The 72089-nt window shown below is 36.8% G+C and overlaps 1 protein-coding gene across 1 annotated transcript; it reads right to left on the reverse strand.

Annotated features, from left to right (window-relative positions):
* Positions 1-3025: 3025 nt before the first annotated feature.
* LOC149540866 (putative RNA-dependent RNA polymerase SHL2) lies at positions 3026-48721 on the reverse strand. Its single transcript, XM_089801931.1, has 2 exons — positions 45413-48721; positions 3026-4373 (listed from the first exon to the last, which is right to left on the reverse strand). Exons 1-2 carry the CDS (start codon positions 48101-48103, stop codon positions 3489-3491), a joined length of 3576 nt encoding a protein of 1191 aa, XP_089658057.1. The 5' UTR covers positions 48104-48721; the 3' UTR covers positions 3026-3488.
* Between the last annotated feature and the right edge of the window lie 23368 nt (positions 48722-72089).

Below are 72089 nucleotides of genomic sequence, written 5' to 3' on the forward strand. Positions count from 1 at the left end.
TGGGGTCACTCTCATGTGCTTGTATAGAATGTTTTACCTTCTCAGCCATGGTGTCCATGCCATCATACACATTCCCCAAGCAAGGTGTATCTATATCAACAAAGAAGAGTATAGTCATGATGGGTTCAGTGAAATCAAATACATATGCCACACAAGCCCACCAACTCTCATTCAAGACCAAATCCCCAACCCTTTGTGCTCTTTTTGAATTTGAGGGCTTCCATATGCCCCATTGATTACCAATGACCATTTGGCCCAATGCATCTTTTACTTTGAGGAGTCATCTCATAACAATTGTATGAGATACAAAATGGGTCTCAGCAACCTAAGCAAGTTAACAATATGTCAATTGACAATAAAATTATAATTTTTTATTTTTAGCTAAACTACAAATCCATGAAACTTAGTAATTTAAAAAAAATCAATTTACCTTAAGCAACTCCAATTTGGAGTATGTTCTAAAAATGGATTGTGACATGTGGTGGTTTGTCACAAACATTTGTATCTCCTCCCCCCTTGGTTTATTTTTTTCTCCCAATCTACTTGAGTGCCAATCTTCTGCATGATCAAGTTAAGGGAGTGAACAGTGCATAAAGTTCAAAAAATATGGTCATACCGACTCTCAACCAAAGCACCCACAACCCTACAATTTTTGGCATTGTTTGTGACCACCTGTACCACATTCTCACTACCCACCATCTCGATGGCCTCGATGAGAATTCTAGAGATAAATTTGGAATCCTTCACTTGCCCCTCACAATCAACAACCCTCAAAAACATTGGCCCTTTGGGGGAAACTATAATCAAATTAATTAGTGGTCGGTTTCTTGTATCCTTCCAACCATCTAACACAATAGATAGACCCAAACTTTTTCAAGATTTTTTGATTAGTTAAAGGTCTTTCTCTATGTGTGTGTTCTCTTGTTGCAATAGAGTCGTATGCACCTTTTTATACCCTGAGCTTGGGTAGTCAGCTGGTGATTATTTGATTGTTGCCACCATTTCCATCCAATATGGTGATCTCACCAAGTTGAAAGGAAGCTCATTGGCAATGTGCAATAGCTTCATCAGCACAGTTTCTTACCTCCATTTTAAATGCGGTGTGTAGTGTGTGTCTTTTGTGGGTTGAAATTCTCACTTCTTCCTCATCCTCTCCTAGCACAGGTACTTGCAAGAATGGGTGTTAAGAGGATGCAATTGGTTCAGTGTGTGCATACATCTTTCTCTTTAAGGATGGACCTTGATAGTAGTTTTTTTTTTAATCTATTGATCAATGCATTAACAACTTCTTGTTCTCTTACAAATGAAAGTATTTATGTACTAGTCATCCCAGTACCATTTTTGCCTTTGCACATTCCAAATCCTTTGCCAATAGGGCCCATAAAATGAAGCTTCACCCGAGAATATGAGCTATTGAAAGGTTTTCCTTCGTTACTTTGACAATAATTGCACTTCCAATTTTATAAGCCACCTCCTGCAACCTGTGATATATGTGGTGTATGTCTCCACAAAAGAGAACCTATATCAATTTTGAAATTATCAGTCTCTTGCCCTCTTCGGTCCCCCAGTGAACTTTGACTAGCACTATGATTGGTATCCATTCTTGCCTAGTTTTTTGTAACCTATTCTATAAGAAAATACATAATTTTAATTAGGTCCTAACAACTATGAACATCATGCATACAAGTGAAAAGAAGTGAATAAAAACTATTAAAATAAATACCCAACCTTGCTTCTTTATATATTTTTTTTTTTAACTGAAAAAAATAATTTAAAAATTTCTTGAAGTACTTGAAAAAATTCATCAAAAACTCAACAACAAATAATCACAATACTCAAGAATAGGATTGATCAGTTACATTGAATGATTCAAACTCCTTTGAGAAAACTATCTATCACCCTTCAATCGAACCTCTTTGAATGCTAAACTTGACTTCACAATGGCAATGCAAATTAGAGACCATATGAGAAGTGGTTGTAGGTGCAACCAAAGCTCCAAAATGATTTGTGAACGCTTCAGCATTTAACTTTAGAGTCGTTTTAGGGTTTAATAGCAAAAAACAACCTTAAAAAATCAATTATAACATGTACATATTGGGCAACTTAAGTGTTTTTTGGATTTTTTTTCATTGTTTTGGCCATTGGGCCCGTAGATGCTCCCAAATGCATTTGGAAGCCTTGTGGAAGCTGGCCGGAAGCCTATAGTTGGCTTCCGGCCAGCTTCTCTGGCTTCCAAACACATCCGGAAGCATGTGACTATCTTCTGGCCAACTTCAACAGGGCTTCCGAACGAATCCAAATTCTGTCCACATCAGATTCCACATCTGAAGGATTTTGAGAAGAATCAATAACTTAATTATTTAGCATTATTCCCATGGAACACAAGCGATTTACAATTATGCATCAGATATGAAGACTTGCAATCCTTATTCTATGAATTGTCCATAATTTGTCCTTTATTGCATTCTTGAACAACCAATGATATCAAAGCATGGGATACTCAATTACCAAGAGGTCAAAAATGAATCTAAGCCTATAAAACCATATGGTTAAAAATTTGGTGAGGCATAAAGTGAAAAGTTTTAAAATCTCTAGGTTTCAAATTTTTGCAAGCTAGGTCCATTAGACTGAGTTCAGGGAGTCAAAAGGATTATGATAAAGTTGTGTTGCATACAAATGTCCTCTAAAGGATGTTTCTGAAATTATGTGCTAGTAAAATCTATTTCCATTTCAATATTAGACCTTGTATCATGAATCTTTATTAAAACATTTGTTGTTTTTGCTAATCTCTCATTTTCACAACTATTAAATAATTTTGATGTATCAACTTGATGTTTGTATGATTTTTTAATATTATAATAGAAATAAATTTATGATATAAGAACTAATTTCACAATCTTCATTCTTAACCTTTATTACCTCGTAAAATGTGATTCTTGCTCAAATCTCACTTCAACTCATGAGTTCCAGAATCTAAGAATTTAAACAGATAAAGAAAAAATTACAGAATGACAGATACAAGTCATTAGAACAAAAATACTTCTTGTATGTACATCAAAAGAAAAATAAAAGCTTGTAACATCTCCTGCCTAGAAGGTACAGGAGTGTAGACTTATATAATGGCAGAGAGGCCTTACTACCAATGTCTGTTTTGGGGGGATTTTCTGACTGTTTTTCCAACAAAGCTAGCAACAATATAACTTAAAAACTCCTTGTTATGCCAGTGGATATGTAGAACAAGGAATGCCTTAACAGGACTCATAAATACATCAAACAACAACAGCAACCAAATGAGCCATAAGAACATCTTTGACAAAGATTGGTATCAGATTCTTCAGCTATGTAAGTCAGAAGAGCCTTACTGCCGTGTCCAATGGCTATATGCTTCAAAACTTCTCCCCTGTTTTTTTCACTGGCAACATATTGATCTTACTACTTCAAACCAATGCGCCTAGTATCCCCAACGATTAGGTGTAGAAGTGAATCTTCTATTTATGAGTTACCAATCTGAAAGGCGGTAAAATTGGTCTGATTGCGGAACTGTAATCCACATCCGGCCAGAGCTTCTGCAGCTTTATTTGAGCCAAGTAATCAACAGTGATCCATGCGAAACTCAGGAGTGGAGTACCGGGACAATAACCTGATTCTGTCAGGTGTTCTGTGGTCTTCTGCACCCATGTTGAATGATAAGTTACATGATACCATGCAGAAGCTTTCGCTTTGTATTTAGATTGCTCACAAGGCTCCAGAATCTGGAAATTTTTTGTTCCTTCAAAAACCAACCGAAACGCTTTCCTCAGAGCTCTGTATGCATGCTGCAATCTCTTATTGATTTCTTCTTGTCGCCTGCTGTTGTACTTGGAGAGGGAGGAAACCTTTCCAGTGACTATCTCCCCTTCTTTTCTAACATTGAACTGGCCTAACAAAGCCTGAAGTTGTCTGTCATAAGAACATTTGTATTGCCAAGCTTCTTCAATGTATTCTTCAAATCCACTGACTTCTAAATCATCGTCATAAGGCAATGTTTCAGATGTATTTACCTCCTCAATGCAACATTTTTGTTCATCTAACTCTTCTCCAAACATATCCAGCACTTTGCGATACAGTGTACCTAAAATCTTCTCTGACCTATAAGAGACTGAATCCTCTTTGTCCATAAAATCCGGATATTGCCTGGGTCTCAGATAATGTGGCATCACTGGTGCCTTCCCTGTTTTGGGAAAATCCACAGCCTCAGCTGCCAACTTTGCAAGTTTAAGACAGTCCTCGTCAAGTGCACCAGAATCACTTAGATCTGCCCTAACAACATGTGCATTACAAATAACACCCACACTATCATTGACCATGTGCTGCACAAAAAATTCAATGACATCCTGCAAAAAGTTCCGGAATATCGATAAATATTAACTTACATAACACTTTAAAACCTAGATATATTCTGCTTTCAACTTTCATCTCAAGATAATTTTGTATAAATAATAACCAAAAAATTATGGGAGCAAGAAAAGGCAATTCTGCCAGAAACAGTCAAACAAAAGACAATTGTTTCCTGTGAAACACTGAAAAGCCAATGTTTTAATGAATGACTTAAGCACAACATTCTAAGCCCTTTGCATTCTCTCTTTCAATCAGTCTATATTAATATAAATTAGGAGAACCACCAACACCCAATGTGGAATTATATGAAACTGTGTAAATAAAGACTATTCTACCAGAGATCCTGACTACGGATTAAGAGGTGTACCACAACTTATTAGCCCACACTGGGTGATTGCATAGAACAGAAAACTGAAAGTTAATGTTCATAGATGAAAAGATTGGTCATGATAGGGTAGAAGCAGAAAAACTAATGAGCGCAATATTTGGATTAAAACTAAGACTTCACAGGTTGTAGCAGAAAACAGATGGACTTCTCTTTAAGTCGGTCACTCATATAATAGTAAGTTTGTTGTTTAGTTATCTTCACAGAAACAACTAAAGTACTCTAAACTTGTAACAACCCTCAAGTTCTATCTCAAAATTTCATCCTTTTTTGGTTAAACGTTTTTTCAGTAATGGTCACCACTGCACGAGATTTGTGTTAGGCAACAATTAGAACTCCCAATGGACTATCCCTTCCTGCTTTGGGTTCTATCACCTTGACAGTCCTTGTGGGACAAAGCGGTCTTTGCAAATCATTGTTATACCATAGTCAGACCTCTTCTGAATAAACCTGGGCATCCCCTCGCCGGTCCATAAATGCCTCTAAGTTCTCCCACAAGGGTACCGTGCACACAATCTAGAATACTAGATACCATCCTCAGGTTTTCCATCAGTACTTTCTGTTTGATCATTTTTGGCCTACTCCGAGAGGGCCCCTAATTCCTCTATAGGATCTGTTGTTAAATGCTTATAACAAGTACAAGGCCAAGGTGCTTTCTCATGCTTCACCCTCTGCTCCCTCCTCATCATGGACCCAAGGTAAGCGTGATTCTTTGGGAAAACCTCCACCTCTACTAAGGCTTTCACAGCCTCAAGCAGTGACTTCCTGCAACAACCACCCTCAGTTGCTACTAATCTTTTTTAAGACATCAATAAGTCAGAGGCTTCGTAGTTCACTCTTAGAGGGAGCTCACTCTCTCCTCTGATCTCTTTAATCCAGTCCATTAATTGAAGGATTTTATGAAGTTGACTCAATCCCATAAAAGACATCAATTTCCATTAGCTGATAGTTGCATACCCATCATTATCACTCATCAGTTTACCAAGTCCATGCATACGCATGAAGGTCATATCAAAAATACACAGTGATTATCTCTAGTATGCATCTGATATACAAGGACTAGCACATACACATCATAAGTACACAAGTGTTGATGCGAGTTTTGTGTCACTACATAACATATTAGTAATTGGATGCTTGATACAGAATATCAAATACACAATTCCTCTCTTGAAAAGTTATCTCTCATGGGACATGAGTATAACTCCAATGTTCCTTACACCGTTGGATACTCGCTCAGTTTTATCAATGTGATTTGCTGGTAATCACATAGGCGGCCTTACGTTTTCTTGTTTGAGAAAAATTTGGATCTTGGTGAGAAAATGGAGATGGTGGTTCGGTGTGAATGCTAGATGATGTTGATGGCGCGATGATGGCAATGTAGGGTGAATGGCGATGGAAGGTGAGAATGCCGATGTTTTGGTTTACTTCTCTAACTAACCTCTTCTAAGCATGAAATTTGGCTATTCAACTACTCCTACTCCTAAGAATGGAAGGTTAGTAGATGGACGGGGATCGAATCTAATGAAGGCTAACCAGCGGCCCTACCTCCATAGATGCAACGCTTCAAAGGAAAGTAAGCTAGATCACCACACAAAGCCTCCCAACCAGCCGCTAGGATGCTAGTGGCCTAGTGTTGACCCCTATCAAACATCTACCAAAGCTACCATGCAACAATCCATTTTATTTTACTCTTACTCTAACAACTTGAAATGAAATTGCTTCAACTTGAAAAGAAAATTTAACTATGTGGAAGTAGAAAACATGCAATAACACCCAATGTTCTTAGTCAACATGCAATGAAAAAGAGAGCACTTTGGTATTATTTTCGCAACAATTTCTCCAACCCCTCTCCTTTACAAATGAGAGCCAATGGCCTTATATAGAGGTCCAAAATACAATGGACGGTAGAGATCAAAACAAGATCGACGATCCAGATTGGATCCAAAACCCTAATTAGGGTTGCCACCCCATCAGCCAATGAGAAGATGCCACCTCATCAATGGACCAATGAAAAAAGTGCAAAAGTGGCAACCAATGAGAAGACACCAAAATGGTGGCCAATCAGAAACAAACACTTGTCCTATTCTAGAAGAAAGAGAAAGTTGCCACTTGGGCTTACATAAGATGATCTTCTAATATAATTCTTCCTTTTTCTTTTGTTCTTTTAGCTAAGGCAATGAACTTAGCTAGCCTTTCGTTAACTTCTTCCATAGGAGGACAAGGTGTGTGCTTCGCTCGGAGTTCTGCTGACTTTGCCACGCTGTTTGCTGCTTGTAGTATCCTTTCGTGATCCTTCTCATATTCCTTTGCAAACCCAATAAAAGCATTGAGTGAGGAGAGGGTGTTCAGATGTTTCCTTTTGACGGCAGCCTTTCCTAACTCATCCAATCTCGATCCAAATCCTGTCTCACTGACATCCTCCTCTCTAATACCCTCAAAATCAAGCGCCACCCCAACGTCGCTCATCATGGTCGAAATGGAAGTGTCGACGCTTGGGCCGTGTTGTGCAATCTCATCATGAATTTCTTCAAGTGTTCTGAATCTGGTAGTCAATGCGACATACCAAGATTCAACTATGCTCAATCCTCTCTCATCAACCAACCGGGCTCTTTCCAAATATGCCTCCGGTAGCCTAATGAACGCCTGCAGCCTAGGAATAACCAAATCCTTGATGGGAAGAAAATTCTTCCATTCCTCTTCAAATAATCTGAATTTGTTTCTAACAGTCACCAATGACTGGAATGTTGAGATGAAGGAGGGCAAGAAATTTCGCCCATCTTGGATTGTATCATAGATCCAACCCCTTACTTCATGTAACTGAGCTGATACCTCTTCTGAATTGCTCCCGCTGTCTTGAGGAAGGGCTGCCTGATGCAGCTGTTGGATTGGCTGGCAATCTCTCCAATATTTGTTTTCGGCCTCCAACTTTACTATCCTTTCGTTTGCCTTCCTCAATCTTTCTCTGATTGATGCTATGCCTTCCTGAACCTCCTCACATTCCATATCATCTGTATTTCTTCCCAAATTATGTTCTACTATTTCGTACTCCTGGGCTGCAATCTCATCCGCTGCCTTATTGACTGTTGGTATAGCAATCTGAACCCTTCGGTGACCATCACTGTCGCTTCTGATTACCCTTGCCACCGTATTTGCCATCTGTTTTTGGTTCTCGCTATCATCCTTTTCTATTAGTCCTTGGATATCATCAACTGCGTGAGCCATTACCACCTCGCCTCTCGGCATAAGCATTTGCCTTAACCATAGTGGTGCAGTGCATCTCTCCAAATCCGGATTCGGTTCGACCAACAAAGCATCACCAACGGCCTTAGACGCCTGACTTATCTCTTCAATATCAATCGGCCCATCTTCTTCTCTACTAGTTTCTGCCATATTTCCTTGCTGGTTCTCCGAGAGAGGGGAGTACTCCGTACTTTCACTGTAGCCACTTGATTCTGAATCAGAGCTCACCTCCATTGCGGCCCCTTTATCACTCGAATTGACCTCTTGGCTTCTAGCCTTAGTTATACTCTCCCTTGACGGCGCTGCCCGCTGTCTCTTGGCTGGAGGTTCCGAACGTTCTTGGCTTTTCTCTACCTCCAAAGCCCTCTTCTTGCTATTTCTAACTGTCTCCGATTGCCGGCCACTTCCTTCACCCTTCTGTCCGATTGATTCTACTAGACCTTCCTTCGGTTTCATCATCTCATAAGTAAGGAGAACCTTTTGTCTTTGTAGCTTTCTCAACTTGGCATTATACCACGACTCGGTATGCAATTCTACTGTCCTTGTGACTGCCTCCAAGGAAGGATCCTGATGATCGTCCCAATCCACTGGATTCAACTCTGTTCCAACTACTGTCTCATAGTCTTCTCTCAACACACTACGATCATCCTCCAATTGATCGGGAATATCAAGGCCTCTCCATCTGATATCTCTCATCATGTTCACCGACAATCTCGAGAAAGCTAGCTTTCTCACGTGAAAATCATCCTTTGCATTGGCCCAAAAGTCCTCTATAGTGGGAACATGCTTAAATTCGCTTCCATGAGATGCCTTGATAAGACCAACAGGGTCGAATCCTTGCCTTGCTCTGTACCATCCTAGATGATACCACTCCAATTCCCTTTCCGCAGCCTCAAAGGTGGCCCGATTTGGGCAACTATCATTGCCAATTATAATTGAGAAGGAAACGCCTGTTTTCCCCTCATTCCTCATTACTCTATCATAGTGCTCAAGCTGCCTAGCCAATTCCATCAAAACTACCTTGTCGGGCGGGTATCTTGGAAGCCTCTTGGGACAAACTGTACTTCCTGCCACTCTAATGTATGTGAATTGCGGGAATTGGATGAACCAACTCCCAAACTTCTTAATCCTTGCTTCTGCTTCTGATGAAAGTCTCTTAGCATGCGCCCCTTGTAATACCCTTACTGTCTTCATGGCGAATGCATCGCAAAACATCTTGTAATCCTTGTTATTGTGCAAATGAAGCTGCGGATAGCATTCATGCACCAAATATTGCCCCGGCCCATTACCAATCTCTCCTAAGGCCCTAAGTCCCGGACTCTCATACAATCTAGCAATTAAGTAAAACAGATAGGATCCCATGTAGAATTGCCTTTGGTTTTGAACTGTTCTAAGTTGCAACTCTAAATTTTCACTTATGATCCTAGCCCAATCAAATTTTCCTTTTCCCTTTTCAATTTCATCAATGAAGAAGTACATCCAGTTTTCGAATTGCATAGCTTGAGCTAGGCCCATGATCCGGCTAAGAAGAACAATGAGATCGCCATATTCCGGCTTGAAATCTGCCACTGTAAGCCTTGTTGATTTGTTAACTCCTTTCCTTCCTTCGTGTATCCAATTCCGCTTTAGATGTGAGAAGTAGGCCTCTTGGTTACCTTGAAATGATTTGGCCGCCTGATCCACCATTACAACTATCATGCCCTTGCTCTGGGGAATATTAAATGTCTCTTCAATTGCTTGTTCGCCAATGTTGGCCAACACTCTCTTCCCTTCGCCAAAAATGGTGGATTTACTGTCTAGATCAAATCTGGATGCACACTCCATAATCAATTCCGGACAAGGCAAAGTAGGAGGAAAAGCTGCTGCATGTACAATTCCGCTCTTGTATATCCTCTTTGCCAAGGGGGATTGTCCTTCCTTTAGTCTGTCCCTCATCCGTATCATGTCCACTGTAGCGATATTAGTATCGGTTATTTTCTTCATTTTCGAGAAGAAGGAAGTTTTGGGCGTCATATCCTCTTTGTCTTTCTTAGCGTTTGCCCGCTTGGGATTCTTACTTGCACTATCATCCTCCATGCTCGTCGCCCTATTACGGGATGGTAGAGTGGTGGACCAAAAGGCAAGAAGAACCAAGTAGTGCAATTCTTAGAAAAGAGCGAAAGAATGGATGTCAGCTTAAGCACTCCTTGCAACTCTAGATGATGACTTTCACCTTAACTAATAATCTTACAGCAACTTTTCGGAACCCGGGATATGACATCAAAGAATTACAAATCCCTTTGCAAATTAGAAAACAAAGCCTCTAAGCTTATCCAACACTTGCCTTCTATGCAAAAATCAAACTTTCATATGTATCTCTTCTCCCAACAAAATTGCCCAAATCTGATATAAAAATTGCAGCCCCTCTAGAAAATCAAAATTTTGTCTTCCACAAATTTCGGCCCTCACAAAATTCGGCCAAGCAAAGAAGGAGAAAAATCTGTAAAATCTGCCACCTAGGGCACAAATCGCAGCCCACAAAGCGGAGCAAAAATCCCCAAAAACGCAAAAAATCTGGCCCTTAGACAAATCGCCCAACAATGGCAATGGAGAAATTGCCCAAAAATCGCCAAAAAACTGCCTTTCACCAATTTCGCCCAAGTCTGGAAATCTGCCCTTGCTTCAAATTCGCCCAAGCATGAGGAGCAAATGAATTGACGAAAATGAAATGGGAGGGGACTCCCTTTATAGCAGCTTTCACCTTCCTCCCAGGCTGGCCGACTTGGTCCTATAGAGGAAAAAAAAAAACAAAATTAAAGCTAAGTTAGTGGCCCACTTTAAATACTTTGCCAAAATTTTAATTTTCTAAAATGAAAACTGCACTTTTAATTTACTAATTAACCACAAACTGCAAAACGAAATTAAATGGTGCCTTGGGGATGCTAAAAATTTCTATTTAATGAGGGTTTGCTAATTAATACATCCTTGAAGTTGAATTTTGGCTAACCAAAAGCCATTTCTTAATATTAATTTACCAATTTCATTAAATACCAAAAGCTTTCAAGGCAAATTTAATCTATTAAAGCCAATTTTTGCAATTTTCCTCTAAATCGATTTTGCTAAATAATTAAAATTTTATGACAAAAAATAAAATTGCCTCTATAGTAAAAATCGATTTTGCAATTTAACTTCATCTTACAAAATTAAATTCTATTTCACCAAAAAAAATAAGATTTTCCAAGAACCTAAGTCTAACGAAAAAATTTCCTTATTTGAAAATCATTCAAATTTACAATTAAATCCAAATTTTCAAAAGAAATCGTCTAAGTACAAAATTCACAATCTTATCCTGCCAAGTTGAAATCAATTTTGAACTTATTCGGCCTAAGGATAGAACTGATAGCTCTGGAAAATCAAGTTGAAACCGGACGAAAAATACATCTAATCTTCTCCACTGGCCCTAAAGGCGATTAAAAAGGGGGTCCCCAAGATTTTGGGGCGATGTGTGAAAACCTCACAACAACAAGCTAACTAGCTTTCCATACATCACATATGTGAAGAGCACACGATTATACTGAGAGGGTGGGAGGGTGAATCACTATAATAACAACTTTACCAATTTATAATTTTTTATCCAAACAATTGCTTTAATAACTTTTAATGCTGAAATCAACAATTATGTAGATGAACACAATAACACAAGATTTACGTGGAAACCCAATGTGGGAGAAAACCACAGCAAATAAATGCTTCCTTATATAAACTATTCGTTTACAATGTCTTGTAGGCTACAACCCACTAGAGGTTCCAACCCCTATGTTTATGAGCACTGACTCACTGGAAGCTTCAACTCCCACACTTCTACTAGAAGCACCAACTCCCCACTGCTTGTCTTCGTGAGCACCAACCCGCTGCACACAAACTGCCTTTCCACCTTGGCAATGTTGCTTACTCAACTGATGATAATTAAATCACTCTTTTATATTTTTCCTTCACATATATCTCTTCACAAATCCTCTTGTTTTTATACCTTTCAGATTTCTTCTAAGTCCTTTACTTTTAATATCAATATATATATTAGATTGATAAATCTATCTATATATTATTTTAATCAGCCACATATAGTACTCATTATACTTGAAAACCTCCTGTTTCTTTAAATACTGCTTTTCACACACAAACAATCTAATATATATATATACACACACACACACACAGTTATTGCACTGCTCTTTACCCTCTTATCTTTTAGCATACTTTACTAGTTATTCTTCAACCTCTCCTCACACGTACTTCTCTATCTTCTTATTCAAACATATTTTTATTTCAATTCACACTTCTCCTGCATGATCTGCTTCACGTATTCTTTTCTTTTCACACTTTTATTGAATACAGATTCTTTATATTTATATCCAACTTATGCATGTGACATTTCACACTGAAAAGTCGTAACTTTTATTTACAATCATTTTGCTCTTAACTATTACTAATCTGAAGTGATGCCCTTAACTTGTGACAAATATTACTTTTCTTTTATGGTTACCTTATGCCATGCGATCAGTATGAAGCTTAATTAATATATATCCCCATATGCACGAGCTTTATCACTTCAAACAATAATTCCCGTCAATACATATAGGTTTCCTCAATATATCACTGCTTATTAAATTGACATTTATAAAATCGCTGTATATATGTTTGTCGTAAACATTCTCTGACATGGAGACCTTCTCCGCTTGATAGCTTAACTCGTCTTTGTCATCTCAACGCATAAAATAGCATTGACATCCTTCATGACATTCCGACGCTGGACAGATACCTTTTACAAAATCATAAGACGGTTATACTAATTTCTGACTGTTTGCTGCTAGCACTTTAACTCGAGGATTTTTTATTTTTTTTTGATACATCTGTAAATGTTCCTTGTGCTATCTCACTGACTATTATCTTTAAACTTTTGGGCACATTTATATGGCAATCAACTCTTGCTGAAAGAGCTCTTCCTCCATCTTATTGTGCTTCTTAATAACATTAATCTTCGCTATCTTTTAATTGCTGAGAGTTCCTTTCACTCTATCTGACTGAAACGATATGCATTTGATACATCTTTGTTTTCCAGCCAATGATGCCTCTCATCCTGATCTTGTACGGTAGTATTTTGGATATCATGCATCATCTTTACTGATTTTTTGTGTCCATTGACTTACCTATGAACCCACAGTAGTCATTTGTTTTTGTTACTGCCTTTGTGCAGATCTTCTTTCAGATTTTCTTTACACGGTAAGTTTTCTCCAATGTTATGATAACCTCTGTCATCTTCCCAATACTATTTGATGTAGTTTTGACCGATAGAAACATCCTCTTCCATACTAGGTATGAGAACATAGTCTTCGTATCATGGTCTGCAATAACTTTTTATACACTTCTTTAAACGATGTATGCCTGTGTAATATGTTTCTGCCTTCTGTTTATTTTGACTTTATTCAGACTCATGGTAATTGCATTTCATGCGTGTCATGTGACGTGCCCAATTTCGTTTTCCTTCATATTCAATACAAACTATTTGCATCTTTGAATATGTCTTAGTAACAAGGCTTCTTTGCATTTCATAAAGCTTAACAATGATTAATTAATATCACCTTTATCTTTATTGTAACTCTGTAATTTTGGTCTTATACAAAATCAAGCTATTGAGATGCATTTGTTACTCACAATCTTGCTTATATACTTTTGACATGCATGATGCTAATTATCTTTCTTCTATTGATATCAAAGACAACATTACTTCTTGTTGTTCCCTTGACATCAATGACAATATCTCAACAATATATAGAGTAGCTCTGACATGCATCATAATAACAATAATGACTGAGTCATAAATGAATCACAACACAATATCTATGGGTTCATATAAGCATCATGACTAGCATATTGACTGGCAGTTTTAGGCATCATGAAGAATGTGATAACTTGCTCATAATCAAGGACCAAACATCCCTTGTCCGTAGTGCATCCTAGAGAAAAGTTATATTGGTGTGTTGTTTACTACACCGTGGGTTCCATTCCTTTCATTGGTCTTTTGAACTAGCAGATACTTGGAAAGAGGATTTGATGCATCCCATACTACACCAAGGGTCTGTCCTCAACCCAACAAGGTGAAGTCAACCACTTCACATCGAACTATGCCCAAAGGCATACCATGAGGCTGATCCAATTAACACTTACCTATTCCTCATTAGAATGTTTGTTCCCTGCAGCCCATTGGACAGCTAAGCATTAAGAACATCCATCGCCAACATGAAATTGATCCCAAAACCACATTCTCCTGGAGGAATCAGTTAATTCCCTAGATCAATGCAGGTATGCCTCACCTGCATGCAACTAGTGGTAACTGTCCACTAGCTTGGGGGTACAGCTGACAATCTATTGGCATAGTACACACCTTGACTACTATCAATCTCGAGCAAATTAGCTTATCTTATGCAGGACATGGGATTTATCCCTCGGTGATCACCTCAGCTAGAGCCGACTGGTCTATGTGTTAGAGGAATACAAACCTCTACCTATGCCCTTGTAGGTTTCTAACTCCATCCGTGGTTGTAAAAGTCAGCGCCTGTACTTGGCTTAGTATTATATCTGAAAGAGGATCCTAATTTAGAACAAGTAGATCATAATTGAATGATCTATAAGGTCATATACAAATTCTTATAAGTATCGGCTTAAATATCTCAAACACACAACAGTTATATAGAACAAATGCATTAGGCCTTGACTCCACATGCAACATTAAGTAGATTCCGACTATAAAGTAGTCAACCAAATACATTTCCTTTGTCTTTCTGTTCAAAGCACATTATGTTAACTTGAATGTTGATGATATTCCTATGAGAGAGTATCCTAGCATTGCTGGAGCACTTGAGAGATTGTTTTAGTGGTTACATGTTGCATTCGTGACTGTGCTTGTCATTGATGTCAACATACTGGTTACCCTATGAAGACTGACAAAGAAGAAGACAGAGATAGAGATTGTAAAATTCAAGGATTGACGATGAGATAAAGCAAAGTTGAGGACATGTTCTACAGAGTGTCTTGATGACGTGGCTAAGAACGCATGCAAAAAGTCAAAGACTGGTAACAGATATTTGAGATCTATAGAACATGGTTTACAAACAAAGCTCCTGAGAAGTGGTTTCTGGTAGTCCGGTTATATCTCCTAGCAGGGAGAGAATCTAGTAATGCGAAGTTAGACAGAGGTACAAGACATCCTAATGATGATGTCAGCTAGTTCGTGAGGCCTGAGGCCGCACGGGTGAAAGATTTGTAAAGACTGTGAGCCGACAGTATTATGTAATTATGAAAAGAGATGTAATGTAATGTGTATTGTTTTATCTTAATGAGGTCCTATTGTAATTGTAAATTGGGAAAGCCTCGAGGCTGACTCAATGAATTATTTTGAGGACTTGGTATAAAGGAAAGTTATTTTCCTTGCGATGGAAAATAGAAGAGTGTATGAGATGCTTTTGAGATAGAAGGCGAATTGTAAGTGAGTTAAATGTGAGTAAGCAATCTAAGGGATTATTGCGATGCAAGTTTGTGGCTCTGTTATTGACATCCAAGAAGTATTTGGTGCAACAAAGGCACATTGAATGAGCGTAGTGATTATATTTGGCAAAGAGTGCTAGTGTTCAGTTGATCAATTGCTATTGTTCTGAAAGGAATAATACAAAGCTAGTTGAACAATGAGTACGGTGATTTTGCCCCTAAAGTTGTTTGGACAGTGGGTCTTGCCTTCCACAACTCCTAACACGGTTGGAATCTCCTCGCAGGGATTCAAAGTCTCCTAACAGGGACCGATATGTACTGAATGCATTTGATTGATTCCTAACAAAGTCCATCCTCTTACAAGGAACTTATATATTAGTACATCATTTTGTGGGTACCATCCCCAACAAGGTTTTCCCTCTAATCAAGGGTTTACCTAGTTAACATATCTAGTGTTATTGTATATATTTATCTTCTTATGGTTATTTATATTGATCACACGTTTGAGAATTAATAAGGTTAATAAAAGTCGTATTGATCAGATAATTGATTCACCTCCCTGCCCTCTCAATTATCTTGGTGGACTTTACTTTCTAAGAAATGGTATCAGAGCATCAGGTCCTTGAAGGAAAAGTTTAACAACTTAAGGAGATCACTGGCAAGTCATTTTATAAAAGAAACTCCTAAGTTCGATGGATTTAACTATGACAGTTGGAAAGAGACGATGAAGACACATCTACTATGCATGGGTCTAGGATATTGGCTGATCACTAACCATGGGAAGACCGTAGTTGAAGAATACAAGCTTGAAGAATGTACTGAAGTTGAAAGAGATTTGTTCATGTGTAACATTCTTGCCAAAGAAGCACTTTGGTCATCTCTTCCCAAATATGAGTACAATCAAGTAAAATCTTTGAGGTTATCTAGTAAAATTTGGAAAGCTTTAGAATCTACTTTTGAAGGTGATAAACATGCTAAAACAATTAGACTACAAAATTGGAGATGTTTATTTCAAGAAGCTAAAATGATAGAAGATGAATCTGTAAGAAGTTATATTGGATATTGTTGCAAAAATCAAGGCTTCTGAAGGAAGTAAAGAAGACGATGAGATCATATTGAAACTGTTGAAAACTTTGACATCACCATTCAAGAAGACAGTGCAAATGATTGAGCAAGTGATACCTTGCACTGAGAAGTTCTCTAGAGAGACTCTTCTTGAAAGATTAGAAGCAAGAGAAATAAGTTTAAAACAGTCTAGAGATTTGCCTAGAGTGGAAACTACCTTTATCACATTGAGTGTTCAACCTACCCTATCTAGGAGTGCAAGCACCGATAGTGATTATGCTAGCAGCAGTAGATCAAGGGCCGAAGAAGACAAAAAGATTTAAGAAGGGATTTCCCTGTTGTGAGAAGAGAACCAAATGGTAAGAAAATCTTTAAATGTTGACTTGTGATGAATTTGGTCATTATGCTTCTAAATGTCCTAAAAGAGTGAAGAAGTACAAAAAGAATTTCAAGACTAGAAAGCCTAGAGAATGTTTGTATGCAAATGATGATGATGATAAACTCGATGAAAGAATTCTGAGAGAAAGTGATGATGAGTTAGGATTTGTTGCTATAAAAGAAGAAAGCCCTGAATAAGAAGTTAGAGAAAAAAGAGCCCTAGTGTCACAAGTTGAGAAGAAAGTTGACTCGATCATAGATAGTGGTTGTTCAGATCATATGACTGGTGATATGAATAAATGTGTTGAGTTCAACAATTGTGATGGAGGAATTGTTAGAGTTGGGAACAATGCGGCTTGTCATATTAAGGGAATAGGATTTATTACTCTTGATGGTAAAACTAATGCTGATGTTTATTTTGTTTATGCACTGAAACATAATCTTCTATGTGTTGAACAGTTGGTTGACAAGGGATATCAATTACAATTCACAAAGAAGACATGTATCATCAAGGATAAAACTGGTGAGATGATTGGTACTGGCACAAGATCAAGAGGTAATGTTTGTCAACTGAATCCTACAGAGATGACATGTTTGGTTGCTAAAGTTGATAACAGCTGGTTGTGGCATAAAAGGTTTTGTTATATAAACTTTGATAATATTGTAAAAGTGAGCAATACACTTGGTGTTAGGAATTTGCCTAAAATTGTAAAGCCTCCTAACATTGTATGCAAGGAACGTGTTATGGCTAAACAGAAGAAAAGATATTTTCCTCGCAAGAGGTTCACTACAACAACAAAGTTGGAGATTGTTCACACAGATTTGAGTGGTCCTACAAAGACGAGGATTCTACAATGAAAGGTACTTTATGATTCTTGTTGATGATTTTACTAGGATGATGCGGGTAGTGTTTCTTAAAAAAAATTTGAAGCATTTGAGAAGTTAAAAGTGTTTAAGAACAGAGTTGAAAATTAATATGGATTAAAGATTAAGTTTTTAAAATCTGATAGAGGTGGAGAGTTTACCTCCATTGAGTTTAACAATTTTTGTAAAGTGAATGGTATTAAGAGGCAACTTTCAGCCCCTAAAACACCTAAGCAGAATGGTATAACTGAGAGAAGAAATGGGTCTGTAATAGAAGCAACGAGAGCTATAATGTTTGAAAATGATGCATCAAAGACATTATGGAAAGAAGTAATTGATACAACAGTGTATACAATGAATAGGGTACAAATCATAAAAGGTACAAACAAGACTCCTTATGAATTATGGTTTGGACATGCACCATCAGTGAACTATTTTAGAATTTTTGGAAGCAAGAGTTACATCAAGAGAGATGATGATATTGGTAAGTTTGATTCAAGAAGCGATGAAGGTATGTTCATTCGTTAGTCATTGAAAAGAAAAGCTTATAGATGTTTTAATCAAAGGACTAAGACTATTGTTGAACGCACAAATGTGAAAGTGGATGGAAAGTTTGAAGTTCAAGAAAGAATACTAAGAGGAACCAAGAAGAAGTTAATCCTAAGGCTAAGAAGGTAATCCTAAGGCTAACCAAGAAAATATTGAATTGTTTTATGAAAGTAACAATGATTTGCAGAATGAGATGCAAGTTGTGGAGCAGAGAGAGGAACCGAGATCTGAACCTAGACCAGCAGCAAGAGTTGAATTAGTAACACCAAACAAGAATTTGACAAAGAATCACCCTACTGAACAAATTATTGGAAGCAAAGACAAAGGAGTTATGACAAGAAACAAGGTACATGAAGAGTTATGTTTGATTTCTCAAGTAGAGCTAAAAGTATAGATGAAGCTAGCAAAGATGATTTTTTGAATTAAAGCTATGAGAGAGGAGTTAAATCAAATTGAGAAGAATGATACATGGGAATTACTTCCTAGACCTAAGGAAAAGAACATTATACGAACTAAAAGGGTTTTCAAAAATAAAATGACTGAACAAGGTGAGGTTGTGTGAAACAAAGCAAGACTAGTATGCAAAGGATATTCGCAGCAAGAAGATATAGATTATGAGGAGACATTTACACCTGTTGCTAGAATTGAAGCAGTAAGAATGTTTTTGGCATATGCAGCTAACAATAAATTCAAAGTGTATTAGATGGATGTGAAGTCGGCAATTCTAAATGGAGAACTTGAAGTTTATATTGAGCAGCCTAAAGGATTTCCTTTGACAAAAGCAAGAGATATGGTCTACAAGTTGAAAAAGGCACTGTATAGTTTGAAGCAAGCACCTAGAGCAAAATTGGGATTTGCTAAAGGTATTGCAGATAGTAACTTGTATTTGAAAGAAATTGAGAAAGTTTGTTGATTATTGAAGTATTTGTGGATTGTATAATATTTGGAGGAAATGATGAAGTGAAGAATTTTATAATGATATGAAGAAGGAATTTGAGATGAGCATGATTGGTGAGATGAAGTACTTCTTGGGTTTGTAGATTGTGCAGAATGGTGAAGGTATTTTCATTTCTCAAACTAAGTATTTGAAAGACTAATTGAAGAGATTTGGTTTAGAGAGTTCTAAGCCTGTTGCTACACCTATGGTAACTGGTCATAAGTTATCTAGCAAAGATGAGACACCTACTATTGAGAAGAAGTACAAATCCATTATTAGAGGTTTATAATATTTGACACATACAAGACCAAACATAGCTAATGCAATTGGCATCATTGCAAGATTTCAAGTTGATCCTAAGGAAGCACATTATGCAGCAGTAAAGAGGATTTTCAGATATTTAAAGAGTAAACCTAATTTTGGGTTGTGGTATGACAGATCAAATGACTATACTCTATGTGCATTTACTAATGCGGACTGGGCATGCAGTATGGATGACAGAGAGAGTACAAGTGGTGAAGCATTTTTTCTAGAAGGAAGATTGGTTTCTTGGCTTGTGGTGGAGCATTTTTTCTAGAAGGAAGATTGGTTTCTTGGCTAAGCAAGAAACAAGATTGTATCTCACAAAGTACAGCAGAAACAGAATATGTTGCAACAGCAAACAATTGCAATCAAATCATGTGGATAAAACAGATGTTGAAGGATATTGGAGTTAAGTTTACTAAACCTGTTGTCATACATTGTGATAACACAAGTACAGTAAGTATGTCTAAGAATCATGTATTACATTCTAAGACAAAGCACATATCTATTAAGTATCATGTTTTGAGAGAGAAGGTTGCAGAGAAAGAGATTAGATTGGAATATGTTAGTACAAAAGAGTAGATTACAAATATATTTACAAAACCTTTACCGAAGGATACATTTGAGTATTTGCGAGGTATGCTTGGGGTTATGCCCCTGCCTACTTTAGAGTAGATGATGCAAAGATTGCATCAATCCAGTGGCATAGAGCATTATTGTTTGTCTAGACTGAATGTTGATGCTTCCTCTATGGCGGAGTATCTATGATTGAGCTGAGTAATGAAGGACTCTGGGTAATTGGTATTTCAATAATGTCTTTGAACTCTTGAGCTGATTGAAGATATTGAGCAACGGATTGACATAATGATGCCTTTGTCATTGATGTTAATGGGGGAGAGAATACATGAAAAACATTTCTTGTGAATGTGGGAAGAATGAACTCTTGAGTATGGGGGAGATGATGTATACATAATTGATGAGGAAGTGAAATGTTGATGGGGGAAATGCATTGACTGCAAGATTTGGTTGATGAAGAGGATCATTTGAAAACATGAAAGGAGCAACAGAGTTGTATTTGGTATTCATGGAACTTAGATGTTTTTAATCTATGTTTCCATTAATGCCAAAGGGGGAGATTGTTAACATGAATGCTGATGATATTCCTATGGGGGAGTATCCTAGCATTGCTAGAGCACTTGAGAGACTGTTACAGTGGTTACATGTTGCATTCCTAACTGTGCTTTTCATTGATGTTAACATACTAGTTATTGTGTAAAGACTGACAGAGCAACAAACGAAGATAAAGACCATACGATTCAAGGATTGAAGATGAGATCAAACGAAGTTGAGGATATGTTCTACAGAGTGTCTTGGTGACGTGGCTAAGAGTGCATGCAGAAAGTCAAACACTGGTAATAGATATTCGAGATTTACAGAAGATAGTTTACAAACAAAGTTCCTAAGAAGTGGTTTCTAGTAATCGGGTTATATCTCCTAACAGGGATAGAATCTGGTTATGCAAAGTTAGACGGGTAGAAGACATCCTGATGATGACATCAGTGAGTGTGCAAAGTCTAAGGTCGCACGTGTGATAGATTTGTAAAGATTGTAAGCCAACAGTGTTATGTAATTATGAAAAGATGTAATATAACGTGTATTGTTTTATCTTAATGAGGTCCTATTGTAATTGTAAATTGGGAAAGTCTCAAGGCCGACACAATGAATTATTTTGAGTACTTGGTATAAAGGAAAGTTATTTTCCTTGTGATGAAAAAGAGAAGTGTATGAGATGCTTTTGAAATAAAAGGCGAATTGTAAGTGCAAGTTACATGCAAAGAAGCGATATAAGGGATTATTGTGATGCAAGTTTGCGAATCTAGCATTGAGATCTAAGAAGTATCTAGTGCAGCAAAGGCAAAATGAATGATTGCAATGATTATATTTGGCAAAGAGTGCTAGTGGACAGTTTATCAATTGCTATTGTCCTGAAAGGAACAATACTAAGGCCAGTTGGACAGCAATTTCGGTGGTCTTGCCCCTGAACCTATTTGGACAGTGGATCCTTTTGCCTTCCACAACTCCTAATTGGGTTGGAATCTCCTCACAGGGATTCAAAGTCTCCTAACAGGGACTGATATGTACTGAATGCATTTCATTGGCTCCTAGCAAAGTCCATCCTCTTACAAGGAACTTATATATTAGTACATCATTTCGTGGGTACCATCCCCACTGAGGTTTTCCCTCTAATTAAGGGTTTCCCTAGTTAACATATTTAGTGTTATTGTGTATTTTTATTTTCTTATGGTTGATGTTTATATTGATCACATGTTTGAGAATTAATAAGGTTAATAAAAGTTGTATTGATCAAATAACTGATTCACCCCCCCCCCTCTCAATTATTTTGGTGGACTTTACTTTCTAACACATTAAGTATTACATATTGGGTTTTCTAAACTCTCCATAACCATTATTACGTGCTTTGGCCTCAATTGAACCCTGTTATAGAGGAAAGGTTAATCACAGAATAACCCCAATCCCTAAATATTCCACCACCCCACCCCAACCCTCCCTTAAGGAATTGAGGTCACAAGGGTATCCTTCACCTTAAGTGTCGCCTACATTTCGACTTCCAAATAGGTCAATGTAGCAAATAGCTCTCCTCACAAGATTTATAAAAGACACCTGCACCTAGGTTCCTATGCTCGAGTATTCTATAAATACCATTTGAAACTCCAACAAAGTTATTTTAAATGATTTCCAACAAATCATGGCTATCATCAATAGGTTGATAATCTCAACAAAATTTCCAACATAGCAATCCTAGATTATAATTTTCATCTAAGGCCATTACGATCAGAAAATATACCTCATTGCCGTTATTTTTCCTAAATCATTATGAGTGTTTCATAACCCTTACAATTACCTATCAAGGATATCGTACAACAATCGGTACCTGGATATCAATGCCTCATTGTTTAAATTAGGTTTCCATTTATGCTTAGAAAACATAATAAAATGCATATAACAAGATTTATCAAGTTGCATATTAAGTGTCAGACTAGTTCCTTGCACCCTAATAATATTTCTCAAGGGTAACATATTAATTTTGAGTTTATAGGATTATTACCTTATCATACTACAATAATAAATTCTGTATTTTATTAATGAATAAGTATTAAACTCTTAAGAACCTCATTACCCATTTAGGACATTATAGAATTCCAAATGAGCGTTGAATATAAATTACCTTCTCTAATTTCTAGCACCCTACACCAACCACTACTATAATAAACCTAAAAGAATACAAGACCAAGTTCGCCATGTTTAGTTGCCTAATATTCTATCTACTAATTCCCAATTTAAAAAGGTTTTGTCAACCCCATATATCCCAATGTAGGAGTACACTATCCTTTTGAGTTTCCAACAAGATATGAGATGCTACATTTATTAATGTAAACACATGAAAAACATGGTATCATCTTATGTTCAAGTAAATAGGACAAAGAGTCACATATACATTTAGCTCCACTTACATTAATACTCATTTCATATCCAGTATTTTCAAATAAGAGTTTATCCAATAGTATTCATTCACTAATTTTAATTCTTGATAGTGTATGTAACACTATGTGAGGGTAGCCAACACTACTCTTAAATGCTTGCATCATAATGTGCATCTTGTTATCTTCTCAATACAGCTTTCCATTTAGTATTTCCAATATTACATGGATTGAAAATTTCGTATGTTCATAAAGACACATTGATATTGACCTTAAGAAAGACAAATATTAGCATTTTGGGAAATTGATATTATTTATAAGGTTATCATAATCCTAAATACCACTTCACATAATAACAAATGCACTAGGATCTCATCATATCATGACAATCTAAATTCATGGTAGACATTAAGGTCCAAGCATAGTTACACTGCTCTAGGAGATGGGGGGATGGGGGAATGAGGAGACAAGTATCCAGGACGGGGGGAGAGAGGGGGCTTAATTTGGGGACGACATGGGAATGATGGGGGGACACCGGTGGGGACCGAGGGGGACGAGGGGTCGAGGTTGTATATATTATACATATGGTACATAAAATGCTAGTTATGAAAAGATGTATTGCAATATACAATACAAAGATGTAAGAGTAAATACTTGAACATTGCATTGAATTGGAACATTGAACATAAATAGCCAAATTAGAAAATAGTCTACATCGGGACCTCCCCCCATCCTCACTGGAGGTGGTAGAATTTGGTGGCACCGTTGGGGACAAGGGAATGGAGTCCCCAAGTCCCTGATGCGTCCTGTCAATCCCTACCAAGGTCACAAACAATTTTGCCTCTAATTGCATCATGTATATGTGAACATCTTTTTATATCTTCAAATTAGCCACCAGGGTTTTTTCAAACAAACACAAGTTCAAACATGCCATCCTTTAGACACTGCTCAAGCATAATCAATGAGCAATCCATTGTACCACATGTTCAATCAACAAATGCTTTACAACATGCAAATAGCTATGTAGTATCTGTTGGGTGGATATTTTGCAACTGATAGTTTTGGGTAAAAATCCAGTCGCAAAATAGGATGACCAGCCATAGTGTGTGAGACAGTCTCTCTCCTACCTTCAAGGGAAGGCTCCCCCTTCTCATCGCTCCTTAGATCAACTCAAAGTAAGCAAGAAGTCAAGAGATTTTATAAACAGGCTGTTACCAAAATTATGTCTTCTTATCTTTCAAGAAAGAATCCACTAGGGTGAATCTCTAACTACACTTCTATCAAGAGTTGGAAACAGTGATACCAACAAACCTTTACTAACTCAAAGGCTAGCTAAAAATGTACCGGTTTTCTTCTAAGTCCGGTCGTACTTCTATATGGAAAAGCTTTACAATTAGGGCACAAAGACCTCCTAAAAGTAAGAATAACTTAACTATTTAAGAAAGAAGCATAAGCTACAGACAAAGTTTCTAGCTATATATTTCCACAACCACTCCCAATCAAAGCTTCGGCTCCAATTGCTTCTTAAATCACTATGCTCTTTTATTGAACACACAATAATAACATGAATCAAGAAAATAGACACAAATTACAGTCAAAGCTTCTAATTTGCTCTATCACAATTGCTTCTAGTCAAAGCTTCAAATCCAATTGCTTCTTTTATTCACTTTTCTCCCAAATTCATACTACACAATCAAAAGTTATGCTTACACAAATGTGGCAAAGCTTTCTTGCATACAACAAAAGATGATTTTTAAATGAGGGGGCCCTCCTTTATATAGGCATAGGAGTTGAGAAAAAGGTGGAGGAAAAAGTGGGAGCAACTCAACCAACTTTGACCTAGTCTAACTATAGAAGAAAATATAGAGTTACATGCAACTGCACGTGCAACTTGCATTACATCTTTTACATACACATCTAAGTCGCGTTACATGTAATTACACATCTTCATGTAATGCATTCTCTACAACTAAAACCATAAAAAAAGAAAGAAGACGGAAGAGAGTTGAAACAATTCTAAAGAGCCTTGTACTTGACGATGCAATCCCAAATGATCACAGGATCGGAAGTTCTTGTACTTTGTGCTACTACATTCACCTTGATAACCATGGTGTTGTGTCTTTTGATAGCTTGACTCTCTTTGCTGAATTGTCCGTTGTCGTGTGGAAACTTGATGTGATCCAGCTTTTCTCGCTCAAGTTGTCGTGAATTCTCCTTTGTAGATTGGCACATTCTGGATTCTCTAACACTTTGAAAACCTTTTTGACGATGTTCGGATGTACACTCGAAACAACTTTCCATCAACAACTTTAAATTTTTTTTCGAAGTAAAGTGCTTGGCGCATGGGAATGCGTGCAAATGGAAATTGCTCATTTCCACAATGTGACTTGGGCTTTCAAGATGTCATTGCACAGAAAATGGATTACATGTAAATGCAACATGTAATGGGATGGAAGAATGAGATGGAGTGCAAAGGCAGAGGGTGAACGAGCTTCTATATGTAAGTGTGAATGGAAGATGAGGTGGAAAGCATGGAAAGATGCAGAAACATGTATCTGCTCATGGAGGCACGAATGCATATGGAGAGATGGAAATGGAAGCAAAAAATGGGATTACATGCATATGTGAATGGTGAATAAGATAAAAAACATGTAATCGCATTTGTCGGATGAGATGCAAAGTGTTGTGACATGAAAAATGAAAGTGAAACATGATGATGCTTTCGCATGACGTGAAGCAAAAACAAGTTCTTGGGAAAGAACTTGTAACTTCTCCAAAGTGGAGAAAACTAGCAAGCAAGCACAAAGCACAAAAACAAGCACAAAACAAAGACATACCTTTAACAAAAAACTCAAACATGTCAACAAGCCACTTCAACATGCAAATTCGAATTTGGAATTTGGAGAAATTCCAAAAGTGTGAAAATGAGAGTTTTCATCATTTTTAAAGGCAAAATGCACTTTTCATGGCATATATATGGACAAATGGCAATCATCAAGCAATAATACATATAGAAATAGCAAGATAAGCACAAATTAAATAGCAAGAAAGAAAGAGTCCACTTACATGAAGATTAAGTGCCAAAAATGAAAGAGAAAGAGCCAAAATAGCAAGTTTTATAGACTTGAAGATCGATTCTCCTTCAAATCCAGATTTTTAAACAACTTTTTGACTTTTTCCGTACATGCATGTAATGGACATTCAATGGTCGAATTTGACTTGAGAAAGCCAAAAACGTGGTCTCCAAAGACGAGAACGCATTTAAAACTCAAAAACAATCCCTCTTGATCAAAGGTATGGGTTGGAAATGCATTTTTTTGAGTTTTTTGAACAAAAACATGATTTTTTTATGCAAAAATCTGGGCCGTTTTTGCGAAAACGTGACCAAAAAATGCCTGTTTTTGAATCATTTTTTACTTGTGAATGCAAAAATGACTTCCCCAAATGCATATACATGGATCAAAATGCAAAAAAGTGGCTTCAAAACACATAAAAGTGGATTAAAACCTCAATTTTCCGGGCATTTTAAGCAAAAACGTGATTCATAAAAAGTATGAAATGAATTCGTTTTTGGCTTCTAAGTGCAAAAATGTGAGCTAAGATGTATTGCAAATGATTGAAGAGGCCAAAACTCCTCTTTTCCTTGCACAAACATGATTTAAATCACTCAAAATGGATTTATTTGAAGATTTTTCCAAAAATGTGCCCTTGGAAGGAGTTTGAAAAATTGTTTTTAGCAAGATAAATCCATTTTCAATGTTGGATAATCCATGGCCAAGCAAAAAGACCCAATTGGAGAAATCTCATGCAAAACTATCAAGTAAATCTCAAGTTATGATCAAAATCGGGTTTTTGGGGTGCAAGAGCATGTTCTTCTTCAAAAACAAACTTTTGGAGGGTCAATGCATATATTAAAACATGTCTTTTGATCAAATCGGACCTTTTGAAGTCGCTTACATATTTTAAAATGTGTAAGTCATCAAAATTGAACCTTTTTAGGTCAATTGCATATTTTAAAATGTGTAAGTCATCAAAATCGGATCTTTTTGGGTCAATTGCATATTTTAAGTTACATCTCACTTTTTAGATGCAAAGACATGAAAACTTCACTTTTGATGCAATTAAATCAAAAAGGTCCACTTATGATGGACTTTTGATGTAATAACATCAAAAAGGTTCACTTTTGATAACAAGTTGAACTTTATATGCAAAGGCATGTAAAATATCCACTTTTGATGGATTTTACATGTAATTGCATATAAAAGGTCCACTTTTAATAACTTAAAACCATTTATTCAATTTTATTTCATAGAAATGTTATTAAATGGGTCATAAACAATATTAATATATCATATTTATAAATACAATACATAAATATCATTTAAAAAGTAACATTTAACAAAAATAAAATTGAAACTATATAGTTATATAGTTACTTTACGTGAAAAATTAAAAAGTAACTCAACTTAAAATTATAACATAAAGTGCACTATAGTCACTTTAAGTTAAAAATTTGAAGTTAAAGTTACTTAAAAACATAACAAAAAGTGAATATAAGTTATACTTATCAAAAAGTGAAAGTCAAATTAAAAATATGACATCATATTTTTAATTTGTGTTGTTGCACCAAAAAGGTCCACTTTTGAGACACTAAAACAGGCATATCTCTTGACTGACAACTCCGATTGAGCTCTAGGTTAGACCGAATCGAAGAAAAAAACGAAAGGCATGACATGAGCAAAACCAAAAGACTAAAAACCAACAAATGCAAACTCAAAAGCAAAGAACGAACGATGAAGGCTTCAAAAATCAAGCAAAGGGTCGACAAAAAGAAAAACAAAAAAGACTTGACAAAAGCCTTTAGTAAAAGGATTCATTATATCAATTAGTACTGATTGGTTGATCAATACTAAAAAAATTTATAAATAACAAAGTAAACTCAAAGAAATGCAAAACTAAGCTTGAAAAAGTTTCATACAGTTACCTACATTTTGTGCTGACAAAATGCAGGACAACAGTATCACTAACAAGATCGCCCAAGAAACAAAAATCCCAATCTAAAGCTCTTAGGTTTTTTTTTTTTTAAATTGGTTTATGCAATCGAAATTGTTGTTGAGCATGATTAAATTAAGTTACCTGTGCCTAACAATGGTCCATTTCAAAACAATCACATGGATGACACACCCATCTCCTATCAAGTAATTATCCCTCAAGAAGCCTCCACGTCCCCCTCCATTTCATCATCCGCTAAAGCTTCACAAGAGCAATCTGCACCATCTCCATCAAATGATATATTTCCAATGATGAAACCTTCCAAGGGCTATCCACAATAGATTTCCAAGCTGATCCCATTCATTATCCAACCTCCTTCCATGCTTCAGAAATGTTAGACCCATAATCGTTGTGTCCATTTTTTGTCAAAACCATTCAATATCACATATTTCCTAATGATCCCACCATCCTTGTCCCTCATATCCAAGATGGTCCCTCTCCATTTCAAGAACAAAGTGTCCATCCAAGTCTCATTGACCTTCCACTTCCTAAGCAAGATGATGACCTCCCTTTTGTTATCCCTAATTATATTATGCAATTCCAACAGCAAAGCACCCTTAAAAAGGAAATCAAATGATCCCCTTGCAAGACAAGATCAAAGTATACTTTTACCTTCATGTCCACCACAAGACCCCATCATCCTTCCAAATCCTCCTCAAGATCCTTCCATCCCTTCATTTCCATGTCCTAATCCTTCATGTTCTTTCTCCAAAGGATTGTATCCTACCAAATGATCTTGTCATTGCTTCTATTCCATCACAGGATACCATTATTCCTCCTGGTCCCCCTCATGACCCCAACACATTTTCCGTAGTTGTTCATGAACTCCAAACATATCAAACAGGTTCCTCCACTTTTATCCAGTTTGGTCCACCTCATGATCCTATCATTCATTCTATATCACATCCACCTCAAAATGGCCTTGTGTCTTGTAGCAAGTATCCTATTGGTCAAAAGCATTATCAAGTCAAAGGGTTAAGCCTCTATGAACAAGGTATATTAAAACTCTTTCATGTCAAAGAGTATTTTGCTGGTTATGGCCTCAATTACAAAGCTCATTCTTAAGACATCGATATACCTACAAAATCCAAATCCAATCATATACTTCCCCTCCATCCCTTCCACTCATCTTAGGCCCATATATTCTCATCCATTAGCTCACAATCTGCTTATCCTTTCCTAAAATCAAGGTCAACAAAGACACGTCTTAGAGAAACGTTCACCCATCAAAAAGACATTCATATCATTGTTATCCATCTACTGCTTCTCCAAGCAATTTGGATGCCAAACATAAAATACAAAAGTTAAAAAATTCACATGTAGTCAAGGATCAACATGTCCAGTCTAATTAATGTGTAAAAACGATGCACAACTGATCTAAAATGAAAAAGAAATATCCAAAAGGCCACAACGAAGAAAAAAGAAAACTCAAAATACATATGAGTTCCTAAATCCCTTGTGCAAGCAATGCATTCCAAGGACCCACAAAAGAATATAAAATTAAAAAACACCACGTAGATTTCAAAGCGACTCCTTAAAGCACAATTTCCCAAAGAAAAATCAAAGTTAGCATCAAAAATTGCTATCTCTGCATCTAAATACTTTCAACCTTCGAAATCCATTTTAAGCCTTTATGTCCCAAGATACATATCCATTCTTTCATCAAATCCAAAATATCGTTTTCCTCCATAACTTCATCACCTCTCAAGGTGTGTGTCGATGTTGTTCTTGCCCACATTTCCATTCACTCAAAAGCAATTCATCTAACATTCCCTCCATTATCCAACACCTATTTTCCAACCCTTTATCCATCTTATCAAATCCTTATCCTATCTCATCTAATCATCCCTTTCATCTCCCTTTGTCATCACCCTATCAATGTCTTTAAGCATACCATCAATAGCTATGTTCCATTTTCACATATCTTTCAAGAGCACCATTTAAAGAGAAAATGCTTGATTCTTTCTTCCATTGAGCTTATCATGCATCCGCATCTTCCTAAAATGTCAATAAAAGTTCAAATATAGAGTAAAAGAAAAAATTGCTGCCTTGATGAAAACCTAACAAGCAGATTTATTGGTAATACAAAAAAAAAGCAAAGAGAAATCATTCATCAAATAGTGAAAAACTTGGCAAACATGTCATGTGTAATCTATGAATTTATTGTATTCCATACCTGGGGGCAGATTTCATCCATGTTTTCGTATCCACTATCCTTCTCATTTCCTCCACTATCCTATGTTCATCATATCCCTCATCCTATCTGTTGGCATAAAGTTATTTGCCATTAGTGACAACACTCATCTTACAGTTCACACCGAGTAATACAGTGCAGACCGAATGATGGCAACACAGTTCAAACCGAGCATTGGAGACACAGTTCAAACCGAGCACTGGAGACAGTTCAAACCGAGCACTTAAGGCACTTAATGTCAACCGAGTAAAGTTGCACTTAGTGTCAACCGAGTAAAGTTGCACTTAGTATCAACCGAGTAAAGTTGCACTCAGTGTTGACCGAGTGAGGAAGCACTCAGTGATAACCAAGCTCAGGAGGTTATCGAAGAAGTTAGTTTCTATCGAGTGACACTATATCTACTGAGTCACCAATGGTTACCGAGTTCCAGGCAACGTTGTATGACTAGTATGAACCGAACCCCTACCTCTACCGAGTGCATGACGATGCCGAGTAACGTAATGGATGCCGCGTATCAGAAGGTCATCAAGTCTGTCTGAAGAACCCGAGTTTATTTTACCATTTGGCCGACTCAGTTATATTTTGTTTACTTGTGTTTGGCCGACCTTGCATGAAAAATTATTGGAATGGTATATATACAATTGACACATTCAAAATAAGATAGAATATTGCACAAAGGAGGGACATAAGATATGATATGCGAATTCATTAGCAGAAAAGAATACTCACCAAGGTCTACCAGGAGCGGAAATGATTTCATCAATCACAGAAGGTGATCTACAATAAAGAACTCAGTCAAGTTGTAAGTTGATCTGTTGGTTCATCCTAACAGGTGAATCATTTTCGTAAAATCCTTTAACAGGGTAGACTTAACCGTCTTTATTCAAATCTCCTAACAAAGTGCATACTTATAAAGTATGTTTGTAAATCCTCTAACAAGGTGGATCTAGCAATCCTCTGTGCTCCTAACAGGGCAGATCACCAGAAGTGATCATTATAAGCCTTAACCGGCCAACTTCATACTGCAATAACGAAGCTTTGTGGGTATCATCCCCACCCCAGTTTTACTTTCTATTTTTGGAAGGTTTCTGGGTCACCAAATCTCTGTGCATATATGGTTTAAATGTTTAATAGATTTTATGGAGCAGGACAGATAAGTAAATGTTGTGTATGGTTGACTTAAAAAGTTTTACTATTACTGATTCACCCCTCCCCTCTCAGTAACCTATTATATCTTGAATATTTCCAACAATTGGTATCAGAGCTTTTTTGGTTCTCAGGACAAAGTTTGACAGCTTGAGCAAAGATCTAAGTTATGGAGATATTCAGATTGGAGAAAGTGATTGAAAATGAAAAGCTAGATCTAGAAAGGGCCATGGTTCAACTCAAAGAAGCAAAGGAGCATCTTTCTCAATCCCTAAAAAGAAGAAAGGAACTTGCAAGACAAATGAATGACCATCACTATGTTGAAGAAAAGATTGAAGATTTGTTACCATCAAGTAGTTCAAAAGAAGCTGACAAGGCAATCAAAGAACTTCTAGAAAAGAATGGATCTCTGCAAGAAGAGGTAAGAAAGCTCAAAAGAGAACAAGAAGTCCAATCCATCAGGTTATGTGAAGTTTTGGAACAGAGAAACAAAGCAAATGAAGACTTAGAGGTAAGGAATAATCTATCCCTTCAGCATGAAGATCTTATAGGACAACTATCTAATGCAAATGAAGAAATCATGATTCTAAGATCTGAGAATGAAAGTTTGAGAAATGATTTAATCATTGAAAGACAAATCAATGTAAGTTTGCATAGTGATCTGAGAGTTGAGAGACAAATTAATGAAAGCTTGGAAAATGACCTAATCTCTGAAAGGCAAGTCAATGAAAGAATGATGAAATCCCAAGCAGATATGAATCAATTGAATTTGCAAAATGAGCAGAATCTTCATAGACAAAAAGGTAAAGCTGGTCTTGGATACAATGAAGAAGGTGAATCTTCAAAACAAAGTACCCAAAAGAATCAAAAACCTACTTGCAATCACTATGGAAAGTTAGGTCATACATCAAACAAATGCTGGAGCAATGGAAAAGCAAAATTCAATGGTAAATGTTTCAATTGCAATCAGCATGGTCACAAAGCAAATGAGTGCAAAGAAAAACCAAAATTTGAAGGCAACTGTCACAAATGCAATAAACATGGTCACAAGGCATTCCAATGCAGATCCAAATCATTCAATCCAGCTGAACAACTTGTGAAAGCCATATTTGGATGGGACTACAACACCTGGTGCAGATGTCACTATTGTGGAGAATATGGACATACTGGCATAAATTGTGCAAAACATCACCTAAGGAAGAAGGACACTACTGTAAGGTGCTATACATGTACAGAACTTGGTCATATAGCTAGAAATTGTATGAATATAAAAAGAATTGAAGATGAAAAGAAAATCAAAGCAGACAATATCCGAAAGCAAATGAAGCAACAATGGATTCCTAAATCTACTGAACAAGATAAGTCAAGCAATGGCAATGTCACTCAAGAAATGAGTGACTCCATCATTTCCAATTAATATTCATAAAAGAAAGTATGGAACTGCATCCTTCAAGAATCATCCTAAGCAGTTCCAAAAGAAAAAAAATGATCAGATCAGTATGCAGATACACTTTGATCCCAAATCGGTTCAAGACTCAACCGAGTTCGGTCGGGAGCAACAAAGTTTCACTCATCGAGTTGTATCTACCAAGCGAGATCGGTTCATGACCTTACCGAGTTAGGTCGGTACATCAATATTTTGTTTTGATCACCGTGTTGATAATATCTACCGAGCAAGTGGATGACAACCTGTCATTTCATCTACCGTCGTACCAAGCATTTATGACGAATGTTTCATCAAAAAGGGCAAAATTTGATCTCATTCTTCACTACGAACTTTGAGCTAAGTTGTCTTCTGTGATTCCAAAGCAAGCTTAAAGCAATTTCGAGCGAATTTTTTTTAAGAGTGAAGAATCTATTCAAAATTTCCCTTCACCTACCGAGCAGCAATGGCATCCGGTAGCAACAGCTCCAAGGCAAAGAGAGGCTCAGAAATGCTGGTTAAAGGTGTGGAATGGAAGGCGCCGAACTTCAAATTGGCACTAGCAATTGCAGAATCACTTGACCCTAACGGTGCTCAGTCTCGAATTCCTCCAAAGGTACTCCTTATAAATGACATTCGCTCTCATTTCAAATGTTCCATTCAAGAACTTGGAAACCTAGAAATTGATAATGCCCTAGGTGAAATGAGCGTAGATGGGAATTTGAAACCCGAGCATAAACACCTTGAAACAAAAGGGTTAACCCACATTTCACATTTGCCAAGAAATTTTCAAATTAAATGGGTTAGGTATGTACTCAGCCGAGTTCACAATGGGCAATTGTGGTTAGAGCAACCAGTGCTTATCACAAAGAAAATGATTAACAAAATTATTGGCCTTCCCATATTGAGCAAAGCTAAGACTACCAAAACCCTAGGTCGGGAAGAACTGCAAAGGCTAACCCAAGCAGAATGGGATGGTAGAGGACTTAAGCTCAGTACAGTAACTGACGCTGAATTAGGATTTGGTATTCACGTCATTGCTCATAAAATTTACAGTTCCAGCCGTCCAAACAGTGTACCTTGCGAAGCAGTAGATTTAGCATATAAGATAGTAAAGAAGAATGTTGAGTTTGATCTGTCTGAATTACTTTTGTCTCAATTTAATAAAAATATGGAAAGCATAAGGACTTCAAAGAACAATTCCTGCAAATTCGGTTCACTTTTGATCTGTCTATTTTTCTATGTTCAAAAGTCTTTTCCATCAAAAGGATCAGTAGTATGGAGAAAGGATATTCTCGTTCTCTATCAAATAAATGAGTTTATTGCAGAGTTAGGTGAAAATTTTGACAGTATTTTGGATAATTACTTTGAAGATTTTAAGGAAAGAATGAACAATAGGTTCTGGATTCCACCTAAACTGGTTGAGGAATACAGAGAAGATGTATGCTTTATGGTAGATTGTGACAAGGTATACATACAGGCAGTCAAGCCCCAAGTTGCATGGGTGAAACCTCTTCCTTATGAGGTTAATATTGATGAAACCAAAGACATCATAGAAGCACTGGTGAATGAACCAGTAGACCCAAAGCAACTAGTCTTTGGAACTTATGATGAAGCTAAAGCCAGAATTGAGCTTTCAATCAAAATCCCTCAGGTCATTAGCAAAGGAAAGAGGAAGATTGCAAAGTTAAAAACAGAACTTGGTCCTTTGATGATTACTGAAGGGAAAGGAGAAGATGATGAAGAAGAAGAGGAAACCGAGTCAGAAAAAGAAAAGGAGCCTCAACAAAAGAAAGGTAAGGTGATTATCACCAAACCTAAAAAGCAAACTACTGCAGTCTTCTCCAGGAGAACAAGACAGGGAAAGAAGGAACCTGTATTTATCAAGCCTCCACTCACATTTGAGGCAAGGTTGAAGCAATTAGAAGAAGGTACTAGCTTCACAAACTTCAAAGCACTGAAGTTTGAGACAAGAACAGAATAGGAGAAAATGCAGATTGAAGAATTGGTATTGAATAAAATGGGAAGATGGAAATACTCTCCTGAAGAGATTGCCTCTCAGATCCCTACAGAGCTATTGGAGAGGTTGCAACCAAGATGGGAAATTGCAACCAAAACTGTCAAAGATATCTTTGAGCAAACCCTAAATAATCTCCTGCCGAGTCTCACTGATGCAGAAGTAAAGACTTGGTCCTTTGATGATTACTGAAGGGAAAGGAGAAGATGATGAAGAAGAAGAGGAAACCGAGTCAAAAAAAGAAGAGGAGCCTCAACAAAAGAAAGGTAAGGTGATTATCACCAAACCTAAAAAGCAAACTACTGCAGTCTTCTCCAGGAGAACAAGACAGGGAAAGAAGGAACCTGTATTTATCAAGCCTCCACTCACATTTGAGGCAAGGTTGAAGCAATTAGAAGAAGGTACTAGCTTCACAAACTTCAAAGCACTGAAGTTTGAGACAAGAACAGAACAGGAGAAAATGCAGATTGAAGAATTGGTATTGAATAAAATGGGAAGATGGAAATACTCTCCTGAAGAGATTGCCTCTCAGATCCCTACAGAGCTATTGGAGAGGTTGCAACCAAGATGGGAAATTGCAACCAAAACTGTCAAAGATATCTTTGAGCAAACCCTGAATAATCTCCTGCCGAGTCTCACTGATGCAGAAGTATGATGATTAGATTCCACACTTGTTTGATACTTATCAAAGACATTGAGCATGTTGTCAATGATGCAACAAACATGTGGAAACATGTCTATCATCTACATAAACCCAATGAGGATATTGTTGAAATCAAGGACAACGACAACAATGATGATGATATTGAAGATATTCCAGGGGATCTGCATTCAATGATGATAAATGTTGAGGAAGAATTCAAGGAAGATGAAATGGAGAAAGATGACAAGGAAATAGAGGAAGAAGAAGCTAATCAAGCTAAGGAGGAAGATGATCTTGTAAAAATTGCAGCCAAAGTCATTGCATCTCTTCCTCACTCTCCACCTAAAGCAGCTACATCAACTGTGGAGATAGCCTCTACTAGTGAGATTGTGTGCACAACAGCTTCATCAATTGCTCAATCTTCACTTGTCTCCTCTCAGCTCCGAACACCATCTATGCAAGTGTCTACCACTTCATTAACCGAGCTGCAGCCATCTTCATTAACCGAGGCATCATCAGCTACAGCAGTAAGTTCATCAGGCATATCAACTTCTACTGCAGAGTGTTTAGTAAGTGTACCCACTAGTACTTCAATTTTGACAACTTCATCTGCTCCAATTTTTGCCTCTATTAGTTCTCCCATACCAACCTGTACATCAATCTTGGGAAGAACATCAATTTTTGATACTGTTAGCACTTCTCTCAGTTTTCCTCTAGCTAGTCCTATTCCAGTTTTGTCAACCAGTCCAGCCTCATCAACTATTGTTTCAGTCTCAAAGGGAAAAGGTGAAGTCACTGCAGGAAAAGCAAAAAGATACATGATTTCCAGCAAGGCAGTGGATGAGGAAATAGACTTGGATAAGGACATTATCATTCCTAAGATAGATCTGGATAATGCATCAGTTGATGAAATGAGAATGGTCAGTCAGCTATTAGATCAGAAGGCAAGACAAAAACAACTGAGGCATGAGAGAGACCAGGAATATAGTATTATTGAAAGTGCTAAGAATATTCTAACAGAGGCTATAGGTGTTGAAGTAGATTCTACTCAACACATTTTGATTCAGTTAGAAGAGGCTGTATACAAATTCAATGAGGATACCTCCGGCCAAGAAAAATTGATTGAAAAAGAAAAGAAGAAATTTGACAATAAGGTGCTTGAGCACATTGCTCAGCATATTGCATTAAAACAGGTAGAACTGTCTACAATTTTGAGTAATTTTGAACATTCTTTTAATAATGTAACTTCACTTTTTGGCAAACTTTGTGATGTTACCGAGTATACTAAGGAAATCAAAGAAAAGTTGAATAAAATTGATGAGGATATGAAGGTCAGTGCACAAATGTTGCAGCTTGACCACAGTTCAAGTTCATCCCATCATCTCAGAATAAGATTTTTGTCAGAGAAACAGGCAGAATTGTTGAGAGAGGAAGCAAGGATCAGGTGTACCTTGATTGACATCCAAAATATGATCCTTCCTATCATGGACACAATGCAGAAGCATATTGCCCATTCCAAAACATTGATTCATGACAAAAACTTCTCAATTGCAGATCATATGATTGAACTTTCTGCAGAAGTTCAAATAGCACTCTCCACCAGCAAACTTTTGCAAGAAAATTGAGATAAGACATTGGCTCTTATTCTCAAGGTAAATTCTGAGTTTATCTCTCATTTTGGACTCTCTGTGTAAATATATATTGTTTAATTTGGCATTATTGTCAAAAAGGGGGAGATAGCACACTTCCATGAGATAATTGTGAAAGAGATATGTGTAATAACTTGTAAATACTATGCATATTGTATGGGGGAGATACATGTAAGAAAGATATATGTAATAAGACTTGCAAAGATCCATTTTGAAAATTCAGAACAGTATGTCTATTTTTGCACATAATTGTTTTTGTCACTAATGCCAAAGGGGGAGATTGTTGGCATAAAGTTATTTGCCATTAGTGACAACACTCATCTTACAGTTCACACCGAGTAATACAGTGCAGACCGAATGATGGCAACATAGTTCAAACCAAGCATTGGAGGCACAGTTCAAACCGAGCACTGGAGACACAGTTCAAACCGAGCACTGAAGGCACTTAGTGTCAACCGAGTAAAGTTGCACTTAGTGTTGACCGAGTGAGGAAGCACTCAGTGATAACCGAGCTCAGGAGGTTATCGAAGAAGTTAGTTTCTACTGAGTGACACTATATCTACCGAGTCACCAATGGTTACCGAGTTCCAGGCAACGTTGTATGACTAGTATGAACCGAGCCCCTACCTCTACCGAGTGCATGACAATGCCGAGTAACGTAGTGGATGCCGCGTATCAGAAGGTCATCAAGTCTGTCTGAAGAACCCGAGTTTATTTTACCATTTGGCCAACTCAGTTATATTTTGTTTACTTGTGTTTGGCCGACCTTGCATGAAAAATTATTGGAATGGTATATATACAATTGACAAATTCAAAATAAGATAGAATATTGCACAAAGGAGGGACATAAGATATGATATGCGAATTCATCAGCAGAAAAGAATACTCACCAAGGTCTACCAGGAGCGGAAATGATTTCATCAATCACAGAAGGTGATCTACAATAAAGAACTCAGTCAAGTTGTAAGTTGATCTGTTGGTTCATCCTAACAGGTGAATCATTTTTGTAAAATCCTTTAACAGGGTAGACTTAACCGTCTTTATTCAAATCTCCTAACAGAGTGCATACTTATAAAGTATGTTTGTAAATCCTCTAACAAGGTGGATCTAGCAATCCTCTATGCTCCTAACAGGGCAGATCACCAAAAGTGATCATTGTAAGCCTTAACCGGCCAACTTCATACTGCAGTAACGAAGCTTTGTGGGTATCATCCCCACCCCAGTTTTACTTTCTACTTTTGGAAGGTTTCTGGGTCATCAAATCTCTGTGCATATATGGCTTAAATGTTTAATAGATTTTATGCAGCAGGACAGATAAGTAAATGTTGTGTATGGTTGACTTCAAAAGTTTTATTGTTACTGATTCACCCCTCCCCTCTCAGTAACCTATTATATCTTGAATATTTCCAACACCTATCGACATCCATATTCCGTTTTCCCAACTTCGATCTTGACAAGGCTAGGGATCTCTCTAGAAGCATAACATATCGTATTTGCCTTACATTGTTCACATCTCTTTGGTCCATATCACCTATCATATCACAACCTTTAATCCATATCCCCTCCCCCTTGTCCATTCTCGATCTTACTTACCCTATCCGTATCCTATGGTTTTCCTATCCAAATCCCTATCTTGGTCTTAATGTAAGATAAGGATGTAAAACACTAAACATATTTTAAAAGATCCTCTTGACATGTTCATTCATGTGCACTAAATGCCATTCAGTGCACCATATCATTACCCTATCTTGTCATGTCCAATCCCTATGCTTGGTACAAATATGTTATCCCATTTTGTGGATAGTCCTTAGCATCCAAACAACTTCAACACATAATAACCATCCTTTGGCCTTCATCCATCTACATGTCCATCCGCCAATCCCTTATGTCCCTAGCTTGCTAGACACTAGGGGAAATTCAATACATCTTGCTTGATTATTAATAATGTCGTTAAAAACCAATAAAATTTGAAAAATGTCCCTTAAAGAAATCCTAAAAATGATCTTGAAAAAATCATAAAAATTCATAAAAATTAAATGTTATTGTGAAAAGAAAACCAATAAAAATCATAAAAGTCCAAAACAAATCGTTAAAATTGTAAAACACCTGATGAAAGCACAAAAAAATTAAATATTTCAAAAATCATAAAATCATAAAAAAATTCAGCAATAAACATGTACATAATCCCTTTTGTTTTGACAATAAATTGTCCCTTACAGCAAGATATATTTTAATGCAGGTACAATTTGAAGTCTTGTCAAACATTGCACTTACCAAATCATGCATCAACAAACCAAAAATCCAATCAAGTCAGCAGTAAATCAAATCAAACTTGCCTAAATCAGTCGATCAACATCATCATTTGTCTTATACATGCGCGATATACTCAAAAACCATACGGTATCTGTCTTAGACAGAGTACTTTGTTCTTGAAACTAGATTCATTATCAAACAAATTATTAACTTTGACAACAAGATTAGAATGACTATTGACTTGCTTGGTGGGTCTTATCTTTTATTGATTTATCGTTGGTGATGTTCTTATGCTACTCAAGGATATCATTGAGTGATAAGAGTGGTTGGTATAGTTCATAGTCCTTTATTTTTGTTCTTGTTCGCAGGGTGTTTTTCATTAAGTTTTGAAGTAAGTCCAATGCTTCAAGATGGATTGAAGCATTCCCTATTTGCAATGTAATTTTTTATGCAATGGGATCACATTATCGCCCTAACTTTCTATGTCATGGTGTGATGCATATATTTGTCATATTAAATAAAACTCTCTAAAGATAAAGTGCACCTATGAAACTAAGTTTTATCATTACTAACTCTTCTCTCTCTGATTTCTTCTTCCATCTAACTCTTCTTTTGTCATTCTTTTGCAATCATTTTCAATAAAAGTTGTCCTAGTGTCGAATATCCACCAAATGTTTTGAGGGGGCATCCTATCTCCATTTTTTCGCTCTACTGGGGCAAGATCTTTTAATTTCTTCAAAACAATGCTTAGAATCACATTGTCTCAAAGAGAGGAAAAATACCCTACCTCCATTCAGTCACTCCACTAGGTTGTGATCTTTTAATTTTCTTTGAAACAATGCTCAAAATTTCATTGTCTCAAAGAGGGGATAAATGATGCCAAAAAATGGTCCACACCTATGGTCCCTCTTTTTAACATGTCTTCTATATTACATGTTTGATCTTTATCCTTCACCAATATTGTACCATTCCTCATTAATTAAAATTTGTAAATTGTTTCATTGATTGCTAATATTCATCTCTAATTTGCATTATATTTTAATCAATTTGACCTTCTCACCATGTCCGATCATGTTAATTTCATCCTTGATCATTTAATCTTGTCATTTGATTAATCATTCTTCTAGGAGTAAATAACCAATAATTTATTCCTATCCCTAAGTTCTCTGTCATGGTAAATAAATATAATTTAATATTCCCCCTTTGCATTTAATTGTTCCCTTTTTCGAATGCAAGAGTTATTGAATTCTAAAGATCCAAATGGTCTGTCATCCTACTAATTTGCCTCCATTTCCCCTAAGTGTGCTTTACTTCCTACATTTTAGTCTCCACACTCCTTACCCCTTTCCCTCCCATTTTCCCACTAATTTAACCTCCCCTTTCCCTTCCAAATTCCATTTTCCATGTGCATGCAATCATGTCATAATTTGTCATGATCATGACAAATTCCCATTTGCACATTCAATTGCCAATTTGGAGTTCCCATTTGGAACTCTATTAATTGGCTTCATTTCCTCACATTTAATTAACCACAACCTTTCAAGTATTCTCATTATTGCCTTATTCATGTGCTTTCAATATTATGTTCACTGTCATATAGGAGTAACATATCACATTCAAGAGAAGAAAGAAAGGCATTGGAACAATATTGAAGGGAGTGTTTATTTGATTGATTTCATGTTTTTACGCACTTTGCTTCAATAACTTTAATGGTGTGATTTAGGGATTGATTGCATGATGTTTTGGTTTTGTGGTTGACCTTATTCATGCTTGTTTTCTGATGTTTCCCAATTCCCTATCATACACCATTTCCAATTGTTCTAGATGAAATCCAATTTAATGAACACATCTACAAAAATAGCATCAATAACAGTTTCACAATCTTGATTAGATAGATGAAACTTTTCCTTAACTCTACGCCCAGTTAAAAATCCTAGAACCCTGGAGAAGAAATCTAGAAAGGTCTTGACCCCCTCTCTAAAAGAACATCAAAGAATGGACCTACGTGGTATTAGCAAAAAGATGATTTTGATAATAAAAGATTAGAGAGGTCACTAAATAGATTTATGATTGATAGACCATTGTGAAAGCTAATATCATCCCACATTAGTCAAGACTCCATAGCTTCCCAAACTTTTTAAAACCCATCATCACAAATGTCCATTTAATTTGAATGAGCTCTTTCATTATGAAAAGTGAATTGAATTCAATCCACTTCCAAAATGGTATCCCAAAAGAGATAATACCAAAATGAATGCAATGATGAACCAAGTTTTCAAGCCTTAATACCTTCTAGAGGTTGATGACCCATTCAACACAAAAAGCCAATCCTTGACCCTAAGTGAAAATTAAACCTAAACCTCTAGAATCGTGTGGGAGAAAACAACACTTTCATGACACCTAATGAAAACTTCTATGATCTTCAAATGAGGTCCAAAGAAAGCATGTAAGAAGATTTTCCACCTTCAACTAAGAGGCTCTAGAAGAAACCCAACAAGATGAATAAGCACAAATGCACGCAAAAATCTTAGAAAAAATCTAGACCTTCCCTGGTAGGGTAAGAGTTTGGTTACCTTATATGTGTCAACCTCTTGTTAAATCCAGCTAGAAGAACTTGCTAGAGAGCACCTAGAGAAGCTTGAAAAACAAAAGGAATGCCTAGAAACCTAAATATTCTCCATGCCCAATCAATTCTCCACCTATAAGAGTTGTGCTAGGGAAGATTAGGTACTAGTTTTGAAAATCCATATCCAATCACCACAAAACTTGGCAAATATTGTTTCCTCTTTCGAAAGAGTTAGAGAAATATCATTAGCATAATGACCATTACTTGATTGAGCTATGGAATTAAAAGCAATGAAATACCTTGGCTATCCTCTAAGAAATTCAATGAACCAATAGGTATCCAAAACCTTTAGCATCAAGAACATAAAATATGGGAGCTACATGTCATCCCTAGTTGATAGACGTCAAAATGGCAAAAGCAGTGGATTTCTAGCCATTAATAATAAGACAAATTGAAGCATTAGAAAAGAGCATATAAACAAATAAAATAAAATTAGACCTAAATATTCAAGCTTAGATTGTACAAGGATAAAGGCCACTTGGTCTAATCATAAGCTTTGACAAAGTCAAATTTAATGAAAAAAGCTTCTTGACAAATTCATCAAGCTAATTCCATACCTTTTCAAACCTTTATGACTTTATCCAAGATATATCTAAACTAATAAAGCCAGTTTTCGTGGGTTGCACAATTAAGGAAGAAGACACAATATCAATGCAAAGGCTTTGGTTATGATCCATATGAAATATTAAGCAATATGATTGACTTCTAATTGTAGATATCTTCAAAATCGCTAGACTGGGGAATAAATTAAAATTTCCTTTATTGATAAATTTTCCTAATGAATTAGAATGAAATGCTTCAATATCAAATTTATGAAACTCCTTGCCAAGAAAATCTCAAAAGGTCTTGAAAAATTCATTACGAAAACCATCATACTCCGAGGATTTGTCATTAGCCATAGTAAAGGTTTCTTTTAAAAGATCAACAATGGAGAGAAATAGATCACAAAAAGCTTATTGAAAATAAGGAAAAGAAGAACCTTGAGGCGCTCTTGTAAGACATGCTCTCATTCAAGAGAACTCTCTTATGGTTGGAAAAGGTATATTCATAATGTCCAACACTTGGAAGGGTATCATGAAGCTCCATAAGCAATTGATGACTATTTTTAATCCAATCAATGCCTCAAGAGGTGTGTCAAGCACAAAGAGCTTGAAAGAACTCTTTCAAAGTTTTATTCCCTACCTTAAACAAATGCAACTAGGCTTTAGTTTAACACCTATAAATAAATAATTATAAGAAATTTTCTTTTAATAGCATAGAGGAAATGACTACATTCAACTACAAGGTAGGAGAAAAGGTGTTGACTTTAAGAACTAAGTTGGCTTAAAAATTAACTAAGATTAGAGGTGGTGACCACACAAGCATGCTGATAAAATCCAGACAATTAGCAACTACAGATATGAAGAAAGTAAGAGGTGCATTCGATGCCCCATTCTACCAATTAATCCAACCTATATGCTAAGAAGGCCTAGCGTCAAGGTTTTGCGTACAATGGATGCGGAGCAACATTGGTTACTGAGTTAGCAAATAGACGTGATGGAAAAAAGTGTTGCCAACCTTGATAACAACATTTAATTGTTCAATGCATAACTGAGTAGAACAATGATTCTAAAGAGTATCCTCTAGCAAAGATTCCATCAGAAGAGGAAAATAATTGGCCATGACTTTTTAGAAGTCAGGACACACTAAATCCGATTGTATAGAACAATTGTGGCAACATCCCACATTGAGATCAAAGAGCTCCAATTTTCTACTCATAAAATGAGTTACTTTCCTTTCACTAGTTCTCCAATGCCTGAGAATCCAAAACCATCTTTATCATAATCCATCTAATCATATGAAAGTCTTTGAATAAAACCCAAGTGGAAAAAGGAGTTGAATCAATAATCTAGTGCCACAAAAGGGATCTCTCAGCAACATCATAAGGATGCAAAACAATAATTCCAACAAAAATTGTTTTTCAATGTTGAAGACTGCCTAAATCATCTCGTTACTGGGGCTACATCCATGGTGCAGAGAAAAAATTGATGACCCCTCCACAACTTACATCGTGAATCCCTGATTGCTATAGAAGAATGATTTGGCAAGCCAAATAATGAAAGCAACAGAAAAAAAAATAGTAATCTTAACCTCTTGTAAGAAAAAGATATCCAAAGCTATATTTTTTACAAGCATTCCTCGCAACATACTTCCTAATGAGGTTTGTAAAACCTCAAACATTCTAGTAGACAATCCATCGGCAAGATTCTAGAGGTATGTCACTGCTATCAATCTTGTCATGAGTGGAGTAATGATTTTGTAAAAAGTCCATCTCAAGAAAAAGTACCTAACTAAATACTAGGAATTTACATCCTTCTTGTTTATGCAACAAATCATTTCAAACACTTTGTCCCTCTACAAGAATGTTGCAAGACCACAATGGATGAAGGAGAATGAGCAATAACGTTCAGCTGAGAAGATGACACAAATGTTAGTTTTAGTGTTTTGAAAATTTAGTCCAAGTGGAAGGCTCACCTTTAGAAGGGACCACCTCTTCTCCCTTTTATTGAGGTTTGAAGATATATCATTTTGCAACTTGCCACTAGGTTTCCAACGTTGGTTAAAGGTTTGATTTGAGCTCCACCATTATTGTGGTTTCAATTATTTTTATAGTTTTTTACTATATTGCAGCTCCTCCTCACGTTGCCTTTGACTGGGTATTACCATCTATAGATAGGGTTTCAAACCAGGCTTTACAGCCCTGTGCCAATAACACAGATTTTGGATAACATTTATTTTGCATTTGGGAGAAAGAATATGAAGTTGGAAAACCATACACATACTCCAGACATTGCAGTCAAGATGTCAATTTATTTTTATATCTAATCAGTCCGTTGAGATTATTCTGAATCTTTCTCTGTATATTCTACTTCAGTTACCCAGTGATGATTATAGTCACTATGTCAATTTCAGATTACACAATTCATTTACTTTTTTTACAGCAGGGCAGATATTGTTAGTGTCATTGATTTTCTCAGTAAAAGAAGCACAGTTTAATGGTTATGCAAGCACAAACATTGAAAAGCTGATTATAATAATCGGTTTTCGTTTCAATGTAATAATAAAGCATCATAATTTTACTCGTCAACGAAAAGGGTTCATTATAGCAGTTGAAAAAAAAAAATTCAATAACTTAAACCATAATGCATGCAGTTTCTTGAAAATTTATATTACACATTAAAGCAGAAAGAGATATAAGGAATATAAACAGGGGGTATGGTGGATAAGGACGATAAGAATAGCCATACCACTCTTGTCACGGGTGTTTGTGACCTTTTTGCTTCACCTGCAGAATAGCACATTGGCTGCCAACTCTCACCACTTTCTGGTATGAGCCTGGAGTCCCAAGAAACAAAGTAGATATCCCCATCAAGGTCACTTCCAGAAGCTTCATCAGGATGAGGTCTAGGACCCTTCTGTGGGAAGATTAAGCAATCAACCAAGTGATGCAATCCAGGAGCATCAACTGCTTCTAAGATTCTTATATCACCAGGATGTAAGCAAGGATTCTTGGCCACAATCACTTTTCCTTTTATCACCCTTGGACTCATTTTCTTCTCTACAAAGGTTTGGCCATTATTGAGAATACAACCCTCCAAGGGAGGGCTTGAAATTTTTATGAAACACTGCCCGTATTCAAGCTCCCCTAATTCATCCAGGCAGCCCATCAACCATCTTCCATCGGGGACAAAAATCTTAGATTTTCTAAGAAGCTCCTCCAATTGGACGCATCTTATGGAAGAAAGCATATCTTTTAAATGTGGTTCTGTTTGAGGTTTAAAACCAGCACTTAGCATCATAGCAGCAGTGTATTGTAAATCCCCAGTACATGATGTGGTTAATATATTAAATGCCACTTCATCATTTTCGACCATTTGACTAAGCTTATGCACCATTGAATCTTGTAAACTGCTGAAAACGATGTCAGGAACTCTCAAAGTAGATAACAATGTAATTATCTGCCTGTTCAGAAACAAGGGCTGGAAACGGGTCCAAGTGATGACTTCTAGCATGTCATGTTGAGATTTAAACTTTTCCATGCTAGGTCTCATTGACAGCTTATGTGTGCTTCCAGGTTTTGCCTCCCATGTTGCAACCACACCTTTATAGCCACCGTAGCGGATCTGATAAGCTGAGGGAGGGTTGATGATCAATTGCAATTTCTGAGCAACTTCCATGGCAAGATCCGGAGTGATCTTTCCTATACCATCAGAAAAATTATAGTTATTCCTCTTTATGTCATTAAAGTCTCCTTCAAGCTGATTCTTTGGAACCCGTATTGTGCAATATGTTGCAGAGAAGCATTGACCCATTCGAGCAGCATGCTTGGCAACACAATATTCAGGAAAGTTCCCCATCCACCTCTTAATTTTATGCACATTAACATATTTATCGCCAGCAAAGAACCATGCGGAACGACCTCTCAACTGGTTGGCAGAAAAGGCTAGAAATAAATATTTACGACCACAGAGCTCAAACCCATTAAGCAGTACTTGTCTCACTTGCCGAAAAATAGCAGTCCTATGAGCAGGAGAAGTAGAGGATACATCTTTAACTATAGGTGCTATGTGAACTATCAATGCTGTTGAAGACATCTCTTCCATGCTATCATCCATGAAAGTTACTCGTAGAAATCTGTCTGCGTGTGTCTTGAAGTGCCTTATGACCCTGTTTGACAGCTCTACTTCCGGAGACAGGCAGTAGGCCTTTGTAGGAGTTATAATCAATCTCTTAACTTCAATTGTTTCCTCAACAATCTTTGGGTTTTTCAGAAGCTTTGGGTTCTTTTTGATCCAACTAAGCAAGGTCTTAAGTCTTTCAAAAGCATCAAAAATTGGATGAGTGTATGAAAGCATCTGCCTTAGTGCTATAGTGGACAATTTGCTTGGCGTCACTTTTGTACTCAACAAATTGTAAAGCTCAGGGGTTAACCTGTGGTAATTTACAATTCCTTTGTGTACAAGAGCAGTTAGGAGGAACATGGTATCAAAGGGGATTTGTGGGTGGTGTTGGAGGACCAAAAAGAACCTTGGTCTAGGAACATAAGGTTCGTTCCAACTCTTCAGACTAGAAACCTTAGAAATATTTACCTCCAGTAAGCGGTTTTGTTTGAAGTATTGTTTGGCTTTCTCCATGGTGTGACCCAAACGAGGAGAGTGAGCGATCTTATATACCAAGCACCTACCTATGGCATTATTGGGGGTAAAATCCAAGGTTCTTATCCATGGATCATCATCATCTAACAGAGCAAAAGGAACTGCCACATGAACATCGTCATCTGCAGTTCTATAATATATGCAAGGTGGAACCCAAAGCTGGATAAGCATTACCGACTTTCCCAACTCATTTAGAAACCTTACACTTCGAATGTCCCTGATCATAAATTCAATCTTGAAGTCACATTTTATGAGAGTATCTTCATTCAAATTCTGAAAACCAAACAACTGATCTTGAGTAAAAATAATCCTACACCTTTTATCAAACGGATCGACTTGAAAATCTACCCCAGAAGCAGGTCCCCTCCAAGCAACCAAAAACTCATCAAGGCTGTACAATGAACCAATTTCAACCGCAACAGGAGAAAATCTGTGCGGTGGAATTGTTCTTCTTGTAACTACTCTAGACGAGGTTTCGCTACCAACCTTGATTATGAGAGCTTGGTTGTTGAACACCAGCTTTCCATGGCTGGCGAGCTTGACGGCCTCCTTGACAACATCTGGAGCTGCAAAGTGAACAAAGGCATGAGGAGGCACCACATCTCTGTTCGCAGACAAGTAGTTGCTACTGCTTGTGAACTTTGGGAATGCAAAGGGAGGGGTCCATGATGCCTTTAATCTGCATCTCCACACCATTCCCACATTTTCTTCCAAGTATTCTGCGAGTTGCTTGGCACTTACCCCGACTCCGAATCCTCCCAGGCTTATCTGAGTTGGTTCCATCACTGAAACTCCACAACACCCACCTACACAAAATGGATATACACACAATAGTAATACCCACCTGCACAAATGTATATATGCCCAACCCCAAACTGCCAATGTATATACTCAACACCCAACTGCAGATGTGGATACGTCCAGCACCCCCTGCATCAATACCAAATTACCAATCAACAAATCACTGCCCCTAATTCTGAGTCTCATCTATTTCTCTACTGATTACGATTCTTCTGCTGCAAACTTTGATCAAGTCAATATACACGCCATATTACAAACCCAATTGTCTAAGGATGGCACATTCCATCCCCTTGGAGGAAGGATCCACATGCTTACATCGCAGCTTAGATGTAATCTTCTCACTCGATTCCACACTATAGTACAGATGATGTCATAAATCTTTATGGAAATCTTTCGCTGTCCGGTAAGGAATGATTTTTACAGCTCCCCGCAAGAACGAATGTCGATTCCGTTTCGACAAATTATTCTTGAAAGGAAGGAAACCAATTAGCAATTTCTCGTCTAATATTAATTTGGGAGTAGGGAATTTCATAGGAAATCACGAGTGTCTGTTATCTTCACAACTGGAACGCCGTTCCATATCGGGTGTATCTCGAGTCCGAAAGCCCATGGATGACAACAGGAGAATCATATATTATCTATTATTAAAGATCGAAAAGGACATCAAAACTACTTCAGAGTACAATCATAAGCAATAGTTTTTGCCCAACTTTCAACTTATCCATATTAATGTAAGAAAGGGAAACTTCAAAGCGAAGCAATGGATTTCAGAGATTATGACGAGAAAATTGGTAGCCACGATGGTGTACGTTACTTAAAAATCAAATTGTTCCAAAGATCCTCGTACCTTCATTGCTCCAGCTCGGCAGTGAGACCCAGCGTTGGAAAAGGCCAAAGAGGTTTGGGAGTTTGTAGCTTCTATAATTTTGAAAACTGATGGTCGTTTAGGGGAATCTATAGCCGTTTAGGCTAACTTTGGATATCTATCGATTTTAATTTGTATGTCAAAATTGTTCGATTTTTTCTTTGAATCTTTATAAGTGAGTGAAGAGTTTAAAGTTAATCTTTCGACTTTCCCACATTTATGAAGCTATTTGTAGAACACATAGAATGCAAGGTAGTGTGTCACTTTATTACTTTCGTTCGGAACTCACCACAGAAACTACCAATGATCGTTACATTTTAACCCAAAAAACATTTACAATATACCTAATTAGGAATTGTTTTTGTGTCAATAAATGTTCACTTTATAATGTGAACTCGTGTACTAGGTAGAAAGGGTAGCGAGGGGGTCATTCTAATTAAAACACATTGTTCCTAGCGATAATTAAAACTCCATATTATTACACCCCTTCGTGTATGCAATTTAACCACAGCTGATCCTAAACCTGTGCACAGTAACACATATAGACGTTCACCAAATGTCACATTACCACCCGCAATTAACCCAATTACTATGACGAATTTATGCTAAACCGACTCATTTTCATCATGTAGAAGTCACTTGCAGAGCTTCTGCCAACACTTCCCATCGCCTCTGTCTTTGTCATTTCACTCAACCTTGTTCTTCTTTGGATTTGAGGTGAGAAATCACGAAGTAGGAATATCTCATCGTTATTTATCATTCACTTAGGGTCCGTTTGGTTCGTGGAATTTTAAAAACCTAGATTTCTACAAACCTTGGTTTAGCCAAATCAAGGTTTTGTATATCTTCATTCCGATTTTTGGGATTTTATTGAAACTGTTTGTTTCACTCAGAAGATGCGTGTGAAGACACATTTTTATGTGTAAGCTTTGAGTTGAAGGCAAATTTCAAAAAGTAATCAAATCTATTGTTTTTACACTCCTTAAAAAACAAAACCAGGTTTTGATTTTCAATTCCTACTTTTTTTAGGAAGTTGGAAAACTTGGTTTTGAGGCAAAACTAGAAGTCTCGTATGCTAATTCCGTTTTGCAAATTTTGAAACAAACACACAAATTTTCAAATCTGAGTTTTGAAAAAGCCAATTCCTGTCATCTTCCAGGAACCAAATGGACCCTTAGTGTTTCCATGATATTCTTGTAGTTTTTATTATATATTTTTTGGGTTTTATTGTGAAATGATTGCATGTAATGAGAAAGAAAGTAATAATTTGAGAAAATAGTAAAGATTTAGTGTAAAACGTCAATATAATCATTCCTTTCTATTATGGTTTTTGCAAATGTTTTAAGTATCTTGCACGTTTCGACAAAAATATGGGATTTTGTCTATGTTTATAATTTATTCAACATATTTACCGAAATCATTGCTTTTAGTGAGTTTGAATCCTTATGTAAGGTTGTGTTGCAGCTAATAATGGCAATGGAGGAATTTATTACAAGAAAAGGAAAATGAAATAATGGGGTTAAGGGTTTGTAATGATTATAGGGCTTTAAATCATTGAATGTAAATTTTTGTTTGGTAGAAGGGGTATTCAAGGGTTTTGGGATGCAATCAAGTGTTTAGGGATGATTCAAGGGTTTTTAATCAGTGAGGTTAAGGTTTTTTAATTTATTTAAGGGTTTTAATGATTTAATGTAAAACGATACAATTAAATAAGTAGTCTAAATGGTAAAGAAATAGTGTAGAATGTCAAAATAATCATTGATCTTTGTTGTGTTTTGTGCAAATGATCGAAATAACTTGCGAGTTTCAGCACAAATATCTAATTTTTTGTTTGTCTATAATATTCTTTGACATATTTACTGAGATCATTGATTCACTAATACATTTGGTACCAAATTGCAATGGCACTGCCGTTGCAATTTGGTACCAAATGTATTAGTGATTTTAGTGTGTTACAATTATTTGTTAAGGTTTGGTTGTAGCTAATAATGACAATGAAGGAAATCATTATGGGAAAAGGGAAATGAAAAATTTGGGCTTCAAATGGTTTCCAAAAAACTAGATGAAATGTAAAAGGGATTCTTTTAGATGTGATTTGATTTACAGTTCAAAGTTTGTAATGATTAAAGGTTTTTAAAGCATTGAGTGTGAATATCGGTTTTGTAGAGGGTGTATTCAAGAATTTTGGGATGAGATTAAGGGTTTTGAGATTATTCATGGGTTTCTACTCATTGATGTTAACGATTTTTTTGATTTAGGGGTTCTGAATCACTTAATGTATAGAAAAAAAAAAAAAAATAGTTGAAATGGTAAATAATAAGTGTAGAATGTTGATATAATGATTGTTTTCTATTGTATTTAAAAAAAAAAAAATTTAAGTAGCTTGCAACTTTCGGCAAAAAAATAGGGTTTAGTCTGTGTTTATAATTTTCTTTGACATGTTTACCGAAATCATTGATTTTAGTGTGTTTAAATCATTTTTTTTAAGGTTGTATTACAATTAATAATGTCAATGAATAAATTCATTTTAGGAAAAGGGAAATGAAAAAATAGAGTCTTAATTGATTTCAAAAAATCAGATGTAATGTAAAAGGGACTCTTTTGAGTGATAATTGATTTGTGGTTAAGGTTTATGGAATGATTCAAGGGTGTGTAATCATTGAGGTTAAGGGTTTTTAATCAATGAATGTACAACCATAAAAATAAATAATTAGTCAAAATGGTCAAGTAATTGTCTACATGGTCGAAAATAGAGATTGATTTTCTGTTGTGCTTTCCTAATTCATTATTTCCATAGTTTTATGTTTCAATAATTCCCCCTTCAAATCATTGCATGTAATGTGACAAAAATAAATAATTATAAGAAATGGTAAAGAAATAGTGTATATTATCGATTCAATCATTAATTGATGTTGTACTATTTGTATATGTCCATATTTTCTTCTACTCTTTGTTTTGATAATAGGGATTTCTATGTGTTTATCATTGTCTGCCACATATTGTTATTAAAAAAACTTCAACACTCGCTCATTCTTTCTGCCACCATTCTTTGCAATGTTTCCCTTTGTGATATTGCTATCAAGTATTAACTGTGTAATTTTGAGTCAAACTCATTTACCCATGTTTCATGAGTAGTGATTCAACATGAATCCATCTCTCATGAGAATAAATGGAACACTTAGTGTAGACACCTAAATTTGATTACATCGCTTCGGTAATCCTATTTAGTTATCTCTAAAGGCATCATTAATTAAATGCTTATTTAATTAATCCTTTGCCATCCCCTAGCTGATTAATTTAATTAATCATCTATAGTCCTAATTGATAAATCAAATAACCTATTATTTATCAATTAAATCCTATTCTTCTATCTAATTCCAAAATCCCCATTTATTAAATAAACCTATTTGATAAATAAAACCCTCAAATCTAATAACCCTTGACTTATTCCTAAACCCTCTTTTTAGCCTAATCCACCCCATCCACCCATACTAACTAAGCTTATTCACTAACTCACCCACCCTCATGAATGCCATCCACTTGCAAATCTCTAACATCCCTAATCTAATCCTAAACCCAAGCCTAATCCACCGCCTAATGTTGTCACATTCTCTAAGCAAGCTTAAGACTTTCCTAAGCCAAGGAAAGTCAACAATCTCAACTCCCTCAAAATATCCCAACCACCCAACAATGAATGCTCTTACAAAAGCCATAAAGACTCTTACAAGCTCTTACAAGCCATAATGAAGGGTCTTTATGAAGATATTATCCTTTGAGCCTCATTTGTTGACTCATCCTTCCCCTTTCTTCCATCCACTCACCTTGTGACATGTGTCACTCCTTGATTGGTGCTAAACAAGCACAATCCATGTGCTCCCTTTTGAGTGCATCCTAGCCCTCCTTAAGCTTTCATCTTTCCTTCCATCTTAGCCCTCCATCCCTCAATCCCTTAGCCTATAAATTGGATCCCCTCTCAAGCTTTTTCAATCACAATCCATCAAGTAAAGTTATAATGCCATTTTGAAGCCAAATCCATATTTTTGCATGCATCCACACCAAAAATCCCAAAAATCTCCATTGAAGCTAGTTTGAAGCTTGAGCATACATCCCAAACTAATCCATTAGACTCATCCCTAAATCAAGTGACTATCCTCATTGGGAGAGCCATTCCATGGCTCATATTCTCATTTGAGGGTTTCACTTTGTCTCTCATATATGTTATGTCTTTTATGCTAGTTAATGTTGTGTTTTCTTGATAGATTAGTATTACTTGCTAACATATTTCTCATATACATTTTGGCGTGCCCGGTGGGACCCCACTATGGGTCATTTAATCATCCATTTTCATCTATATATTATTTTTTTTAAACCATCTAATGTTTGTTGTTGTTTGAGTGTGTTGTAGGGTGTTTTTCTTATTTTTGTAGGTTAAAGAACGCACTTAGGAAGAAGAAATACCATCTAAAAATTCAAAAATAGCAAAAAATTAAAAAAATTCTGAAAAAAATTTGCATTTTTTAGCTTTTTTCGTGCAGTGTCGTCTCCATAGTCCGGCGTCTGCGCCTGCAAATTGTCATCTTCGCCGACTACTTTGTCGTCTGCGCAACCAAATCAGCGTCTCTGTAGTTTGGCGTCTCCGCCTGGTTTTCTATTGTCGGCGCTGCCACTAGACTGTCGCCTGCGCATCCTCAACTGTCGTCTCCACAGGTCCGCATCTCTGCCAGCTACTTTGTCGTCTCCGCAACCTGTTCTGTCATCTCCGCCACCGCCAACCCAAATCGTCATCTGCGAAAACTCGTGTCTGCGCAAATCGGTGTCTCCGCTTGTCATCTATTTTCTGCGTCGCAAATCTGACCTGTCATCTCCGCTCTGTCGTCTCTGAATACTAGCGTCTCTGCATTTTAGCGTCTCCATAGTCTGGCATCTCCGTTTGATAGACTGTCGTCTCCGCCTGTTTATGTTGCATTTCTGTTTTAAAATCTTTATTTCTGCACTTTGTATAAATCAAAATTTGACTTTTAGTGGTTCCGTAGGATTTAGACCATTTTAAGCATTTTTACGCATAGGAAAAATAGCAAAAAAAAGTTAAATTTTTTTTTCCCATAGTTAAGCTTTCCTTTTTGAAGATTTTGGTGACTAATCAATTTCTTTTTTGTCTTATTGCAGGTTGGAGCAACTTTTTGGGTGACTAATCATGTTTTTTAGGAATGAACCTGAATGGTTAAACACATTTTCTATTGAATGAATGTTGCTAAAAAACAAACTCTTGAATGCAATGGATTAAAATCAACCTTTTATTGGAATGCATGCTTAAAACAACAAATCCAATCTTGAATGCCAAGGATTAATTAACCATTGCAAAATCTCACACTTCCAATTTGGGCTTAAAACACTCTAACACAATCTTGAATGCCTAACAATCAATGAACATTGCATGGTTTTGATGCATCTCAATAACGCTCGCTTTTCTTACGTTGACGAATTCTCGATTTCCATTATGTTGATGACGCTATCAAGTTGGAATGAACATTGCATGCCATAATCACGAGTGTATTCAATCATAGCTTACAAAATCTAAATCATCAATTGGAAAAGAACTTTTCTTTTTAGCCCAAGGTCATCTGAATCTTCTCTCCCCTTGTTGCCTTTGCAGGTCATCTTGGGTGCATAAGACTAGGATCCAAAACCTTGTTTTTAGTTTTAGGAGGCCTGCTTAGGGATTTCATCACCCCTTGGGACGACCTCAACTCCAGCATTCCGGCGGAGTATAAGAATCGGGAGGTGAATCGAAAGACACCTCTCTTGGGATCAAGATTTTGTCACTCAGGCTAAGCCTCAAGGAACTTTATACCCTTGAGAAGTGAAAGAGGAAAAGTGGGTTACCGCTCCTCTCGGTTGTGTGACATTGTTTTGGTTTCATCTACGGATATGGGCCTCACATACCTTGCGTATATCGAGGACTCCCTAGCTAAACCAAATTTCATCCTTGTAGAAAGCTTCCTAGGATGTTGGTGTGTTTGATGTGCTTGCTCCAAAATTTTGTCTGCCTGTTTGTTCATAGCTTTTGAATGAATGTTTGCCAACTTTGGTTAAAATCTCAGAAAAGCAAAAATCTCCCAGCTCAAGGCATACTTAGCGTAGTCACTGCCTCCTCAGGAAATCATCCAAGCTCCCTTAGTTCTTTGCTTTAGAACAATCCCAAATCCAAAGTCCATCCAAATCATCCCCCCCAGCCAACTAGAAACCCAATCCAAAATCACACCCAAGCCTTTAAAAAGTTGTTGTCACTCTGCTAGAATTTGCTATCTGATCAATCTGACCAATCCACTAGCCTCACCAAGGTTATCCCTTTGACAGAGCTTTGTCTAGGGTAATCTAGCTTTGTCACTTGTTATCCCTCATCACCTTGAGCTAAAGGTTGGGATCCACAAGTGGTCAATCTCATGTCATGCCCATAGGATCATTAGTCTATCCTTAATTTGACACAATCTCCACCAATCCAGCGCATAGGAAAGCAAAACCCTCACCTTTTGACAGCATGCCCTTGAAGTCTTCCATCCTTAGAAAAGCCTAAAATCCCCATCCAATCCTCCTTAGGTTTGTCATGCAGCTTTGACTTTCCCTAGGAAATCTTTGCAAACCCAATCCAAAATCTGAGCTTAATCCAAATCCAACCATGAGCTTCCGTGTTCATCCATATGCAAGACCCCATCCCCATCAAACTCATCATCAAAGCATGAAGTACCAATCCTATCATGATTTGTTTGGTCGTATTGTCCTTGCTCCCACCACCTCCTATTCCAATGATGATGAAAATCTTGTTGAATATGAAGGGTATCTTGGGAGCCTTAGAAACATTCCACCAACCATCCTTCAAAATCCAAGAGTTATTCCAAACTATCTAGTCATGCCATCTGATATCCCAGCTTCTCCTCCATCACCTAATCAACCAAGCTTCTAATCTTCCACCCCCATCACACTAGCTATTCCTGTTAATCCACCTCCACTTCCGACACACGAGTCTCCAAAGAATCTCCTAGAAGAAATACAAGAAAAGCAGCCTCCAGTAGTCGATAAGCCATGTCAGCTAATCCAACCATGTGAAGTAGTCAGTGATGAAGCTTCCCCATCTATAATATCACCTCCATCTCCCATAGCTATCATCTGCATACCATCCATCAAATTGCTTAAAATCCTTCCATTTCCCACAAGCATCAAAATCCCACCACCTGTCAAATCCCTCCAAATCCTATCCACCTCACCTCCAAGCATTTCCCAAATCTCCCATAAGGACCCTTATGCATCCATCTTCTACTCACCCATCTCCACTACTGAATCTCCCATCTATCCATCCGCTGCCTTTGAAGAGTTCATCCCTTCACCTCCTATCACACCATCCACTCCAAACCAATCCTACCAAGATCCTACCCAAAAACATGTTGACATCCCCCAAAGCATAAACGAAGATATCATCATATCATGTCTTCCATCCATAGTGCAGTCACCATCCCCTCCATCTCCAAAACCTCAAGCCATACCTCCTCTACTGCAGGATATCTTTTCATCCCATCAGCTAAATCAAGATCCTATCCTACCATCTCCTCCACTCCATGCTTCCATCTTACCACCTATTCAAGCTATTCCACCATCTATAATCTACCCTCTTGGTTCACTTACATTCATCCATGGTGGCCTCCTCTCAGCAGAAGAATTAAGAACAGTATCTCCCCATTGCAGTACATCTGATAAAGCACTTCCACCATTTTCTGCAAGCAAAAAGTATCCTTAGCTAGTTCAAATGCTCAATCGATGGCATTATCAAGGTCAAGGTTTAGGACCACAAGAGCAAGGAATTAGAAAGCCTATTATTGCACAAAAGAATCCTGGATTTCATGGTCTTGGATATGTATCCAAAGGCTCACCCTCTAAAGGTGTTGGTACATCACACCCCCAAACCAAGCCTATCTCCAAACCCCCCATGCCAACCTCCCATCACCCCTTCAAGAAATCTTATGTCATCCCCCCTCCACCATCTTTGCAACCGAAAACAACCTACCATATCCCCCCTTCATCCGCTAAATCCATTTTGGGTCCCTATGTCCCAAAATCTACCATCCTCCATCCTCCTATCAGCCATCATTCAAATCCTATTCCCTCCATTCCTACGCAAGATCAACAAAGGCACATATCAGGGCACATCATCCATCATCATCCCCTTACACGCTCTTCCATATCCTCTCCATCTCACAAAGCTTCTCCTAACCATCTTCCCAAAGCTTACCACAGCAATGTAAATGCCAACTTCAAAATACATAAAGCTAAAAATCCACATCATAGGCAATCATATGTCCATTCTAAAAGACATACTCCGAAAAGGCAAAATCCAATCAAAGAATGCAAAACAATACAAAAGCCTATGAAAAGAAAATCCAAAACCATGTGGATCCCAAAGAAAAAAGTTGAAACCCAATGCATAATGGCACCCACCATTGCTAATCCCCCATCTAGTTTTTTGTGTCCCCCATCTCCTAACTCCATCTTGGGTGCATATATCCCCAAGCGCGCTCCCAAAAATCCACCATCAAGCCCACATCTACCATCTATCCCCCATATGCTCTTTTCACACCTGTCCCAACATGTGCCAATGTTGATCCTGCAAGCATCCCCATCTCGTGCTCCTTTCCAACCTTTTCATCCCTCCATCTCCTACCATCAATCCCATCTAATCCAATCTATTGCATAAATCACACATCCGGTGTACCAACAGCTAGCAACAAAATTGAACATTCCAATAGCTAGTGAAAAATCCCAAGGAAAAAGCCAAAAATAGCTGAAGAAAGCCAAAATCATTCCAGCTAAGTCCAAAGTCAAAAATTCAAAAAATAAAGAAAGAAAAATAAAGTGTCCACTGGTGAAAACTTGGCAATTCAAGTGCCTTGGACAAGTACCATGATGAAAACTTGGCAAACAAGTGTCATGCATAATCCAGCCATCCCTAGCTTAGCCTATCATCCTCATGCTTTTGGTCACATCTTGTCATCCAACTCCATCTTCCAATCTATCCACCTATCCTCCACCCTCCATCTTCCATCTCACACCATCCACTTATCTCCTGCAGCTTCAACCAACCATCCTAGCTATCATCCATCTCCCTAGCCCTTCAGCTTTTTCCATCCTAGCTTCAATCCTATCACATCCATCATAAGACCTCCTTCCGCATGTTATCTTCTAATTGGAGGCACTATATTCCTTGGAGATCTTTTCTTGTCCATCCTCCCTTGGCATTGGTATCTAGCTCTAGGCAATCCTCATGCAAACCTAGTGTCATCTCTTTATATCCATCATAATCCTAGCTATCTACCATCCTATCCAGCCATCTCATCCTGCTCCTCTAGCTATCCTTGGTCACAAAATCTCTCATCATCATTGGATGCATCCTGCCAAATCCATATCTTTCGCTATCACCCCACCCTTAGCTTTCGCATCTTGCACAGCATCGAACCATCCCGCTATCCTATCATCCTGAGCTTTTGCCTGCTTGTAACTATCTTGGTTAGCTTCAACTTGTAAATATCTTGGTCCGTCATCTTGTACATCCTCTTTAGCTTAGTACCATTGTATTTATCCAACTTTTGTGTCAGTTTGTCCTTGATCAGCATCTTGCACACATCGCACAACCCTTGGTTAGCTATTCCAATGCATCCTTTAGCTAGATCTCCTATCACCAAAGTGTCATCCTTCTTAGTTCAGCTTGCCAGACGCACCACTCATCTCGACCCACCAACTTAGGTGCTCTCCGATAGGTCCTTGCAGGATATAGCTTTCCTCATATCTGATCTTGGTCCGTTAGTACCTCGTCCTACCCATCTCGTTGGCAAACGGTTTTCTTTTGGATTTTCGCTTTCTTTTGATTTGGAATCTTTCCTTTTGGGTCTTGAAGTATCTTTTCCAAGCAATCTCCTTGTTCCCTCCTCAAGGTTGCCATGATCTTCCATATCATGGTATGCTGCGAATGGGGCAATTAGAGTGTAAGGTCTTGATCAAGTTTTTCATTTGTTTTTCTTTTCTGCTTGTGGGTTACCCAGTGTCGGTTCCACACTGCTTCCTCTGGGATTCATGTGTGATGCTGGGGAAACCCTTGCGTGTTTGTTTTGAGTCAGTTTGTCAGTCCTTTGGACAGTTGGTGAACAGGCCTTGATGTTCTTGGTAACCTTGGCAATTAACCAACAGTCCTATAGCAAATCTAGTGCTCAACTACATGGTGGTACTTCTCTTTGAAGTATCCCCCCGCTCAAAAAGCTTCAATGGATTCCCTTCATCTCCATTATCCCCCATCCATATCCAACATCTATCCCATCTTATGCATCAGTATCTCTTTGGATCACTCCTCACGCTTAGCTATAGGGATCCACAATCCTAGTCTTAGGGATCCACCAATCAAATCAATCCACCAAGCCTCATCTTTCGAGATCCACAATCCTAGTCCTAGGGATCTCCGAAAACCCATCTTCCGCCAATCTGACTCTTTGAAATCCTGTTGCATTAGCTTTTTAATCCCCTCATCCATCTCTCCATCCTGAATTCCTTTTATAGCGCTCTGCTCATCCATCCTCCCCCCAATCCTGGAAAGTCTTAAGCTTGTTTCCTCTTATGCCCTTGATTCTCCTTTATCATTCTCCCATAGTGAGAGTTTGAGCTAATTCAGCCCCTTCTCTTGGCCAATCTGAGTCTCCTTGCTCATCTCGAATTCTTGTACTTTTCAAGAAGCCATCGAGCCTCATTTCTCTCTTCGCCACCTTCTTGAGGGGGCATCATCTAAGTCTAGTCTCTCCTCTTCTTATCCGAGACTGGGGCAACCTTATTGCTAAAACATCTTCCTCGTGTCATCTTCATTCAAACTTGTTTGAAATAGTGTTGTCTCAACACTATGTCAAAGAGGGGCAAAATGTAGACACCTAAATTTGATTACATCGCTTCGGTAATCCTATTTAGTTATCTCTAAAGGCATCATTAATTAAATGCTTATTTAATTAATCCTTTGCCATCCCCTAGCTGATTAATTTAATTAATCATCTATAGTCCTAATTGATAAATCAAATAACCTATTATTTATCAATTAAATCCTATTCTTCTATCTAATTCCAAAATCCCCATTTATTAAATAAACCTATTTGATAAATAAAACCCTCAAATCTAATAACCCTTGACTTATTCCTAAACCCTCTTTTTAGCCTAATCCACCCCATCCATTCATACTAACTAAGCTTATTCACTAACTCACCCACCCTCATGAATGCCATCCACTTGCAAATCTCTAAAATCCCTAATCTAATCCTAAACCCAAGCCTAATCCACCCCCTAATGTTGCCACATTTCCTAAGCAAGCTTAAGACTTTCCTAAGCCAAGGAAAGTCAACAATCTCAACTCCCTCAAAATATCCCAACCACCCAACAATGAATGCTCTTACAAAAGCCATAAAGACTCTTACAAGCTCTTACAAGCCATAATGAAGGGTCTTTATGAAGATATTATCCTTTGAGCCTCCTTTGTTGACTCATCCTTCCCCTTTCCTCCATCCACTCACCTTGTGACATGTGTCACTCCCTGATTGGTGCTAAACAAGCACAATCCATGCGCTCCCTTTTGAGTGCATCCTAGCCCTCCTTAAGCTTTCATCTTTCCTTCCATCTTAGCCCTCCATCCCTCAAGCCCTTAGCCTATAAATTGGATCCCCTCCCAAGCTTTTTCAATCACAATCCATCAAGTAAAGTTATAATGCCATTTTGAAGCCAAATCCATACTTTTGCATGCATCCACACCAAAAATCTCCATTGAAGCTAGTTTGAAGCTTGAGCATACATCCCAAACTAATCCATTAGACTCATCCCTAAATCAAGTGACTATCCTCATTGGGAGAGCCATTCCATGGCTCATATTCTCATTTGAGGGTTTCACTTTGTCTCTCATATATGTTATGTCTTTTATGCTAGTTAATGCTTTGTTTTCTTGATAGATCAGTATTACTTGCTAACATATTTCTCATATACACTTAGCACTCATTGGATCTAGGTGATGCTCACAGGAGTGAAGCACCGAGACTTCCCAGGAGGTCACCCATCCCAGTACTACTCCAACCTAAGTGCGCTTAACTATGGAGTTTCCTCCATGGTTAAACCCAAAGCTTGCAACCCTATTCGCAAAACCTTCACTCATTGGATCTAGGTGATGCTCACAGTGGTGAAGCACCGAGACTTCCCGAGAGGTCACCCATCCTAGTACTACTCCAGCCTGAGCGCGCTTAACTATGGAGTTTCGTCCATGGTTAAACCCAAAGCTTGGTGAAGGTTTTGCAAATAGGGTTGCAAGCTTTGGGTTTAACCATGGAGGAAACTTTGTAGTTAAGCACGCTCAGGCTAGAGTAGTACTGGGATGGGTGACCTCCCGGGAAGTCTCGGTGCTTCACCCCTGTGAGCATCACCTAGATCCAATGAGTGCTAAGTGTTCCATTTATCCTCATGAGAGATGGATTCATGTTGAATCACTACTCATGAAACATGGGTCAATGAGTTTGACTCAAAATCACACAGTTAATACCTAATAGCAATATCACAATTTGACTTGCTGTGGAAATTATATCCTACTTATCAAATGCTTCCCTTACTTGCAACCTTTCTTTAATTTGTTATTTATTTGTTGGACACCCTAAATATACTCATTTGCCATTTATTTGATTGCATTGCCTCATTCAAGTAACTACATGCATTATTAGGTTGTCATCAATGTATACATTGTTTAATCAACATTGATTGTGTATATTGTTAAGTTGGCATTGACTATTTGAATTGTTAAATTGATATTGACTCTATGTCCTTTAAAATTAACATTAATTGTGTGCATTCCTAAAAGTACCATTACATGTATGAATTTTTTTTTGTTGAAAGCCATTATGTCCATATATGTAAGAATGTATCAATTCTTCAACTCATGCATTACTCTAGTTTTCAATCTCCTACTTTTCATACTTCTCCTAACATTCTTTCCATAACAAGTTTATCTTGACTTGATGTGCCCTTGAATCTATTTAAAATGTCAAGCATTTTTGTCTATAGTTAAGTGCTAAACTTCATTTTGTACATGTTCAATAATTGTTTCATTTGATCTCGTTAATGGGCCTTCAAGGGTTAATCCTCAACAAACAAAGAAAATGTGTTATTGGCAACCACTAGAGGAAGGATGGGTAAACATTATTTTTTTATGGGGCTGCTAGAGGTAACCTGGGTATATTTGGGTGTGGATGTATTGCACAAGACCATGAAGGTAATTTAGTTTCCTTCGTGGCTAAAAGATTAAGGGATGGAACCAACAATGTGGCAGAATGTGACTATTGTGTTAGGAGTTAAACTGGGCATTAGGAAAGTACACTTGGAAGGAGATTCATATATTATTATAAATAATGGGATAAATAAAGGCAAATTGGAATCTTGGCATCTTGACAAGCACATAAACTAGATTAAGTGTCTGCTGCAGGGGTTCAAGGACTTTAGGATATCCCATGTTTACAAAGAAGCAAATCAAGTGGCAGATAAGCTGGCCAACATGGGTGTGAATGTCTCATTTGGGAATCATAATAAAAAATTAGAAGAATTAAAGCTTCTTTCTTTAGATTAAGGATGTTGTGTTTATTAAGTGGCATCATGACCGCTAGCCTCCCTTTGATGAAGTAATGCTTAATAATTATTTTTATTTCCCAGTAGCAGGGACAATCATGAGGAAGTAATCCTCTACACATGACGAAGGAGTCCCAATCATTAAACTCTTGAAGTGTGAGCTTCTAGACCCTTCAAGAGCGAGTGGTTAAGAAGGGTTGGGTTTCTTTTTGGGAAACAAAATTTGTAGCAATTTCAGAGATGGAAGCCAACTTTTCTTTGGAGTTAGATAATTAGACACAGACATATGAAGGGAAGATTATAATGAGGCACGTGAAAAATTTATTTCTTTTTGAAGATGAGGGTTTTATGAGTGGAATCATGGAGATGTTCAGCCCAGAATACTTGGACTCCTACTGGAGAAAGAGGTCCAACCTAGACATAGTTTTCCTCTTTGTAGCTCTAGCATTGATGGTTGGAGAGACAAAAGAGGAAGTACATAATGCCTTAGTTGTGTGTGTGGACTCACAATCTCTATTGGGAGTGGACAAAGTGATTAATAGAGTTGTGTTGGATATTGGGTTCGAGATTGGGCAAGAACCGTAGAGGTTGATTGGGGGTGGTGATTCCCCACTGCAACCATTGGTGGTGTGGTCATCTACAACTCCCCAAGGGGAACACTTGCCAAGAGTGGTGAAAGGTTGGAGAAAGGTGACTAAATTCCTGGAGGAAAATATTTGGGTATTCGACAATGGAAAGAGGGGTTTTTTGAAGATGACACCCAACAAAAGTGTGAAACCCCCTAGTGAACTGTTGAGACACCAACTAAAAAGAGGGCGTACTACTGATGAGGAATTCACAAGAGAAGGAATGTGGGTCAATGTGTCTTTGGTAGGGGAGGACGACATGAGTGGAGTTGGCAGGATCATGCGCTTAGTAGAAGACAACTGCTCCATCCCAAACTTCACTAAGGAGGATGCTGCAAACTAGTTCAAGTAATAAGGGTCGAGGTCAAGTTTGGTAGCCCCTTTGGGACACATGTCCTTCTTATGTAATGGGATGGGTTGCATAGGTGTTAATGTCTTTTGTCTCTTTTTGTGTGCATTAACTTTTAAGTTATGGGGGAAGGGTAAATAGGGGACTTTTTCAAAAATGGCCACTTAACACTATGGCATGCTATTGTAAGCATCATCCTTCTTATTATCAATATAAAAATATGTTACCTATCAAAAAAATTGTTTTAGTTGAATACTATTTGTTGTCACCATTGTGTTTCACTTATTAAAGTTGACTTCTATTATAGATGAAGGCTAATGTTGTAAGGCTCGCCAATTGAATTAAATTAAGTAGATGAAATTTTTGAAAATAATTGATTAATTGTGCATTATCTTTGATGTTACACATAATGTCATATCATTTCCAGTTAGTGTATGTCAAGCTCACTCAGGTGAGGAAGACAGTTTCCTATGTCTACCAAGCATTCCAAAATTTGCCAAGTTTAGAAGATAGTGGCTACTGAGTTCACTCAAGTGTCAAAGAAAAGTTTGCAAAAGTAGTGTTAACTAAGCTCACTCGGTTACCGAAAGAACTTTGGGAATATGCAATGTTAACCAAGTTCACTTGGTTAACATAGGAAAATCATTTCTGAGTTAGTATCTACCAAGAAGGGTTGGCTAATGAAGGATTTCCTTGTTTTGGCATATTGAGTTTAATTGATTTGATTGTTGGTTCTAGCTAATTGAAGAGATTAATATTAGTTTTCTAAGTTGTATTCAAGCCAACTTGACAATGTGTAAGAAATAAATATAAGGTCAAGTTAAGAATTGAATATGTGGAACATAAGAAGATTTGAAGATGCTTAAAGGAAGTGAATTAGAAGGATAAGCAAAATATACTTGTTGAGTTGCAAAGATACATTTGATTAGAAAGGATCAAGTATACAAGCAAGGATTGAGATTTGTAATCAGAAATTCAGTTGCATCAGAAATCGGGTCATTTCATTGTTACTCTCTAACCATTGTAGCAATGATATAAAGCTCTTAACAGAGTTTACTTAATAGTTATTTGTAAATCCTCTAACAAGGTGGCATTTCTACTTGAACTGTCTTAAAGACCTCTAACAAGGCCACTCCTAATAGGGTGATCAAATCCTCTAACAGAGTCACACCTAACAATGTGTTTTGTAACCTTTAACAGGATTGGGTCCTAACAAGGCTCACTTTAGAAGAGTGAAAATTAGTAACTAGTTGCAATTGGTGGATTTTTTCAAATTGGGTTTCCACGCAAAATCTTGGTGTCATTTGTGTTCATCCTATTTCTTTTATGTGTATGTAACTAAATTAAGTTTAAGGTTAATCACATTAAGATCAGTATATTTAGTTGTTGCCAAGTTAAAGTTGATTCTCAGTGCTTGTTGAGTTACAACATTTGCTAGTGTAAACTGGGTGTATATGTGTTTGTCGAATAACAACATAATACAGTTTAATCAGAGTTTATATTTTGATTTGTATGACATCTAAGGGATCTTGGATTTATTTTTTAGAAACTCATTCACCCCTCCCCTCTTAGTTACTCCTCTTATATTTCCAACAATTGGTATCAAAGCAATTGGTACTTGCAGAGAAGGTTTCAAGGACCTAAGCTAAAGATCAGGATGTCTTACATAAGAGAGATTCCCAAATTGAATAGAGACAACTTTGAGCATGGCAAGACCTTATGAAGTTGCATCTAGCAACCATTAGTGACTTGGGTTTAAAATACTTAAACACTACTTACACAACTCCTACTAATACAATGACTGTAGAAGAAATTGCTAAAAAGAAAAATCATAATATCATGAGCATTGACATAGCATCAGCCCTTAACTATGTTGAATTTGATGAAGTCAAAGGATGTACTACTGCTCATGACATGTGGACCAAACTAAAAGATATCTATGGAGGTGATGATAACATAAAAATAGCCAAGGTAGAAAGCTTGAGAGGCCCATTTGATCAAATGAAAATGAGAGAGGATGAAAACATTGCAAAATATGTTGAGAGAATTAAAGCTAGTGTCAATGCTATCAATGCCTCTGGAGGAAAAATTGAAGATGTAATAGTGGTAAGCAAGGTACTCATAACCCTTATTCCTATCTATGTAATCAAAGTGTCCGCTATTCAAGAAATGAGATGTGATCCAAATAACAAGATAACTTTGGATGCTCTAGTGGGAAGATTGAAAACACTTAAACTAGATAACTATGATAATTATACTCCTAGTTCTAGAAATCACGAGTCTACATTTGAAGCCAAGGTGTCACTCAAGAAGAAAGCTAAAAGATCTAAAAGCAAACAATCTAAAAGTGAAAAGGAAGATAGTTATGATAGTGATCTTTAAACCATAAAGGCATTTCTTGCAAGAATGTATCCCAAAGGCAAAGGAAAGTATAAAGATAAAATTCTTTTAATATGTTTCTCTTGTGAAGAAGTTGGACACGTTGCTGCAAGGTGCCCAAACAGAGAAGACAAAGATAGAAAGAAGCACAACAAATACAAAGGTAAAAAGGATTTCAAGAATTTAAAGGACTACAAGGACAAAGGTAAGCAATTTTGTTTTATAGCTAAAGGTTCTAGTGAATATGATGAAATGGTATATATTTCTATAAAAGATGAATCTGGTGATAAGGAGATAAAATGGCACTTATCTCTCATATTAGCAAAAATGATACATTAATAGAGGGCCACACCACCCTTACCCACTCACAATCAAGAAAGCAACAATATGGAGACCAAGAGAAATAAAAAAAATGCTCCACAAGCAATTTTATTATACTTGAAAATCCTTACAACACCCACAAGATGATATGATAGATATGACTTCTTCAAAAAGAAGTTTACAAATTCTTCAACATAAGAGAAATCCCAAATAAGAGCACACCAAGAGCTTCACCAAGAATTTCTACTTCAAGAGCTACACCTTTAGAGCTTTCACACCTTGAAGTCTTCACACCTTCTAGCTTCTACTTCTCAAACTTGATTAGAAATGCTCATATGCCTTGCTTAAATAGGCATTTACCACCCAATGCATGACTTATCCACAAGCTTCTAGAATTCCTCCACAACCTTCTACAACTTCCACAACTTTCTACAATATTCATAACTTTCTAGAATTCTTCCCACACACCTTGATAAATGGAATGACAACCATTTATTTTTTATTTTTTCTATTATGCCACCTATGCACCTCGAAAATAGAAATACCCTTTTCCTTTCTTTTCCTCTTTTTTTTTTTTTTTTTCCAATAATTTTTCCATGCAAGATGCTCCTGCATCATACATGGATTATTGATAGTGGCTACTCACATCATATGACTGGTGATAAAACAAAATTTGAACACATGGAACACTATGACGGTGGTAGTGTTAGATTTGGAAATAATGAATCTTGTTGCATAAAGGGAAAAGGTTGTATCTCACTAACCAATGAACTTAGATGTGATAATGCTTATTGGGTTGAAGGACTAAAGCATAATCTATTGAGTGTGGCACAGTTGAATAACATTGGATTCAAGTTAGAATTCATGAATGGGAAGGCCTAGCTACTAGATGGAAAAGGAAATATGGTTGGGTCTGGCAAACAAACAAAAGGTAACCTATTCTACCTAGATCTTAGTGAAAGTTCATGTCTTATTGCTCAAGCAAAAGAAAGTTGGTTGTGGCATAAAAGGTTATGTCATGTAAACTTTGATAATCTAATCAAGATTAGCAATAAGAAAAGAGTAAGAGGTATTCCTAGTTTGAGGAAACCTGATATGGGTCTATGCAAAAATTGTCAAATTGGAAAGATGGGAAAGACTAGTTTCAAAAGCAAGAACTATCATTTAGAAGAAGTCTTGGAGTTGGTTCATATAGACCTTTGTGGACCTATTAGAATAGAGAGCTATAGTGGAGACAATTTTTTAATTTTATTTGTTAATGATTATTCTAGAATGATGACTGTAATGTATCTAAAAGAAAAATATGAAGCTTTTCAAAAATTTAAGTGGTATCTGGCAAGAGTAGAGAAAGAAACTGGAAAGAAGCTAAATTTTTTGAGATCAGACAGAGGTAGTGAATTCATTTCCAATGAATTCAATGAATTTTGCATTGAAAGAGGAATTAAGATACGAGTATCAGCTCTTGGTACACCACAACAGAATGGTATAGCTGAAAGAAGGAATAGATTCATCATGGATTGTGCAAGAACCTTGATGATAGAAAATAATGTTGCAATCAAACACTAAAAAGAAGCAATTAGTAATGTAGTGCATACCTTGAACAAAGTACAATTGAAGAAAGACTCAAATCAAACTCCTTATGAACTATGGTGTGGCCACAAACCTAATGTAAGTTACTTGAAAGTATTTGGTAGCAAATGTTATATCTTGAAGGAATCTAGGAAAGGTAAATTTGATGTCAAAGGTGATGAAGGCATATTCCTAGGATACTCCTATGGAAGTAAAGCATATAAATGTTTGAATTTATCCACTCATAAAATCATAGAAAGTGCACATGTGAGAATTGATGAGTTTGTAGAAAAGAGTGAAGAGGAGAGCAGCAAAGAACTTGAGGATTACAGAAGGTTTGTTTACTATGAACCTAATTCATTGCAAAATCTATTTGAAAGTTAGGAGGCCTCACCTCCTAAGCCCCCAAAATTTCTAAAATCTACTGAGTTGCAACCAGTACAACCCGAGTCACAGTCTAAAGGACCTGAGCCACAGTTAGAAGCTACCAAGCTATTGCTAGAGAAAACTGAGTCTAATGGACCCAAGTCATAGACAGTGGAACCTGAGCTTGATATAGAAGATCATGAATAGGTAAGTGGAACATGTTCTAAATCCAAAGTACTTGTGTTAGCAAGATATGTCAGAAGGCACCATGCACTTGATCAGATCATTGGCGATAAATTAGATGGAACAATGACAAGAAACAAATTGAAAGGTACATGTTTGCTTGCTAAATTTGAAACCAAAAATGTTAAAGATGCGTTAGATAATGAAAGTTGGATTCAGGCTATGAATGAAGAAATAGAACAAATAGAGAGGAACAAGACTTGGACTCTTGTTCCTAGACCCAAGGATAAAAATGTAATTGGCACAAAGTGGGTTTTCAGAAATAAGCTAAATGAAAATGGAATAGTTTCAAGAAACAAAGCAAGATTAGTTTGTAAAGGTTATTCTCAAGAAGAAGGTATTGATTATAGTGAAACTTTTTCTCCTGTTGCAAGATTAGAAGGTGTTAGAATTTTACTAGCTTATGCATCACACAAAGGATTTAAAGTTTATCAAATGGATGTAGAATTTGCATTCTCGAATGGAATTCTTGATGAGAAAGTCTACATAGAACAACCTAAAGGTTTTGTGGATCTTAGCAAAAAGGATATGGTCTATAAATTACACAAGCATTGTATGGTCTCAAGCAAGCTTCCAGAGCTTGGTATGAAAGACTTCATAAATACTTGATAAATATTGGTTTTCAAAGAACAAATGATAACAACAGTCTATTTATTAGAGAAGGACCAGAAAAGAAGATTGTGTTGGTAGAAATATTTGTGGATGACACTTTATTTACAGGAAATGATGACTTATGCAAGGCATTTTCAAAAGATATGAGTAAAGAATTTGAGATGTCCATGTTTGGAGAAATAATTTTTTTTGTTGGATTGCATATCCAGTAGAAGAAAGATGGCATCTATATTACTCAATCCAAATATATCAAGGAGATACTTAAGAAGTTTGGAATGGAAGATTCAAGATTAGAAGATTCAAGATTAGTTGGGACACCTATGTCTACTAGACATAAGCTTTCCAAAAATGATGATTCCAAAGAGGCAGATCAAACCACATATAGATTAATGATTGGAAAAATTTAATATGTAGTGCACACAAGGCCTGATATTGCATTAGTAGTTGGTATGGTTACAAGATTCTTAGCAAATCTCAAAGAAAATCACATGATGGCAATCAAGAGAATCATGAGGTATTTGAAAGGTACTAAAGATTATGGATTATGGTACAAGAAAAGAGGCAATTTGGATTTGAAAACATTTACAAAATTTGATTGGGTAGGAAGTGTTGATGGCAGAAAGAGTACCGGTGGTGGAGCATCCTTTCTTAGTAAAAGACTAGTGTCTTGGACAAGCAAGAAGAATAATTGTATTTCTCAATCCATAGCAGAAGTAGAATATGTGGCAGCATTAGTTAATTGTTCTAATGTTGTTTGGTTCAAGCAGCTATTGGGAGGTATGAAGATAGAGATCAAAGATCCATTGGTTATCTTCTGTGATAACACCAATGCAATTAATATATGCAAGAATCCTGTGATGCATACCAAAATCAAGAACATTGCTATAAAATATAATTTTTTGAGAGAATTGGTACAAGACAAAGAGGTAATATTGGAATATGTAAATACTAAAAAACAAATTGTAGACATATTCACTAAGCCATTACCTAAGGATACATTTTTTTATCTAAGAGGTAAGTTAAGGGTCATTCCCCCATCAGATGTTCACTAAATGTAGTTTAGTGATGCATCAACTAGAGCATGTTGAAGATCAGATAGTTGATGTAGTATTGACAAGGTACATTGCAAATGGACCAGTACATGCGATACATTGATATTCACTAAATATTATCTTTGGCATGAGATATTAAAGAAGGAGAAGTTTGTTGTCATATCTCTCAAAAAAAAAATTCTAAAGAGGGAAAGTACATATTTCATAGAAATTTTATTACTTCCAGAGATTTCAAAGAGAAAGAACTTGGTCTAACATCAAAGAAGATGTTGAAGGCTGAATTTTTCTAATAGAGGGAGAAACTAAAGGTAGAGAGAGTTCACATTGATAGAGGGAGTTATCATAGATGAGAATCAAAATGAAACTAAGGATATGTTCCTTACTTTATTCTTTCTCTAAAAATTTCATTGTATTATGACTTGTTGTGTTGCCATCAATGCCAAAGAGTGAGATTGTTGAAAATAATTGATTAATTGTGTATTGTCTTTGATGTTACACAAAATGTCATATCATTGCTAGTCAGTGTATATTGAGCTCACTTGGGTGATGAAGACAGTTTCCTGTGTCTGCAAAGCATTTTAGAGTTTTCCAAGTTCAAGAGACAATGTCTATAGAGTTCACTTAGGCATCAAAGAACAATTCATAGAAGTTGAGTGTGAATTGAGCTCACTCGTTTAATGAAGGAAATGTTGGATGAAACTAGTGTTAACCAAGATCACTTAGTTACCAAAGGAACTTTGGGAATATGCAATATTAACCAAGTTCACTTGGTTGACACAAGAAAATCATTTCTGAGTTAGTGTCTACCAAGCAGGGTCAACTAATGAAGGATTTCTTTGTTTTGGCATATTCAGTTCAATTGATTTGATTGTTGGTTCTAGTGACCGAGGAGATGAATATTAAGTATTCTAAGTTGTATTCAACCTAACTTGATAATGTGTAAGATATAAATATAAGGTCAAGGTGAGAGTTGAATGTGTGGAACATAATAGAAGATTTGAAGATGCTTAGAGGAAGCAAATTAGAAGGATAAGTAGAATATCCTTGTTGAGCTGCAAAGATACATTTGATTAGAAAGGATAAAGTATACTAGATAGAATTAAGATCTATAATCATCAATTTAATTGCATCAGAAATTAGATCATTTCATTGTTACTCTCTAACCATTGTAGCAGTGATCTAAATCTCTTAACAAAGTTGGTTTAACAACTATTTGTAAATCCTCTAACAAGGTGGCATTTCTACTTGAAGTGTCTTAAAGACCTCTAACAAGGCAACTCCTAATAGGGTGATCAAATCCTCTAATAGGGTCACACCTAACAATGTGTTTTGTAACCTTTAATAGGGTTGGCTCTTAACAGGGCTCACTTCAGAAGACTGAAAATCAGTAACTAGTTGCAATTGGTGGTTTTTCCCAAATTGGGTTTCCACGTAAAATATTGGTGTCATTTGTGTTCATGCTATTTCTTTTATGTGTATGCAACTAAGTTAATTTAAGGTTAATCACATTAATATTAGTATGATTAGAGGTTGCCAAGTTAAAGTTGATTCTCAGTGCTTGTCGAGTTACAATATTTGCTAGTGTAAACTAAGTGCACATGTGTTTGCCAAATAACAACAAGATATAGTTTAATCAAAGTTTATATTTTGATTTGTATTGACATCTAAAGGATCTGGGATTTATTTTGTAGTAATTGATTCACCCCTCCCCTCTCAATTACTCCTTTTATATTTCCAACATAAATCAATTAGATTGAATAGATGGAAGCATAAAAAGGAAAGTACAAATAATGAGATTTTGAAATTCATTAGATGAAATGACTGATCATTTCCCATCACAATCCAAAATTCCAATAATAAAGATATTTCTTCTATGTCAAAATTCCTATAAGAATGATATAATGCCATGTTAACATCT

The sequence above is a fragment of the Cupressus sempervirens genome, chromosome 9 (genome assembly GCF_028749045.1).
Source record: "Cupressus sempervirens isolate cs-2001-9-10 chromosome 9, ASM2874904v1, whole genome shotgun sequence".
In the NCBI taxonomy this organism is placed as follows: domain Eukaryota; kingdom Viridiplantae; phylum Streptophyta; class Pinopsida; order Cupressales; family Cupressaceae; genus Cupressus; species Cupressus sempervirens.

Excerpts from the sequence above, each read along its gene's own strand:
- LOC149540866 (XM_089801931.1), bottom strand. The coding sequence starts at position 48,103 with ATGGAACCAACTCAGATAAGCCTGGGAGGATTCGGAGTCGGGGTAAGT. Across the intron at positions 4,374-45,412 it reads AAACACCCGTGACAAGAGTG|GATGTCATTGAATTTTTTGT; the intron begins GTATGGCTATTC and ends AACTTTTTGCAG.